This window comes from Telopea speciosissima, chromosome 8 (genome assembly GCF_018873765.1).
Source record: "Telopea speciosissima isolate NSW1024214 ecotype Mountain lineage chromosome 8, Tspe_v1, whole genome shotgun sequence".
NCBI classification, from domain to species: domain Eukaryota; kingdom Viridiplantae; phylum Streptophyta; class Magnoliopsida; order Proteales; family Proteaceae; genus Telopea; species Telopea speciosissima.
In genome coordinates, this window is record NC_057923.1 from 55,639,773 (window position 1) to 55,711,028 (window position 71,256).

Genomic DNA, 71,256 nt, shown 5'->3' on the forward strand with positions numbered 1-71,256 from the left:
GATAGATTTAGGGCCACTTGATAAATCACCTCTCAAATTCAATAGTATATTTCAGCAATATGGCCCACCATATATATATACGGATGTTAACAAATCAAATTTGAATCAAATATAACACTATTCGTATTCGCATCCAAATAATTGCCGAACGGAATCTACAAGGTAGAAGTATGGATGGATAGCGATGAGCTTTGTAAATGGTTAGTGCAAGGAACTCAATCTGACTGGTTGTGTGACTTATTTGATACTCTTCTAATGATTTCGATAGCAAGTACATTAGTTGATAGGGCTAAGTATAGTATGATAGATCAGATAGTTGAGGAGGATGTATTTGACTTTCTGTTTTGTTAATGGTTATTTCTTTATTTTCAAAAAAAATATTTGGGATCGGATTATTTTTGGAAATTGGGTTTTTGAATACGAACTCTCTTAAACAAATACAAACAAATATGGATTTTCGATTATCCATTTACATCTCTCATGGGTCTGGAGAGAGAGCTGCAATGTGGTCTCACTCTCTGCATTGAGCAGCGGAGAACTAGAAGACGAAATTTTGAAAAAACAAGAAGGTGATAGGATAAATCCACTACACCATTATGATTAACATTGAATTGTCATATATGAAATTACATAGATATCATCATGATTTTTTATTTTTTTTTTGTAATATATTGTGAACTGATAAGGGCATTTGTGTATTTAAAATATTTTTTATACAACTATTATTTAATCATATTTTTGTCATTGGACCTTAACGAGATCAGATATTATATGGTCTAAAATGGAAATATACGTATCTGCATCCAATTAGCTTTTGAACGGATTTGGATGTAAATATGAATCGAATTCGGATTTTAAATTATCCATTTACATCCCTACATATATGGATTTTTTTCTCTTACTTTTTAAACTTTCTTATTGAGGGGTTTTTTTTTTTTTTTTTTTTTTTTTTTTTTTTTTTTTTTTGTAAAAATCTATGCTATCTAACTGTCCAATGAGACTTTAACTATAACTGAAGACAGAAGAGAGAGGAGGCGGGGGAGTGAGGGGAGTGGGGAGACGTTGTCTTATGGCACAAGGTGAAGACATAAGAGTCGAACCCATGATCTACTAGGAGTTGCAGTCTACCCGCAAGGCATCAACCAACTAAACAAGCAGTTGTCTTCTTCCTATTGAGTTCACTTTGTACACTTCTCAAACAATTTGTTTTTTTAAAACCTCTATATTGATATATGGGATGCTCGATTGATCTAAAATTTTGACTATAGATAGATGATATTATGGACAACATGTTCCTCAAATTTGAGTCCCAACCAAACTCCCACAATGCAGTTGTTGAAGGCGTGATGGAATGGAATCTGGAAACCCAGCTCTCCTCATTGAAAATATAGATGGATGACCAAACCCTAAGTAAGCTAATGGGCTGGGCATTAAATTCTAACAGGGCCCAATGGGCTACAGACCTTTAAAGTAAGCATGGGATTGGTCCAAAGTGGAATGCACCGGTGATTCGATGCCCAATGGCAGCCCATAAGTCTAAGTTATTGGCCCATGTTCAAGCTATAACAGGTGGATCTACATTCAAGAGGCCTATAGGGCAATCCGAGCCCACTGATTGTCCCTCACCTGGGTTGGAGAGAGACTCTCCAGCTAAGTGCCCAAACAGAACTGTGAGGTGGTGCCCAGTAGTCATTCTGATAATAGGCCCATGGGCCCTGAAACAACATTGATTTTGTGAGTCAAGTCGGATCAAAGCGGTCTAACATAGACAAATAATTCAATCACAGATCGACTAGGCAAAATGACCTTTAATTAGGGTACAAGATTGATGGACTAGGAAAAATGACCTTTAATTAAGATTTTATTTTTGGAGCTTTACTCTCCTAAATGCTTAGCCCACCATCACCAATATTTATACATACACAACCCTAGTTGACTAGTGACAAATTTTTATTTTAGCATTTTATTTTTATGCACGAATTTTATAAATTTTTAATGAAAATTCTTTTAGATCGGGTTTTATATCATTAATTGCATACTTAGTTTTTTTGCTAATTAGAACTCTCTTACATCTCTATTTTCTTGTTTCATATTGATGATATGCTTCTTCAATTATTTAGATCAAATATTTATTATTAAAACAAACACCAAGAAATACGAAGAAACAAAACAAAGCAAAGATGACATAGAGATTTAACATTGTTTACACACCAATATGATGTGTTACATCCATGAGTGAAGCTAAAGATGATTCACTATGTCATGGAAAAAAAGTACAGTGGAGATCACTCAAGAACACTAAAAATTGCGACAAAATCTCTTCCTAAAAACTCTAACCCGAAAAACCCTCAAATCTTACTTGTTTTACTTGCTTACATAACATGATGATAGACAAAAATATTTTTCCATGTTGGGTCAATATATTGGGTCGGGCTTCTGCTACCATCAGACCTCAGAAAAAATCCCATTGAAGTCATCATAAAAAATGTCAGAGCTGGTCAATCTTCGAAACAGTACAAGAATGAGACACACATAACAATAGTCAAAAATTTCATGCACGGTTGTGCACCCTTGCATGGTCTTGTCCCCTCTCACAATAGGGGGTTGAATGACCAGCCCCACCCCTATTTGATGCATTGTGACTTCTTTTTCCTTATGCGGCCTTACATGAAACTGGTTGAACGGGATAAGCTATATGTTTAACTTATTTCTAGTCCGTAATCTAATCTGAACCAATCTCTTAGTTAGATCATGTGTCATTTGAGCCATGTGTTCTTTATGGCCCCTCGACCACTATTTATGTGGTGCTCTATGTATTCTCAAAGTTAAGACTTCTAATTAATACAAAAAGTAATTGTTTTTAAGATGGACTCATGTGATAGAAGGCCCTCACATTTTCCATTTGTAAACTTTAAAATGAGCATGTTGCATGAAGTCAAAGTTTGTTTAAATAATGTAATATTAAAATAGATACCACTAACCTCTATTATTAAATGCATATGATTACATATTAGAGGTTACATTATGCTTCTAAACTTCATTGGCAAGATGAATGTGAAGTCCTCCATCACATTACCCATCAACATCAATCAAAAAGGCAACGAAATAGTTAGAAATTGTGGCCTTTTGAAATTGACTGTAATTAATTAATCATTAAATTTATATTTTTCATATGGTTCATTGTTTTCAATGTAAAATAACCTAATAAGAAAATTTTACCATTTTTACTCCCCCCAAAAAAAGAAGAAAATTTTACCATGAAAACCAATTTTCCGATGATTGTTTTAAAATTTATATAGAAGAACACATATTTTCTAGAATAAGCATGGCAAATTTTACGTGCAATTTGATCGAAAAATATTTCTGTGTGAACTTTTAATTTTAATTCTTGAAAGTTGAGAGTACCCTTTGTTCCTTTGGATGGATCACACAAGTAGCCAATGGATCTATAAGACCCATCCAAATTCGATTCTCACAACCATATGATAGGAGCAGCTGCATATTATAAATGGCATTTTGTTTTAAATTTTTTTAAGGGTAAAATACACGTATCCGTTATAATACACCCAATATTCCTCGTATCCCTCTAAACGGATCAATATTCCACGTACCACCCTTCAATATTCCACATATCAACCCTGCTTTACACCTCAAATGCCAGATAGGTCCCCATCTGTTAAATACCACCTTTAGATGTCAGAATTTTGACCATTTTACCCTTTGCTCTATTTTCTTAAATCTGAAAAAACTTAATTACCCTCATTTATTTGTTGCCCTAAACTAATTAAAAATGACCATTTTACTTTTTGTTTTATTTTTATAAATGAAAAATCTAATTGCCCTCATTTATGTATTACCTTAACCTAATTTGAAAAGACTATTTTACCCTTAAATACTTGTTCCTAAAAACCCTAAAATACCCTCATCTTCCCCAAATCATCATCTTCTTTTACATACCCACCACCACCACTGCCACCCAACTCGACAATCGACATTCGATAATCGCCGCCACCTACGCCACCGCTGCCGCCGTGAACTGAAGGGAACCCTTTTTGAGTTTTTTTTTTTTCCATTCCAGTCTCCGCTGTCTTTGTCCTGTATATGTGTTTGTTTTGTTGTATGAGTTGGGTTGGGTTTTTTGATCTATAGAATGAAATGGGTTTCTGTCTTCCTTCCTGTTCCTTTTTCTTCTGGGTGACTACGATTACTCAGACGCTAAGGAACCTAGATTCGGTGGGATCGGATCGCTTAGAGAGTTAGAAGAAACGTCAAGCCTCTGTAACTTTGCATTTGAACCGAGCTTGTGTGGGAGTAAAGATTCGAGCCTTGGAAGCTCACCGATTCCGACAGGGATTTCGCCGGTTAAGTTGTTGTCCATTAAGCCCAACCAAATCAGCTCCTTCAATGTAGAAAGCCCTTCTGGAATCGAGCCTGATAGGAGATTATCTGATAAATCAAGAACTTTCAGAACTCCCAAATCGGAAAAACTCAGAGGAATTTCACCAATAAACTTGTTACCGAAGAGAAACAGAGACTCGAGCAATGTTAAGTTCCCAAGCTCGGATGGTAGATAACCAGAGAGATTCGAAGTAGAAATGTCGAGGTATCTGAGATTAGATAAAAGGCCGAACTCCACTGGAACCCCACCAGAGAACACATTGTAACCGATCTCCAAGTGTTCGAGCTGAGTCAAAAAACAAAACTCAGGTGGAATCGGTCCCTGCAAATTATTTCCTGATAAATGTAGAAACTTCAACCACGATAAACCGCCATAACGTGCCGGAATGCTACCTTGGAAGAAGCTCCCACCAAGGTTGAGCACTTGGAGAAACCGAAGCCTAATGATTTCCTGTGGCAACTGACCCGTGACACTGTTGCTGAAAGCGTTAGTAGAAAGGGCGTTGGTATTCCAGTCATGGAGAGAAGAAAGAGGGTCTTTAACAGAAGCTTTGAGGTAAAGTAGAGAGACTAGTTGAAGAGGGAGAGTTGCAGAGAGAACCACAGTAACTTCCAAGGAGAAGAAGAAGAGGAAGGTGAGAGAGAAAGGAGACTTGGGTTTCATGGCTTTTTGGGTTTGAGTTGAATTAAGTTTAGAAAGGTGTGGATTTAAGGGAGGGGAGATTTCGATGGAGAGAAACACTTTTTGGGAGTGTTGGGTGCAGAGGGTGTTTCCATGATGATTGCTTCAGTGGGTGGTGGTGGTGGGTGGCGGTGGTAGATGTCACAATCCAACGGAAGTGGCGGATCCCAGAATTTCTGCAATGGAGGTGGTGCTGGAGGTGGTTGGTGCTATTAATAGTGGTGGGTGGCGGTGGTGCTGGAGGTGGTTGGTGCTATTAATGGTGGTGGTGATTGTGGTGGTGGTGGTGGAGGTGGTGGTGGGTGTGTAAAAGAAGATAATGATTTGGGGAAGACGAGGGCATTTTGGTATTTTCAAATTTTAGCAAATAGGTCGGGGCAATTAAGTGTTTTCAAATTTTAGAAAAAATAGAAGAAATGGTAGTTTGGTCATTTTATAGCATTTAACACTTGGTGTGGACTTAAATGACATTAGGGGGTGGCAAAATGGTCATTTTCAATTAGTTTAGGACAACAAATAAGTGAGTAATTAAGTTTTTTCAAATTTAAGAAAATGGAACAAAGGATAAAATGATCAAAATTTTGGCATTTAATGGTGTATTTAACGGATTGGACCTATCTGGTATTTGGGGTGTAAATCAGGGGTGATACGTGGAATATTGAAGGATGGTATGTGGAATATTGAGCCACTTAAGGGGCACAAGGAATATTGGGTGCATTATAAAAAGGTATGTGTACTTTACCCTTTTTTTAAATGATTTTCTGGACTAGGCTTGGAAAATTTTACTTGCAGTTTGATCATAATTTTTAATTTCTTGAGAGTACCCTTTGTTGCTTCGGATGGATCACATATAGCCAATGTATCTATTAGACCCATCCACATGGTTCCCACAACCATATGATAGGATCTGCATATTATAAATAAGGATTTTTTTTAAAATTATTTTTAAATAATTTTATGATATAAATTAAAGGGTTTTTTACAATTACCATCCTAAAATCTTTACTATCTACTATTACCCCCCCTCCAAAAATCTTTCAAACAACTGATACCCCCCTTTGATGCATATTAACCACTAACTGACCCCCACCGTTACATTTTCGTTACGGTGGGGGTTAGTCAGGACGGTGTGCTGTTGTCACGAATTTTCTAAGACCAAAATGCCCTTTTGGGTTGGTAATTGTAATTAAAAAAAAAAAAAAAAAAAACCACCATTGCTGATTGACCATCCTTCTCCTTCTCCTTCTCCTTCTTCTTCCTCCTCTGCAACCCCAAACAGAGAGGTTAAAAGGGCATCTCTCTCCTCTACTCTTCTCTCTTCCCTCATCCTCCGCTGTTCCATTTCACTTCATTTCAAGTTTCAAACCTTCATAGTCTTTACTGATAAAACTAATCAAAATCGAGTCCCAAAACAAAATTGCTTAAAAAAGCATCTCTAATATATCAATTTCCAAGTTAGAATCAATGGCGACAGAGTGAGACGAACTATAGCAAGAAGGAGCCTTTGTCACTCTTGCTCTAACAACCTCCTCTCTTGAGCCCTCCTCTTCATTTTCTCCCTCCACTGCATCTCCATCCTCTGCTGCTGATTAAAGAACTCTTGCAACATCTCCTGAATGCTCCCACCAGTAATCCTCACTGATCTCTCCGAGGTCCTCGGTTGCTGCGGATGCTTCTCCTTATCAGCTTTCCTCTTCCGGCGGTTTCCACTCCTCGTGAGTCGCTTTTCTTCGCTTTCATCTTCATCCTCTTCATCGTCCTCTGAGAAATCATCAAAAGATCGATCTCCCCCACTTAGCTTCTTCACCTTCTTCTTCGCCTGCACATTCCCAACCTTTGATTCCAATAATAATCTCTGCATATTCTTCTCCCTTTCAACGAAAACCGCATGTAGCTCCTCAAAGAACGGACATTGCCGTCCATTGTCTGGATCAGATGTCTCTTTCCCCTGCATAAAAAATTAACCCAAAAAAATCAGGCCAAAAAAATAAAAGGCAATTTTTTTCAACCCAAAAAATCAATCCCAAAAAAAAGGTGGCAAATTTCGATCTGTGTTTTTCAAGAAATGATCAGATTAGGAATCACCTTGTATCGATTAACGAGATTCTTCCACTTGCACTTGCACTGATTAGGGCTTCTTCTGTAGCATCTCTTCTTCATCTTTACTGCAACGCTCTCCCACAGCGTCTTGTTTCGCTTCGTAACAGTGAAATCCCTCTCTAATTCGGCTCTGATCGCGATAAAATCTTTCGTCTCTTGATGGCTCCACTGAGGAACTCTATCGTCCTTCTTGAGTGGAACGCTCGTCAATTGCATCTCGCTGGTGGATGGTTGCACTTGCAGCGGCAAAGATGAGATCATGTTCAATCGACCTAAGCCTTCATTCTCTCCGCTTCCCATCATCTTCTTTCTCTCTCTCAGGTTTGGGGTTGCAGAGGAGGAAGAAGGAGGAGAAGGACGGTGATGGTTTTTTTTTTTTTTTTTTTTTACAATTACCACCCCAAAAGGACATTTTGATTTTAGAAAATTCGTGACAACGGCACACTGTCATGACTAATCCCCATCGTTACGAAAATGTAACGGCAGAGTCAGTTAGTGGTTAGTATACATCAGAGGAGGGTAACAGTTATTTGAAAGTTTTGGGGAGGATAATAGTAGATAATAAAGATTTTGGGATGGTAATTGTAAAAAACCCTAAATTAAAAGAAAACTAGATTTCACCACACACCCTCTCAAATCTCATCCGTAGACCCACAACCTCTGTCCTTAATAAATTCTCACTCCTATTGAATGATTTGCAACCCTTCCCCATTCAAAAAAATAGTAAATAAATATTAAGAAAGGGAAAGAGTTCCTTGAAAGGTAGCATGGTCCCCATGTTGGGAGCATGCACGAAAACATCGATGGAGATGTGATTTCTGCCTTTCATGGGGTGAAGCTATCATTTCACAGCCCTTTGTGTCTTGCATAGGGTTACTTGGCCTTTTAGTTTCTTTTCCCATTAAAAAAAAATCTTACAATGACATTTTATATACAAATTTTTTTCTCCAACAAAAAGATATTGAATAAAAATGTAATAAATTACTTCTTTATATTTTACATATGAAAAATGGAAGAGGGATAAAAGAAGGGGTGGGAGAAAGATGCCAAATACAAGAGGAGGATTGCTTAAAAGAGTTAAGAGCATCAGGGAATAGAAGTTTGGAATCTTTGTCAAAACAATTCGGAATCAACGTAGCATATTCGAAGACATATAGCACCAGCTTCTAAATGGGCCCCTTTATTTGCTTAATGGTTGGACCGTGAATCGGATTCCAATAATCCATCGAGAGTAATAATTCCAATCTAACGGATGAGATACAACACACGATGTCACGATGTCCTTTATGTACAAACTCCATTTGCCCTTCCCTTCCTTTCCACCTAAAACCCTAGTAAGGGTTTCTGACATTTTCTTTCCAACGCAGTAAACTCCGAAAACTCCTGCCAGAGACCCTTTTTCTTCCGATCAAATTTCATTCCATAAATTTCGGAGGTAAGTTTCTGAGGGAAATTTCATTCGCAATCCAAAACCCTAGTTTCGATGGCTAGTCACACCAGTGAATCTGATAGAAAAACTCGGTTATACCACCCTTACCAGGATCTCCATATCCCAGTTCAAAACCTCTATAACCTCCCTACTTCCCCTGAGTATCTTTTCGATGAAGAAGCTGCCGTTCAACGTCGCTCATGGGGTGAGAACCTGCAATATTATACGGGTTCTGGTTACCTAACTGGTGCCATCGTTGGGGCAGCCAAAGGGTCTATTGAGGGGATCAGAGCTGCTGAGCCTGGTGATTCCATGAAGCTAAGAATCAATAGGGTTTTGAATTCTGGTGGGCAGACTGGAAGAAGGTTTGGGAATTCTTTGGGTATTGTGGGTTTGATCTTTGCTGGGTTGGAGAGCGGACTTATTCATTTGAGAGACTCGGATGATGTGTTGAACAGTGTTTTAGCTGGGTTAGGAACTGGAGCTCTCTACAAGGCGGCTTCTGGACCACGGTCTGCTGCTGTTGCTGGGGCAATTGGAGGTTTAGCTGCAGGAATTGCGGTTGCAGGCAAGCAGGGGTTCAAAAGATATGTTCCTATTTAGTCAGTATCTCTTTGTGGCTTTGGGTCCTTGATGAATTTGATGGGATTGGTATAGTGTTACTGCAATTGTTATTTATAAAACAATTCGTCGACTTGTCTTTGTTCTTCTTTCAAATTTAAAGCAATTTTGAGTCGGAAATATATAAATTTCAGTTTAGGGCACTTAATTCAACCTCTATATATTCAAGTTGAAGAGAAATTTTATGTCATTGGGAGAATTGATTGATTTGCCTTTTATATTTTAGCATTCATATGAATTATTCAGTATGGTTATGGAGAAAGGTAGTATTTTTTTAGATATGTTATTGTGATGCTTATTCACTGAGTTGCTCGGTTGGTTATTTAGCTCCCCTGTAAAAAATAATATTACTCTTCAAAATATTAATAGTTATTGTGTCACTATTCTGGATGATTGATGTCCGGTTTGAACATTGCTATTTCTGTTTGTGTTGAGTTTATGGGTTCTGGTTCTTGATGTGTCTCTTCTTTCTGATTAGTTCACACTTTATATTGGAACCGTTTCTAATGATGAAATCTATTGATATGACAATTACCTTTGCATTATTTGGGAAAGAAAGGCTGTGTAGTGAGGTTGTTTTTGGTGAGAGAGGAAGAACTAGCAACTTAGGCTAGTGAGATAATGTCTGGGTAAGTGCTTTGACCTGTTTTGAGTTCCTGATGTAGATGTTAAATTTTGACCTAGATGGACTTGTGTGTGGTGTAAGGCAATCAAGGCTTGGGGTTATGTGACCATAAAATTTATTTTTATCTGAACAGTAAATCTTAGTTACCCTATACAGCAAGGGCATAGAAAAGTATTGGTGTTTGACATTAGTTTGAGGTGTTCGAAGCGGGTGTGAGGTAAGTAACACAATGCCCTATACAGCAAGGGCATAGAAAAGTGTTGGTGTTTGACATTAGTTTGAGGTGTTGGAAGCGGGTGTGAGGTAACACAATGCCCTATACAGCAAGGGCATAGAAAAGTGTTGGTGTAGTGTTACTGCAATTGTTATTTATAAAACAATTCGTCGACTTGTCTTTGTTCTTCTTTCTATTCTAAGGCAATTTTGAGTCAGAAATATATAAATTTCAGTTTAGGACACTTAATTCAATCTCTATATATTCAAGTTGAAGAGAAATTTCATGTCATTGGGAGAATTGTTTGATTTTCCTTTTATATTTTAGCATTCATATGAATTATTCAGTATGGTTGTGGAGAATGGTAGTATTTTTTTGTAGATTTGTTATTGTGATGCTTATTCACTGAGTTGCTCGGTTGGTTATTTAGCTCCCCTGTAATAATAATAATAATAATTGTATATTATTACTCTTCAAAATATTAATAGTTTTTGTGTAACTATTCTGGATGATTGATGTCCGGTTTGAGCATTGCTATTTCTGTTTGTGTTGAGTTTTTGGGTTTTGGTGTTTGATGTTCTCCTCTTTCTGATTAGGTCACATTGAGACTTAATATTGGAACCATTTCTAATGATGAAATCTATACATGACAATTACCTTTGTATTATTTGGGAGAGGGGCTGTAGTGAGGTTGTTTTTGGTGAGAGAGAGGAAGAAATAGCAACTGCTGCTACCTGTGGGTGGACTTTGTATCATTGCATGATCTGAAGATTTGATACCTAGGTTAGTGAGTTGCTAAGTTCAAGTCATATGGATACCTTTATCAATGAGTTGCTTAGGCTAGTGAGATAATGTCTGGGTAAGTGCTTTGACCTGTTTGAGTTCCTGATGTAGATGTTAATTATGACCTGGGTGTGGAAGACTTGTGTTTGGTGTAAGGCAATCAAGGCTTGGGGTTATGTGATCATATATTTTATTTTAGTCTGAACAGTAAATCATAGTTACCCTTTACAGCAAGGGCATAGAAAAGTGTTGGTGTCTGACATTAGTTTGGGTTGTTCGGGTGTGAGGTAAGTAACACAATGCCCTGAAGATTGACCATGGAAGGTGACCATGTTTATGCATGTGAATGCAAAAAATGCATTTGTGCATACCTTGGTCACATAGATATGTACATGTATCTGTATAGTAGTCACCATTCACTAATGCATAAGTATTCTCTCTCTCTCCTTCTTCTTACCTTTTCCAATACAAAAAATTCAGTAGTCCATTTCTGGACCATAGATGCAGACAGAAAATTTTAACCTCTCCCATCCCCTCTCTAGATATATTAAAAAAAAGGGGGGGGGGTGTTCTGGAACCAATAAAAAAAATTTAATGGATGATCTGTTGACAATCCTCAGCTATGTAATTTCTGTGTCAGAAATTTGGAGATTTATGGTTTGCTTATTGTGGTCATCCTGGTGAAGGTAACTGAGAAGCGCTGCTATCCTTCATTTCAGAGTTTTGAGATTTGCCCATTCTAGACATTGTTGGGCTGCTTTGGAGGGTGATGGTTGTGAGTTGTGGTAGGATGGATTTGGCTCCAAGACACTTAACATGTGCACTTCAGATTTTAAAAGATTCAAGGAACTAAGTGGCCCATCGGAGAAAATGTTAAACAGAAAAAGAGGCAACTCAGTGGCATTTTCACGCCATATTGCTTATGATGGATTACTTGAAACATGTTGGTGGATGCTAATGCTGCATAGGTTGATTTCATAGGAAAATCCTACTTCTCTTTCAGTTTTACTTTTTGCTATTTCTAGTTTAGATTCTAGGCCTTTTTATATCATAGTTCATATTTCAGTTTAGTGCTTATATACTTTTGGTGTAAATCCCTGAATCAGGAGAATGAATCCAGCTTCAAAGGTTTTCCCTTTGTGTTGCATTATGAAAGTAGAAATAGTGACTTTAAATGAGAAATATTGGATAATTTGACAAATCTTTGGCTTTGAACTCGCATCTCAGAATAGTGAGTAAATTTCAGTTTTCAGATTTGAATGAGAATCCTGGCATTCCATGGAGCAACTGTAATCTGGAGCAAGCTCTGATTGCACTGTAGCAAGTGTGTTACCTGTTGACTGTTTACAATCATATCCCGTCTGATGTCTTCTCTCTATATTTTCTAACATGAATAGCTACAAGAAACAACTTAGGAATGAGTATCCCCTTCCTCAAGTGATTCCATTACAAGCTCGTGTTGGTGGAAAAAATGGTGTTAGTATATATACAACTTTTAGATGCTTCCACTGCCTACCATGGCTGTACATTAAGCAACTTGGTGCATGATGGCTGTAGAGAACAACCATAGAGGATTGGAACCCCTTGGAAACGGATTTTGAATTCAGAATGCTCGTTCTATTGGGCACACTATGGGTTGATGGTCACTTTTGAAGGCTTCTGAAAGTCTCAATAGTTAATTTTCTGTGGCCCTGTTTCTATGAGTAGAAGAAGTTGGTTTATTTACCAAAAAAAATAAAATAAAATAAACAAGAAGTTGATTTTGTATTATATTGGACCTTACAGGCAATAGGTTATATTTGTGTTGGATTAGAATTTCCCTCAACCCAAACACAACCAGTTGATAAGACTCCATTCTCCCACCAGCACAATCACATGGGGAGCTGATGTTTTTGTATTTGACATAAAAAATCTTGGATCTCTTGATGATTTTTTTTTTCTATTCATAAAAAGAGTATCAATCAATCTATTATCGGGTTAATTTTCCTTGTTTTTTTAATTCCCAAATCCCAAAACCTCTGCAACAAAACATGGGGGTGTCGAATGATTCTACATGAGACTTTTATGAAAGGCTCCATTTGTTGTTTCTGAGCATAGTTCAAAGGTCTGAAATTTCGGTCAGGCCAAAACGAGATGTTATTGTCAAAATGAAAAATGCAATATTTTGGAAATTTCTGTTATATCATTTCGGTTTAAAAAATATACAGTTTCGTCAAAAAATTTCGGTTATTTTGATCATTTGTTTTGGTATTTCGATAATTTTGGTATTTTGCACCTAAAAATGATCAAGAAAAACTAATAGAAAAAATACAATATTTGAACGAAATTTTGATCAAATTGAAATGACCTTCCAAAACAAGATTTAATACTATGTTTCTGGATAAGACACCTTGAAGGAATTTTTTGTTTTATTACAACGTTTTACTTGGAAACAAACAAAGAACAAGAGAAAATCAGGTACAATGATCAGTCTCCACGAGTGCCACGCAATTGTAAGACTAGTATCACCCATCTGTTGAAACAGGTTATTTTGTGTTATGCTGAACTCGGCATTTCTGAGAACCACACTGACAAAAACAAAAAAAAAGAAAGGGTAAAAGGGTTTCTATCTCTCGGATCTGGTTCCCCTCCTACGACCTGCCCCACCTCCCTCCCTTCTACAGTCCCACCAGACACAAACAGGAGTAGACCCCACCTGGGCAGGGGATTGGGTGGTCATTTTGCCCTTGTTGTGTCTGATAGGAGGAAGTCAAGTGAGGCAGGTCGTAGGAGAGGAGCCAGACGTCTTCTCTCTCCCCTCCAATGTGAAAGGACCATCCTATCCCCTTCCATGAGCAAGGCCTAAGTGGGTGACATGCCCAAACCTTTACCAAGTGAAAATACTTACCTTTCAAACTAATTAAATCGAGAGCTATAACACCCAATAGTCCAAAAAATGGAATGAGCTCAGCAAATTGGAAATATCTAGAAAATGAGGTATTGTTCATGTCATCACTAATCAATGATGAAGCTAGCATATATATGGCATGCTCAGGTATCACTCATCTTTGAGATGCTGAAATCTGATTAATATCCAGCATATATACAAATATCACAGGCATGTAATTCTTTATATGCAAAAAATGTGTTATACATGTCTTGATAGACAATGAGCAACTTTCCTGCATCTCTGCATTTGAGATGAGTATCAAAATTTACCTCCACTCTTGTTTCTTTTGGTAAATACATTCTCATCACTTGAAGATTTTTACGTATTAGAACTCCAGTGGTTCCATGGATTAGTTACAGTTAGGACTGCATACGTCGGTGAAAAATACATTGAGTAAACGGGGTTCTGCCAGAATCCCCTGTTCTAAAACTACATTGGAATCATATGGGAAATTTGGTTCATGTGAATTTGTTACTTGTCACTGTCTGATTCAAACTCCTCTGGCAGTTCAAGTGCATCGATCTCTGCAAAGTATGCCTTCTGCTGGTCGATAAAATCTTGTGGAAGTGAGAAATGCTTCTTCTGTAGACAGTTCAAGCAGATTTTGTGGGGATAAATTACTAAGGAACAGTCCAGATTAAATATCAAAATTAAGATAAAAAAAAATGCTGAAGCATGTAACTGATAGCAGTAGAATGGTTATGCAAACTGTCCTGAAACATTTATCATTGGATAGTTCCCTCTTTATATTAAAAGGTAAATTAATAGATCCTTAATCTGAATATATGGTTCCCCAAAAGAAGGAAACAATACTAATATTCTAGAATATAACCCACGATAAAAAATTTGCAAAACCTAAAAAGTAGCAAGCAAACAATTAAATTTTTTTTAATCAATAGAGAGCAAGCATGTTAAAATTGCTCGACTTGACTGCTAACTTTCTATAGCTTCATGATGAGTGAGTGATACTTTCTTCCATCTAGGCATAATAACCCCCCAACCCCTCCCCTCGGCGACATGGGTCTACTTGCTCCTTTCTTCTGTATAGATTTCTGGAGTCAGGCCTAACGGCCCTAACCCCTATAATTAGGTATTATTTTTCCCACTTGAGAAACATATGTTTTTAAGGGTATACCCAGGGGTGCCACCCCTCCCTCCTGAGCATCATGGGTCAACTTAGTCCTGCTTCTGTATAGGGGTCTGAAGTCGGGCCTAACCCCCATAATTAGTGATTATTTTTCCCCCTTCAGCAACAATCCTTTCAAGGCTATGCCCACGTGACTGGAGTCTCATTCCCCAAGAGACCATGCTAAAATGCTTTACTATAAATCTGAAAAATACCTAATGGGTGGATGGTGAAAAAAAATAAATCCTGTTCACAGTATATTCAAACCAAATAACTTATAGAAAGAGGAAAATTAATGGACCAATATTGCCTGTACTAAAGTGTTATCTTTAAAAAGTTAAAACCCTAGCTTCCTACCAATAAAGAAGTAGACATTTTGCTAGAGGATGAGAAAAAACTAACCTTTTTGCTTTTTGGATGGGAAGCCACACTAGTTTTGGATTGACCAGCATCACCATGTTCTTCATTCAGCTTATTCCTATTTGGAAGAAAATACACACAAAAATGGCATCTTTATCTATGCAAGTCCAGGGGACAAACAGACATTGAAAACATGATTGCAAATTTAAAAACAAAAATAATCCTCAGCACAGATTTGCATGACTTGCACCAATCAATAAGAACTCAAGCATAGAAAATAACAATAAAACAAAATAGAGAATAAAATAAGAGAATGACAGAAGAATTTTGTAATGGAAAAAGTTGCGAATAAATCATAAAAGGCAGAGGTCACTCTACTCTGTAGATGAGAGAGACAACCAGAAGGACTCTCTGACTCGCACTCCATGGGTGTGTACCCTGACCTAGGGATTTGAGGGAGACATTTCTGTTCTCCCCTGTGTGTGTGTGATCTAACAGTTGAGAGGGTGAAAGTGCTCTCTCTCTCTCTCTCACACACACATATTGTGTGAAATGTATATAAATGTCTCTAGGGCTTTTTGGTTCCATTTACTTCGTTTGAATCTGAAAGTCATTCTTCTGATGGAGTTTGAACTGACTATATATATGCATGTTCTTTTCTAGGTTTTATGTTATAACTTCTTAGTGTTATCACAAATTATTGATCTTTTTCACATCTGAATTGCTGGTTTAGCACAGTAGCACAGCACCATCATGCAGTTGTTTGTTGTTGATTATGTAGTCCAGATGAGTACAAGCCTTGAAACACGTTTCATTATTCTATTATTCAATACAAGTGAAAAAGGTAGTCAATTAAGCATAGTTGTCAAGGTGTTGCCTAGGCGTCCAGGCGCCCTTTGCTGGAAGGGTGTCTTGGTCGCCTAGGTGCCTTGTTGGCATCGCCTTGATTTTTCCATCCTCCAACGCCTAGGATCATCTAGACACTGTGACAGCTATGCAACTAACAGTCATGATCATGATAAACCAATTAATGAACAATCAACTTTATGGATTTGCAGATGTACACAGTAGTTGTACTGCTAAACATTCATATAACAAAACCCAAGTAATAAGTTAAACTCTGAGAAGATAACCAAGACTTTCTTAGGTAGATAACTAAGCAAAAACATAAATCACCGGCCACAGGCCCATTAGCTAAGGGTGATGCAGACTTGCCAACGTAAGTAGAAGTCAAATATCCAAGTCAACAAACTCGGCGAGTTAATTCAGTTCCAGCAACCATAGTTCAAAATTTCAGTTTCGAGCCTGGTTTTGACCAGGCTTGAAACTGAAATATTTCACGAAACACTGAAATTTCGGTCAAAATGTTTTCAGGTTTCGACTGCAAGTTTCGGTGGAGTGTTCAAGGCCCAAATGGCCAAATTAAGTTCTGAAACTTCTAGGCAGCCCTATTTTAGGCTCTCTAAACGTAGTGGAACCCTTAGATTCTAAAAAAAAAACCCTAAACAGTAGTTTGACTTTGGACTCTAGTTTGGTAGTATATGTTGTTGCGTACATTATAACCCTCCCCAGATCCTGTAGTGGTGGGAGCCTCTTGCACTGGGTATGCCCCTTTTTTTTTTGTATACATTCCCTAATATAGCCTATTCCCCAGAAAATTTAGTACTAGAATGCACTTAATTCAATAAATACAACTTAAATATGCATTAGGAATGAATAGACAAAATTATAAACCATTTCATAATTATCAAATGTTACACATCATACATGGTTCATCACAAAGAGTCGAAAATATGAGAGTCAAGAATACAAGCAAGTTCCGGGCAGGATCAAAACCACTTGAATGTTGTTGCTGCCAACCACCAAGTATTTACCTTAATTTTGTAAAAATTAATTTTTGGAAAAAGTGATATTCCTTCAACTTTAAATCTTGCACAAGTCTTCCAACAACGCAGCAAATCGTTGCTTCCAATGCATTTCTCTACTGCCCAACAATTTGTTCCACGCTTGTATGGGAGTAATAGTTAGAAATTAGGTATGGGCTGCTTCTAACAAGGAAGATGTGAGGGTTTGGAAAGGAAGAAGAAGAAGAAGAAGAAGAAGAAGAAGAAGAAGAAGAGAAGAAGGAAGAAGGGATGAGAGGGAAATCATGGGTGTTTTGAGAATAGTCTCCCAACACTTATTTACTTCATTAACAACTCTTTAGGAAATTACAAAGGGCTCCCTGGGGAGGTAAAAGATAAAAAGACATAAAAGTGTAAAATTACAACTCTATGACTAATAATAAAAGACAATGACTAACGTACCCCTAACACATAAACTCTAACACTCCCCCTCAAGCTGGAGAATAAATGTCATACATTCCCAACTTGCATAGAAGAGTACTGAAATGGTTCGGAATGAGATCCTTGGTGAAAACGTCTGCCAGTTGATCACCGGTCTTCACAAATGGAGTACAAATGCAACCTGAATCCAACTTCTCTTTGATGAAGTGCCTATCAACTTTAATGTGCTTTGTTCGGTCATGTTGCACAGGGTTATGACCAATGATTATAGCCGCCTTGTTATCACAGTAGAACCGCATAGGTCCCTCATGGTCAAACCACAATTCTTGAACCAATCGCCTCAATCATATGAGTTCACACACCCCATGAGTCATGGCTCTAAATTCAGCCTCCGCGTTGGATCTAGCAACAACTGGTTGTTTCTTACTTCTCCACGTAACAAGGTTACCATCCACAAGGGTACAGTCACCGGATGTAGATCGTCTGTCAAAAATAGAACCAGCCCAATCTGCATCAGTGTAGCCCTCTATCCTCAACTGACTATGTCTGGCACATAAAAGGTCTTTTCCTGTAGAGGATTTTAAGTACCTGATGATGCGATAGACAGCATCCAGGTGTCCACTTTGGGAGCATGCATGAACTGACTTACCACACCAACTGCATGACTGATGTCTGGCTGAGTCAAGAAGAGATAGATCAATTTCCCAACCAACCTCTGGTATTTCCCTGCATCTAAAAGAGGAGAACCACAATCTTCACTAAGTTTATGATTTTGATCAATTGGGGAGTTGGCTGGTTTACATCCCAACATTCCTGTCTCTTTCAATAGGTCCAGAACAAACTTCCGTTGGCAAATATTGATACCTTTCTTTGACCTTGATACTTCAATCCCCAAGAAATACTTCAAAAGTCCAAGATCCTTAATTTCAAACTGTTCAGCCAGATAAGATTTTAATCTCTTTATCTCATCTTTGTCATTCCCAGTTACAACAATATCATCAACAGAAACAATAAGAACAATGACTGTACCATTTCCTCTCCGGATAAACAAGGTGTGGTCAGCCTGACTCTGGAAATATCCATTTTTTAGAATGGCCTGTCGAAACTGCTCAAACCAAGCTTTGGGAGACTGTTTGAGACCATAAAGTGCCTTCCTGAGGAGGCACACTTTCCCTTCGGCTGAAGGAGACTTGAAACCAGGTGGAGGTTGCATATACACCTCCTCTTCTAGACCACCATGAAGAAAAGCATTCTTCACATCTAATTGATACAATAGCCACTCTTTGTTGGCTACGACTGATAGGAGGACTCTGATTGAGTTGTGCTTGGCCACAGGAGCAAAAGTCTCTTGATAATCAATGCCATAAACTTGACTATACCCTTTGGCTACCAACCGAGCCTTATATCTGTCTACTGTACCATCTGATCGGTACTTGAGTGTATAGACCCACCTGCATCCAACTGCAACTCTCCCCCTGGGGAGATCAACAAGAGTCCATGTGCCATTCTTCTCAAGAGCCATTATTTCCTCAGACATGGCCTTCTTCCATTTTGGGTCAGATATAGCCTTAGTAAGATTCCAGGGAATAGTGGCAGATGAGAGAGCAGGGGTAAAGGCAAGACCTGTAAGGGAGATAGCATCATAGGAAACAAACTGGGCAATAGGATTAGTGTAAGCTCTTTTTCCCTTTCTAGTAGCAATTGGGAGATCTAAATAAGAAGGAAGATCACCTGACTGAGGAGGATGGAGCTCAGGATGTGGATCCAAAGAAGGCTTTTGGCAGGTCTCCTTTCCTTTACTCTTCAAGCATTCACCTTTTTTGTACTTAATGTGGTAATCGTTCTCATTGCCAGAACCACTTTCAATAATATCCCCTTGATCACAAATATCAATAACAACCTCTTCTTTAGGTTTCCCAATATCAAATAGAAATGGGGAAGTAGGCAAAGGTGGGAGGAAAGGGATATCATCATCCTCTTCATTCCAACTATTCTCCCCCTGAAGAGGATGCTGATGAGAAGGAGTGAAGAAGGGTATAGACTCAAAGAAGGTGACATCTTTGGAGAGAAAGCGCCTTCAGGAAGAGGTATGGTAGCACTTATACCCCTTGGTAGAGGAGGAATAACTGAGGAAGAGGCATTTGAGTGCCTTGGGGTCAAGCTTAGTCCTAGCAGATTTATTGACATGGACATAGCAGACATTCAAACACACCTAAATACCTTGGGAGAAAGAGGGAAGGCAGATGTTTGAGGAAGAAGAGTTCCCAGGGGGGACTTGGAGCCAAGAAGTAGAGTTGGCATCCGATTAATAAAAAAGGCAGCAGTAAGAAGAGCATCAGACCAAAAGGTCTTGGGAATATGCATGCCAAAAGGAAGACTCCTAGTGACCTCCAACAAATAGCGGTTTTTTCTCTCAGCCACTCCATTCTATTAAGGTGTATCAACACATGGAATTTGGTGGATAATGCCATGATCAATGAAAAACTGTTGGAGCCCCCATACATGTACTCCCCCCCTTTATCAGAGCGAACCATTTGGATACGGGTACCAAATTGAGTAAAAACTAACTGATAGAAATTCTTGAAAGCGTCATAAACATCACTCTTTTGTTTCATTAAAAAGGTCCAAGTAGTCTGGGAATAGTCATTAACAAATGAAACAAAATAACGATATCCACACAAAAAGGTAGTGGGAACTGGTCCCCAAACATCAGAATGCACATTATCAAAAGGAACAGTGGATCTATTACCATGATAGGGATAAGATGTGCGACACTGTTTAGCAAAAATACATAGTTCACACTGAAAAACATGAGAAGAAGAAAAAGAAGTAAACAAATGAGGCAACTGTTTCCTCATAACAACAAAAGATGGGTGGCCTAAATGTTGATGCCAAAGCATCACAGAATCCACAGTACTCCTGTCAGTCTGGCCACAAACATAGGACTGAGTAGCAGGCAAAACGGGCAAAATAGGTGTCTGGGGCTCAAGCAGGTAGAGTCCTTTCTCCTCACGTCCACTGCCAATAACCCTCTTCATCACCAAATCTTGAAAGAGACAATGAGAAGGAAAGAAAGTGACACAACAATTCAAGGATTTGGCTAAATGACTTACAGATAGCAGGTTAATGGCAAAATTAGGAATATGTAGGACAGAATTAAGAGAAATGAAAGAAGTGACTCGAACATTACCCTTACCAGAGATAGAGGAAAGAGAACCATCTGCAATTCTAACCTTATCTCTACCGAAGCACATAGAATAAGAGTCATAACACTGAGACATACCAGTCATATGATCTGTGGCACCAGAGTCAATGACCCAAGTGGGAGTAGATGTAGAGGCCTGCAAGGCTGAGACTGAATCTGACTCTATATGAGTAGTAGAAGAATGGCCAAGTCGGGACATCATCTGACGTAGTGTTGCAATATCCTCTCTGAAGAGAGAATCAGGATTAGGCTGTAGTCCAAGTGACTCAGTATCAGTTGTCACAGAGTAGGCTTTAACTCCCCCTGTGCTACCACCTCGGGTACTAGATGATCCACCATGTACACTAGGAGGCTGCCCATGAAGGGCCCAACACCTGTCCTTAGTGTGCCCCAACTTTCCACATTTATCACATTTAAATCTGTCTCGGTGATCTCCACGGTTTGGCCCTTGGCCTCTCTCTCCACCTCTCTAGTCTTGGTTAGAACTAGAAACGAGAGCAAATCTCTCCAATGAGGGTACAATGTCCATAGATCTTCTAGTTTCCTCACTTTGCAAGTAGCTACACACTTCATCCAGAGATAGAAGAAGGGACCTCCCTAAGATCTGCAAGCGAAGAGGCTCATACTCTGGGTTAAGGCCACTAAGCAAAATGAGGATCCTTTCCTCTTCTTGTTTCCTGTAGACCTTGGCCACATCTTCAGAATTGGACAGCTGGAGATTGCTGTAGTGATCATATTCCTCCCACAAGCTAATAACAGTGTTATAGTAGTCAGATATGCTCCGATCACCCTGTTTCATATGGATGATTTTTTGGAGGATTTGATACACCTTTGCCGAATCACCAACTCTATTAAAAACTCAGGAGACATTGTCCCAAATATGCTTCGCAGTTTCCTTACTCATAAATCTCCTATCTATCTCAGGTTTCATGGAGAATATCAGCCATGTCATAACAATGGAGTTCTTAGTCTCCCACTTTAGATAGTCTGAATTAGTAGGAGCAGGTGCCTTGATGGAGCCAGTAATATACCCCAACTTTCCCCTACTATGCAGGGACAACTTCACCGAACGAGACCAACCCAAGTAGTTGGTATTGCCAAGCTTCACAATGGAAAGTGGGGTATTGGGGTTATCAAAAAATGTCATGGCGGGAAGAGTACCACTTAAGCCACCACTAGAAGCTCCCAAAGATCCACTGACACTAGAGTCATTCCTAGACATGGTAGACATAATGCCAAACACTTCAAAGAAACTCAATATAGAGTTTGGCACAAATGGGGAGTAACCTCAACCCAACCACAAGGAGAAAAAAGACAGGCAGCAAACCAGCAAGCAAATGAGCAGTAGTTTCTTAAAGAAAGCTAAGTCAAAGGCACCTTCTACACCTTAGGTTCATGCCATAACAACTAATAATACTTCAAGCCATATAACTCTTCAAACAACAGCAGCTATTCAACACATTACAAGGCTGCAAAGGGAGGAACAAGGGAGCAAACCAGAAGCTGGCAGTACCTGTGAGGCTGCACAGAAATGAGCTGCATTCTTCAACCCTTCAATATCACCAACCGAGTCTTTGGGGGTTTGAAAGAAGACCCCTGGGCGATTCTAACAGTGCTGGTCCCACTCCAAATGGTGATAGGATGAGGGAGAAACAAACCGAACAAGGCAGGGTTGGCGGTAACAGTAGCAGAACAGGAGCTTCAATCTTCTTCAAAAAATCCCAAAAAACTTCTCCATTAGGGCTTAGTTTGGAAGATAAACCTCCATTGAATCTTCTATGTAAAATATATTACATTGTATAGCCTCTAATGGAACCCTCTACCTTTCTAGGGTTCCAGAGAGAGGTGTAGAAGGAAGATGAGCTTGGTCAACTCTCAAACCTGCTCTGATACCAAGTTAGAAATTAGGTATGGACTGATTCTAACAAGGAAGATGTGAGGGTTTGGAAAGGAAGAAGAAGAAGAAGAGATGAGAGGGAAATCGTGGGTGTTTTGAGAATAGTCTCCTAACACCTATTTACTTCATTAACAATTCTTTAGGAAATTACAAAGGCTTCCCTAGGGAGGAAAAAGATGAAAAGACATAAAAAAGTAAAATTACAACTCTATGACTAATAATAAAAGACAGTGACTAATGTACCCCTAACACATAAACTCTAACAGTAATTTGGCCAAAAATCACAAATATCAGAGTTTTCCAAAGATTTCCTATTGAAACTAGGAAAACCAACGAAATTGGTCGAAATTCTACCCATTTCGTTTGAAATATGATATTTATTATAAAGCTAAAGTATCATTTTGGTCGAAATTTGCCAAAACAATACACATCGTCTTGTATTCCTTCATTATCGCACAATATTTCGTTTGGACAAATGTCGAAACCGAAATATTTCACAATTTTGAGAAATCTTGAACCATGCCAGCAACATGACTCAGTCCTAAACTGAGTTTCAGAAGCTGGTTGATTGTTATTTTATCTTTTAAAGGTACTTGTAGTGGTAGAGTTTCTAACTAATAGAACTCTATCCTATTTTATCTCCTTTTACAGTTGCTTGTAGTAGTAGAGTTTCTATCTAATAGAACGCTATCTTGTCACTTTAAGTTAGAAAAGACTACCTAAAAGGGGGAGGTTGACCTAGGGGTTTCTACTTTGATTTTCTTTGTTTATTTTATTAGTTATGAAGTTCTATTGTAACTCTTTAATTGCCTATATAAGTTGAGTGAAGGGCAGCACTGCAGCCCACAATTTTTGCATACAACATTATTGTGCCGTATCTTACTGATGCAGCAAGGGAGGGAGGACTATTTCCAGAGAAGGCAGTAAGCCTAAAGCTACCAGCATTTCTTTAAATATTTTTTTTCACTCAAAATCTCCCCAAGAAACTGAAAAACTCGAAGTTGAGAAGGAGCCCCGCCCCCTCTCCTAAACATAAGAACAAAGCAGCTGACGCACCTAATAAGGCCCAGGAACTTCCCGATGTTTCAAATAAAAGAAATTAAACTAGGAGAAAGCATTCCTATCTTTCTTTGGCTTATCGAACTTTCAAGTGGCTATCTGAAATGAAAGTGTTAGAACCGTAGGGGTATTTAGGACACTTTTCTTGTTTATTTTATGTTTCTATTATGTGGGTTTTAGTCCCACATTGCTTATTTGTAATTCTGTCCTCTATTCTCAATGATATAAATAAAGAGCTTGGGGTGATCATTAATCATCCAAGCCTTACTCATTCTAAATCTGTTAACATGGCATCAAAGCAGGTTTCGAATTAGGGTCCCCTACCTTCTAATTTCAGCTTCTTCTTTCTCTTCTCTCTCTCTCTCTCTCTCTCGATCTCCTCTTCTCTTCTCTCTTTTCTTCTTTTGTTTTCTGCACTGATGAGGTGATCCATAGATCCAGCTGCTGCCCTTTCTCACCTCATTCCATGGTAAAATAAATCTTTTCGATATCTACAATACCTTGGCTGCGATATTTGAAGCTTCACATATTTGGATTGATTCCACCTCAAGTATAAGGAACCAATCTCCCTTATTGAAGATCAAGAACTGCAGCAGGCTCCTTTGTTGAATATTTTTCCTACCTCAGATCTGCCTTGAAGACCTCTTAGATCAATTTCTCCAAAAACAGGGTTTTTTTCAAAACTTTGACAAATATCGATATAGGAGCTGTTGTCCTCTGCTGGGGCTGATATTTGGAGGAGTGCTCAGGCCCTTCTAGACCCACACTCGAGCCAAGTTTCAGCTCAATCCAGTGTTTTTTTGCGGGCTTCTCTCCCTACATCGATCTCACCACAATCAGGGGTTTTTTCAAAACCCTGAAAAAATCAATCTCAGGGATTTGAGCCTCTGTTGCTGCTGCTTTTTGGAGACACTTATTATTATCATACCAAAAGTCTCTCCACCAATATCTGGCCATTCTCTTGAAGTATTTGTTGGGGTTTCCTTCACAACAGCCCCTCTCTGCTATTTGATTTTTCTGCTGCACTTATGGGTGACTCTGAAGTCTCTACTGGTACTTCTACTGATAATGGGTACAGTAGGAAAGACACCCGTGATCTTCTTCCTAATCCTATCAAACTGGATGGGAGCAATTACTTGATATGGTCTCGCTCTGCCTACTTTGCCATTGCTGGCCGTTGGCTTACTGGCCATATTGATGGCACTAGTGTCATGCCAACTGAAGCTGGCCCTTCTCTGACCAGGTGGATCTCCAATAATGGTATTCTCATGTCTTATCTGATTGGCTCCATGCAATCAGACCTTGTGGGTGGATTTCTTCTTCTTGATAATGCTGCCCAGGTATGGTCTGCCTGTAAGGAAACATATGGACAGCTTGGCAATGATGCCCAAGTATATGAACTCCGGAAGAAAGTCCTTCATACCACTCAGGGGGAATTGACTGTCTCCAAGTACTATGCTACTCTTCGCAGCCTTTGGCAACAGTTGGACCATTTTTCTGATTATCATCCTTCTACTCTTGGTGATATTGCCTCTTACAAGAAGCATGTTGATAAGATCAAGGTACTAAAACTCGGGTCTCAGTACCAACTCGACACATGGAAAAACCGAGTCGAGTCAAGATCTTGCCGAGTTGGTGCATTTTTTTTTTCCGACTCGAAGCCTCAACTCGGTGGGTTTTAGACCTAGTTTGGGTCTGAAACTTGGTATTAAGCCTATTTTACGCCATTTAAACACAATGGCACTATCAAATTTTGCAAAAACAAAGTCCAAATATGAGTTTCAATTCGAACCATAGATTGGTAGGCGATGACGTACTAAAATACCCTACTCTACACATAATTTAGTAATAGAAAGCAAGCAAAACATTCAATTAATAGCTAAACAACTTAAATAAGAATTAGAAATGTTAAAGTGATACATCAAACTGTTTAACAGTGTTACAACTATCATCACATAAAATGACTTTGAATCAAGTATTCCGTCCCCGCTAGTGTCACATAGTCTTCCCATGACATAGTGTTGTTGTAATGTTGCATATAGTGCTCCACAGCAAGCATATAAGAGTTCTATCGAGTTAGGTAAGTAAATACATAGTAGATGGGTCATTTCCATGGGTCAACCCGAGATCTCGCCGAGAATGTTGAGTTTTGTCAAGTTAGGTAAGTAAATACATAGTAGAAGGGTCATTTCCATGGGTCAACCCAAGATCTCGACCCAAGATCCGAGATCTCGGCAAGATATTGCACTTTTATGTACCGTATACCATCTTGTCTCAGTTTCTCAGAAAACAGAGAAACTCGCTAAGATCTCGCCGAGTCGAGACGAGTTTTAGAACTATGGATAAGATACGGGTGTATGACTTCTTGGCTGGTTAAAATGTGGATTATGATCAGATTAGAGTTCAAGTGTTGGGCACTCTCCTTTTCCCAAACTTGAACAATCCTATGCTTTGGTCTCCTCTGAAGAGAACCGTAGGGCTGCCATGCTCCATCCTCCACCTACTGAGAGATTGCTCTCCAGACTGCTTCCACGGCTATTCCCCTGATTGCTGGATCCCCCCTTCTGGTGATGGTTCTACCAAGGGCATTGTCACTTGTGAGCATTGTAATAAGCCCTACCACACCAAGTACAAATGTTGGAATCTTCATGAGAAACTAGCTGACTTTGAAGCCAAACGGGCTGCCAAGAAGAAACCAAACAAGAAGGCCAATCACTCTGAGTCTGTGGCTACAACTCTTACTACTAACACTGGCCTATCTCAGGAGGATCTATTGGCATTCCTACGTGTGCTCAAGTCTTCTGCTGCTGCTGCCTCTACTACATCAGCTACTGCTAATTCACCTTCTCCTTCAGGTTCAAACTTTGCTCAGTCAGGTATTTTATTTGGTGGTCACTGTGCTTTTGTAGCTTTCCATCATTGGATCATTGATTCTGGAGCTACAGATCACATGACTGGATCCTCTAGTTTATTCCATCGTTATTCTCCCACTTCTGGGAAAGACAAAGTCAAAGTAGTTGATGGTTCCCTTTCTTCCATCTCTGAAAAAGGAATCATCAACTGCACTTCCTCTCTTTCTTTGTCTTCTGTTTTGCATATTCCAAATTTTACTACTAACCTTCTTTCTATTAGTAGTATTACTCGTGACCTTAACTACAAAGTAACCTTTTTTCCTTCACATTGTGTTTTTTAGGATCTGGTCTCCGGGAAGACGATTGGATTGGGTAAAGTGCATGGTGGCTTGTATCTACTTGATGATGGTCGTCTCACTCCACCCCCATTACCATCTCCACATCAGAACTCCTTAGTCTCTTCTGAAATTTACCAGTGGCACTCTAGATTAGGTCATCCTCCATTAGGGATTTTAGCATCTTTATTTCCTACTTTGGTCAAAAAATGTGTTAAGACCGATTTTTTTTGTGAGGCTTGTGTTCTGGCCAAACAGACACGTTTAACTTATTCCATTTCAAATAAAAGGAGTTCTTTACTTTTTCAATTGGTACATTCTGATGTTTGGGGTCCTAGTAGTAAGACTTCTCTTTCTGGTCATCGTTGGTTTGTTTCTTTTATCGATTGTCATTCCAGACACACATGGGTTTATCTTATGCACACAAAAAGTCAAGTTTATTCCTATTTTCATCATTTTTATAAAATGGTTCAAACTCAGTTCCAGGCTCCTCTTAAGGTTTTGAGAAGTGATAATGGCACCGAGTATCGGGAAACTCAATTTCAAAAGTATTTTGCTGATCAAGGAATTATTCATCAGACTAGTTGTGTTGATACCCCAGCCCAAAATGGTGTGGCTGAAAGGAAGAACCGCCACTTGTTGGAAATGGCCAGGGCGTTGATGTTTTCGCTCCATGTTCCCTCCCAATATTGGGGGGATGTTGTTCTCACTGCAACCTATCTCATTAATCGGTTGCCTTCCCGTGTTCTTGACTCCCGCAGTCCGGCTGATATTTTACATGGGAGTTCCATCTTTGTGGTTCCTCCTAAGGTGTTTGGTTGTGTGTGCTATGCCAAGGACACGAAATCTCACTGTTTGGTCGGACCACTTTCCATCTGTGTTTCCTCCCCTTGAAGTTTCGCCTATAGCTGCTGCCCCATCTCCTATGGCTACTGCCCCATCTCCTATGACTGCTGCACCATCTCCTTTGCCTGCTGCCCCCTCATCTGAAGGGGTTCCTTTACAGGAGGAGCTTGTCGAAAATAATGGTGGTGATATTCCTAGTCAGGGGGAGTTGACTCTAGTCCAGAGAACCATCAGTGACTTTCAGAAGAGGATTGACAAATCTAATACCATCACCTACACAAAGAGATGTTCCAAAAAAGGGCAACAACAATCCACTGTGGCACCAATCCCTATCCAATTGCCGGCTTAGGATCCAGCTCCTTCTCCTCCTGGTGAGACCACTCCTTACGACCTACCTATTGCTCATCGCAAAGGTACTAGGACTTGCACCCTGTATCCAATTTCTCGTTTTGTTTCTTATAGTTCTCTTTCTCCGTCTTTTCGTGCATTTGTGTCCTCTCTTTCTTCTGTTTCTATTCCTAGAAATTGGCAGGAAGCTTATACAGATGGAAAGTGGAAGGCAACTATGTTGGAAGAAATGAGTGCTTTAAAAAGGAATAATACTTGGGATCTTGTAGTCCTTTCTCCAGGGAAAAAACTAGTGGGATGTAAGTGGGTGTCTGTGGTCAAACAGAAGGTTGATGGGACTGTGGATCGATATAAGGCATGTTTGGTTGCAAAGGGCTTCGCTCAGACATATGGGATTGACTACCAGGAGACCTTTGCCCCTGTTGCAAAGTTGAATACAGCTCGGGTTTTACTATCTTGTGCAGTCAATCTTGGATGGGATCTACAACAGCTGGATGTGAAAAATACCTTCTTAAATGGAGAGCTTGGTGAGGAGGTGTACACGGATATTCCACCAGGGTTTTCTTGTGACAGTAATCAATGTAAAGTGTGTAAGTTGAAGCGAGCACTTTATGGGCTAAAGCAGTCATCTTAAGCATGGTTTGGTCGGTTTCACAAAGCCATGATTTCTGTGGGCTATAAGCAGAGTAATGTTGATCACACTCTCTTTATAAAGAGGGCTGGTGAAAAACTCACTGTTCTTATAGTCTATGTGGATGACATTGTGGTTACTGGCAATGATGGTGATGAGATCAACCGGTTGAAGAAGTTTCTTGGGCAGGAGTTCGAGATTAAAGATCTAGGGAAGTTACAGTATTTTCTTGGGATTGAGGTTGCCAGATCTTCCAAAGGCATCTTTCTCTCCCAAAGGAAGTATGTCCTAGACTTGTTGGCTGAAACTGGTTTGTTAGGGTGTCATCCTTCAGATACTCCTATAGAGGCTATTGTCTGTCTCAAAGAAAAGGAGGGTGAACCTGTTGATAAAGGCCGGTACCAAAGACTAGTGGGGAAGCTGATTTATCTCTCTCACACACGTCCAGATATTGTTGTTGTTATGAGTACTGTGAGTCAATTCATGCATGACCCCTATTCTTCTCATATGGAGGTTGTTCTTCGGATTCTTCGCTACTTGAAGTCAGCTCCTGGAAAAGGCATTCTTTTGTCTCCTCATGGTCACCTACGGATAGAGGCATATATTGATGCTGACTGGGCTGGTTCTACAGATCGAAAGTCTATCTCTAGGTATTGTTCTTTTGTAGGAGGCAATATTGTAACCTGGCGTAGCAAGAAGCAGAATGTGGTGTCTCGTTCTAGTGTTGAAGCAGAGTTTCGTGCTATGGCACAAGGCATTTGTGAGTTACTTTGGCTGAAAGGCTTGCTACAAGACCTTGGAGTTCCTGTTCATCTTCCTATGATGTTGTACTGCGATAACAAAGCTGCAATCAGCATTGCACACAACCCGGTACTGCATGATCGCAACAAGCATGTTGAAATAGACAGGCATTTCATTAAGGAGAAGTTGGAAGAAGGGTTGATTTGTATTCCCTTTGTGAAGTCTACTGATTAGGTTGCTGATATTTTCACCAAGGGATTATCTGGGAAGTTGTTCCATCCTAATCTAGTCAAGTTGGGCATGATTGACATATTTGGTCCAACTTGAGGGAGAGTGTTAGAACCGTAGGGGAATTCTAGACACTTTTCTTGTTTCTTTTATGTTTCTATTATGTGGGTTTTAGTCCCACATTGCTTATTTGTAATTTTGTCCTCTATTCTCAATGATATAAATAAAGAGCTTGGGGTGATCATTAATCATCCAAGCCTTACTCTAATTCTAAATCTGTTAACAGAAAGTTTACCGATCGAAGCCGTCTGCTGTGATAATACAGTGCCCTCCTTATCATGAATCAAGGTAACCGATTGGTGGTGAATCCAATCAAACCTTCCAGCGGGAAAGCCCAGGTCTCTTCTCTCTAGCTTTTTCATTGTTAAGTTTTTTCAAGAATATAGCAACTGTGGCGCATTAAACTGTGGTAGAACCTGCATATCTCCAGCAGTTTAACTCTCCTCTCAATCTGGGATTTCTAGAAACAAGGAACTACAGGTCTGATTTTGTATCTCACTTCATATACTCTACTGTTTTCCGGTTGTTAAGACTGCAACTTGCTGATTGCATCTTAATTTCCTAATCTGGTAGGAGATTTATTAGCTCCTCCTATTTTGGTGCAATATCAAGTTCTGTTCTTTAAGTTTCTGTAAACCCTGATTTCAGTAGTGGAGGTATATTTTGGCTTGCTGATATTGAATCTGATATCTGACCATTCAAAAGATCTGTTGTTTGGCTGATTTTGAGGTTTCCTAGTTATACAAGGAACTGTCCATATAAGCAGATCCAACCCTTGGACCTTGCTGATATTTTCAGGATTTATTCTAAGCCTAAGGAGGACCACAGGTCTTGTTTGCTGTTTGTTGTTATAGTAGTTCTCTTGAATATAGACCTCTACACTCTGGGTCGGTCCTGTTGATTTGGTGACTGATCTTAGATGTCAGAACCACATTAAGTGGTATCAGAACTCATGGCATAGAACAATACAAGGACTCCAGATCAGCCTCCTTATCCCTATAATCGAATATATTACAGCAGTTGACTACAGAACAAATGAGTATTGCTGACCAATAAACTGCAGTAGAGCATAGTATCCAAGGCAGTTTTGCCCTCCTGAAGGTGAGGCAGGACATCCAGCTCAGTCTACCGCCAATAATATTCAACTGTTCATGAATAGAGGACCACCGAGGGTTCATACACCACAATCCTTCTTTGAGGATCATATGCGTGTGTACTTCAATGATACACCTCAGCGACGCCTTGATGACACCATAGTAAATTTGGGAACGACAAAAAAAGGGGTCCAAACTCCCAATACGTACAGGTATTTAACGGGCTAGATGGCAATAATACTTTTCAAAAATCCAACGCAAGAAAATGTGTATGGCAATGATACAGTACATGTTTACTGCAGTTCCTCCAAAAGCAAAAATACAAGCATATATTTACCATGCAGCACACATGTAGTTGGGATTTTAAACCAAAAAGAACTTAAAAGAGTCTCTTTATGATTGGTTGAAATCAATATTCACGGCTGTGCTTTTTTGGATAGAATTAGATAGAAATGAAAAGAAAAGAAAAAATTGTTTTTCTGATGTTTGGTTAGGCTGTATAACTTACCTTTCATTGTCTCCTTCCCATGAAAAATTCTCTATTTTGCTCTTTTTGGCATTCCATTAGACATATCACTAGCATCACATTCGGCTGCCATTAACAAGGTACTAAAACTTGGAACTCAACCCCAACTTGACCCTGGGAAAAACCGAGATCTCGGTCGAGTTGGTGCATTTTTTTTTTTTTTCAACTCGAAACCTCAACTCGATGGGTTTTAGACCTAGTTTGGGTTTGAAATTTGGTATTCAACCTATTTTAGGCCATTTAAACACAATGGCATTATCAGATTTTGCAAAAACTGTTAGAATGTATGTACTAGGGGTACTTTAGTACATGACTATGTCATATGTCTTAGAGTTGTATTTTGTAACTTTTATTATGTTTCTCTTTTACCTCCCTAGGGAGGTCCTTGTAATTTCCTAATTATGGCTTAATGAAGTAAATGGATGTTAGGAGAAGAATCTTCTAACTTTTCACGATTCTCTCCAAGTGTCTTCTTCTTCCTCTCTTCTTCCTTCTTCCTCTTCTCCTTCATGCTGTAAACTCTTTATTCATTACTAGAATCAATCAACCATAAATATTAACTTGGTATCAAAGCATCAAGGTCCTCTGGTTTGAGAGTCGGCTAGGGTCTGCCTTGTTTCTTCTACCTCTCTTTGGAACCCTTCTTCTCTTCAGGGTCCATTAGGGGCTGTACCATGTGAAGCAATACATCCCTTTGGAGTTCCACTCTTTGATTCAATATAGAATGGAGGGACTGCAGATGTTGATGAAGCAGAGTTGAAGCTCCAGCAGCTGCACCATTTTACCGCCAGCCTCTGCAACTTTTTTTCGCTTCTCCCTCATCTCTCAACCTTTTGGGATGAGGTGTGGTGCATTTGGATCGCCCAGGGGTGTCCTTTCAACCCCTCCAACAGTCGGTTGAAGAGAGAAGCAGCTCGAGGAGTGCTGCTCCAAATTTTGCTGCCCAGTTTTTTTCCGCCAGTGGGTTTCTTTTCTCTGTTCGAGAGTCACGAGACATGGTATATTTATAACGTGACTTTGATTCTGCCTCTTGGCAGCTTGATTTGCTTTGGGGCTGGGACTTTTTGAGTCGCCATGAGGTCCTCTTTAAGGCTCATAAGGTGTTGATTGCTATATGAAGCAGGTTTGAGATCTCTACTCTGTCATCCACGATACTGCCAGCAGGGTATTTTCTCTTTTTTTTTCTGTTGAAGACCTTGTTGGGGATGTGCTGTCTTGTGTGGTTCTTAATTGTTGTGAGTGGCAGATTTGAGTAGTGTTATGGCCTTGGATGATATGTGCTGCTGTTGTTTGGTTTGTGGAAACATATAGTTTGTGTTTCTTTTTTTTTTATGCTCTTGGCTTGCCTGTTGCTTGCTGTTCTCCTTGCTGTGGTTGGGTTGAGGTGTCTCCCCATTTATACAAGGCTCTATTTTGCATTCCCCTGAGTTGTTTGGCAGTATGTCTACGGTGTCTGGGGCTGATTCTGAGGTCAGTGGACCAATTCCGGCCAGTGGTGCCCCAATTATGGCCTCTTTTGACAATCCCAACACCCAAATATCCGTTGTGAAATTGGACCATACCAACTACTTGGATTGGTCCCGTTCTGTGAAGTTGTCCCTCCGCAGTAGGGGGAAATTGGGATACGTTACTGGATCTATCAAGGCTCCTGCTACCACTAATACAGGCTATGTCCAGTGGGAGACTAAGAACTCCACTGTTATGACTTGGCTGATATTCTCCATGAAACCTGAGATAGGTAGGAGGTTTATGAGCAAGGAGACTGCGAAGGATATCTGGGACAATGCCTCCAAGATTTATGATAGAGTTGGTGATGCAACTAAAGTGTATCAAATCCTTCAAAAAATCATTCATATGAAACAGGGCGATAGGAGCATATCTGACTACTACAACACTATTATCAGTTTGTGGGAGGAGTATGATCACTATAACAATATCCACCTGTCCAATTCTGAGGATGAGGCAATGGTCTACAGGAACTGTGAAAAGGAAAGAGTCCTTATTTTGCTGGGTGGTCTTAACCCAGAATATGAGCCTCTTCACTTGCAAATCCTAAGGAGATCTCCCTTTCCATCTCTGGATGACGTGTGCAGCTACTTGCAGAGTGAGGAAACCAGGAGAACAACTATGGATGTTACACCATCAACAGAGAGAACTGGTCTTGTTTCTAGTTCCCACAGAGACTGGAGAAGTGGAGGAAGAGGCCAAGGGCCAACTCGTGGAGATCACCGTGAGAGGTACAAATGTGATCATTGTGGCAAGCTTGGACACACCAAGGACAGGTGTTGGGATCTTCATGGGCAGCCCCTTAGTATGCGTAGTGGTTCCTCTAGTGCCCGTGGAGGCAAGTGTGGGGGGGGCTCGGGCTCACTCTGTGACATCCGAGTCTGAGACATCTAGACTCCAGTCTGCTCCTGATTCTCTGTCACAGGATGACATTGCCGCCCTCCGCCGGCTCATGTCTCACCTTGGAGGGTCAGCTACTTCTGCTTCAGCTCTGCAGGTCTCGTCTACTCCTTCTACTGCACCCGCTTGGATTATTGACTCTGGAGTTTCTGACCACATGACTGGTATGTCCCAGTACTATGATTCCTACTCCATTTGCTCTGGCCGGGACAAGGTAAGGGTTGCTGATGGTTCCCTTTCTTCTGTCTTTGGTAAAGGTAATGTGCGAGTTACTCCTTTTATTTCCCTTGAGTCTGTCCTTCATGTTTCTGATTTTGCTATTAACCTATTATCAGTGAGTCACCTAACCAAATCCTTACATTGTTGTGTTACTTTCTTTCCTTCCTATTGTGTCTTTCAGGATTTGGAGACAAAGAGGGTTATTGGCAGTGGGATTGAGAAAGGAGGACTCTATCTTCTTGAACCATGGTTACCTGCCCAATCTACTGCTGCAGCTTATGTTTGTGGTCGGAGTGACCGTAGTACTTTGGAGTCTGTAATGCTTTGGCATCAGCATTTGGGTCATCCCTCTTTTGTTGTTATGAGGAGACAGTTACCCCATTTGTTTACTTCTTTTCCTTCATCTTATGTTTTTCAGTATGAATCTTGTATTTTTGCTAAACACTGTCGCACATCTTATCCTTATCGTGGTAATAAATCTACTACACCTTTTTCTCTTGTTCATACTGATGTTTGGGGGCCTTCCCCTATTACTTCTTTATCTGAATTTCGTTACTTTGTTTCATTTGTGGATGACTATTCTCGGTCTACTTGGACTGTTTTGTTGAAATAAAAGAGTGATGTTTGTGATGCTTTGAAGGATTTTTATCACCTTATTAGTACTCAGTTTGGTACCCGCATTCAAATTGTTCGGTCTGATAAGGGGGGTGAGTACATGTATGGGGGGCTCCAACAGTTCTTTACTGATAATGGCATCCTCCATCAACTGGCTTGTGTTGACACCCCACAACAAAATGGGGTGGCTGAGCGCAAAAATCGCCATTTGCTGGAGATCACCAGGGGTCTTCTCTTTGGTATGCATGTGCCTAAGACCTTTTGGTCGGATGCACTTCTTACCGCTGCATTTCTTATTAACCAGATGCCAACTCCACTTCTTGGCTCCAACTCTCCACTGGCTCTTCTTTCTCCTCAAACCTCAGTTTTTTCCTTGCCTCCGAGAGTCTTTAGTTGTGTTTGTTATGTTCATGTCAACAAATCAGCCCATACCAAGCTCGATCCTAAAGCTCTCAAGTGCATCTTCTTGGGCTACTCTGATTCCACCAAAGGGTATAAGTGCTATCATCCTCCTTCCCGAAGGCGACTTCTCTCCAAAGATGTCACCTTCTTTGAGTCTATCCCTTATTTTTCTTCCCCTCAACATTCTGTTCAGGGGGAGAGTACTAGCAGTGAACAGAATGCTGATGTCATTCCCTTTCTGTCTCCCTTGCCTATCTCCACTTCCCCATTCCTATTTGATATTGGAAAGTACAAAGAAGTAGATGTTGTTGATATTGATGCTAGTAGCGGTGGTGATGCTAGCAGAAAAAAAGAATACAAGGGAATAAAATTCAAAGAAGATGGTGTATTCACAAGAGGTGAATGTTTGTTGAAGGAAAAAGGGAAGCAATCATAGTATAAGCAATCCTGCCGAAACCCCTCTTTGGATCCACATACTCAGTCTCATCCTCCTCAGTCAGGTAATTTCTCTCCTTCTGAATTAGATCTTCCCATTGCTATGAGAAAGGGGAAGGGAGCCTATACTAAACCCATAGCCCAGTTTATTTCCTATGACTCCATTTCTCCTACAGGTATTGTTTTTTCCACTACCCTTGAGTCTTCTTCTATTCCCAAAAATGTCACAGAGGCCTTATCTGATCCAAAATGGATGCAAGCAATGATTAAGGAAATGGTGGCTCTAGAGAAGAACAATACTTAGATACTAGTTGATCTTCCCAGGGGGAGAACTCCAGTTGGATGCAGATGGGTTTATACAGTTAAGTATAGATCCGATGGTACAGTGGAGAGGTACAAAGCTAGATTGGTTGCAAAAGGGTATAGTCAGGTGTATGGCATTGACTACCAGGAGACTTTTGCCCCCGTAGCCAAGCATAACTCAATCAGGGTTCTTCTTTCGGTGGCAGCCAATAAAGATTGGCCAATGTACCAATTAGATGTGAATAATGCATTTTTTTCATGGAGATTTAGCAGAGGAAGTGTACATGCAACCTCCACCTGGTTTTAAGTATCCCTCAGCTGAAGGGAAAGTGTGTCTCTTGAAGAAGGCTCTCTATGGCCTCAAGCAGTCTCCTAAGGCCTGGTTTGAGAGATTTAGACAAACCATCTTGAAGAATGGGTATTATCAGAGCCAAGCTGACCACACCTTGTTTATCAAGAGAGGTAATGGTACAGTTACAGCTCTCATTGTCTATGTTGATGACATTGTGGTAACTGGGAATGATGTGGCGGAGATAAACAGCTTGAAGTCTTATTTGGCTAGACAGTTTGAGATCAAAGACCTTGGACTCTTAAAATACTTCTTGGGTATTGAAGTATCTAGATCAAGGAAAGGAATCAACATCTGCCAGAGGAAATTTGTCTTGGATCTTTTGAAAGAGACAGGCATGATAGGGTGTAAACCGGCAACTTCTCCCATTGACCCGAATCATAAGCTTGGTGATGAATGTGGTTCTTCTCTTTTAGATGCAAGCAAGTACCAAAGATTAGTTAGGAAACTCATCTATCTCTCCCTGACTCGACCAGACATCTCTTATGCAGTTGGAGTGGTGAGTCAGTTCATGCATGCCCCCAGGAGTGGACATTTGGATGCGGTGTATCGCATCATTAGATACTTGAAATCCTGTCCGGGAAAAGGCCTTTTATTTGCCAGACATGACCATTTGCAGATTGAAGGCTACACAGATGCTGACTGGGCTGGCTCAATCTCTGACAAGAGATCTACTTCTAGGTACTGTACCTTTGTGGGTGGTAATCTAGTTACCTGGAGGAGCAAGAAACAACCAGTTGTAGCTAGATCCAGTGCAGAAGCTGAGTTTAGGGCCATGGCTCATGGAGTATGTGAGCTTATATGGTTAAAAAGACTTCTTCAAGACTTGAGCTTTGAAACTGAAGGGTCAATGAGACTTTATTGTGACAACAAAGCTGCTATAAGCATTGCCCATAATTCGGTTCAGCATGATCGAACCAAACATATTGAGGTTGATCGACACTTCATCAAAGAGAAGCTGGATTCTAGGTGCATTTGTACTCCCTTTGTGAAGACAGGTGATCAAATAGCAGATATCTTCACCAAGGGTCTCATTCCTAGTCTCTTCAGTACCTTATTGTCCAAGCTGGGAATGTATGACATTTATTCTCCAGCTTGAGGGGGAGTGTTAGAGTGTCTGTACTAGGGGTACTTTAGTACATGACTATGTCATATGTCTTAGAATTGTATTTTGTAACTTTTATTATGTTTCTCTTTTACCTCCCTAGGGAGGTCCTTGTAATTTCCTAATTATGGCTTAATGAAGTAAATGGATGTTAGGAGAAGAATCTTCTAACTTTCCACGATTCTCTCCAACTGTCTTCTTCTTCCTCTCTTCTTCCTTCTTCCTCTTCTCCTTCATGCTGTAAACTCTTAATTCATTACTAGAATCAATCAACCATAAATATTAACTAAAACAAAGTCCAAATAGGAGTTTTATTATGGACCTTAAGTTGGTGTGCGACAACGTACTAAAATACCCTACTCTACACATAATTTAGTAATAGAAAGCAAGCAAAACATTCAATTAATAGCTAAACAACTTAAATAAGCATTAGAAATGTTAAAGTGATACATCAAACTGTTTAATAATGTTACAAGTTACAAGTTACAACTATCATCACATGAACTGAGTTTGAATCAGTATTCAGTCCCCAGTAGTGCCACATAGTCTTCCCATGACATAGTGTTGCTGCACTATTGCATATACTCTCCCTCAATCCCCAGTAGTGCCACATAGTCTTGAAGATGTGTAGCTGAATCCTTCAAATGTGCAGCTGAATCTACTCTCCCGCAGGTTAAAACTTCAAATCCAGAGCTAAAATGAGTCAGCCTACAAATGGGGAAGAAAACAGCTTTTGGACAAAACTCGATCGAGTTCTGTCGAGTTCGGTGACTTTTAAAGAAGTAGATGGGTCGAGATCTGGGTCGACCAGAGATCTCAGGTCGAGATCTCGAGTTACCCAAGATCTCAACCGAGAAAGTGTAATTTTTTTAACTCGTATACCAACTCAACTCGATTTCTCAAAAAAAGAGATCTCGGTCGAGATCTCGTGAGTTCTTGAACTATGGCCATTAAAAGCACAAGACAAAGGCCAACTGTTGGCTTTGCTAACCTATGAGACTGTGGAAGCCACAATCAAGAAGATATGGGCAGTAGATAAGAGACAATGGGGAGACGCTTGGAGATGATTCATTTTACAAAATCAAGCCAAGTTTAGTTGCAAATCCCTATGGAGACTGGATCATGCTTTTGACTAAGGAAGTTCAGGTCGAATACTTACTGAGGAGGTTGGACTGTAAACAACTTGCAGGTATTCTTCTGCAAATACGACTGAGATTATAACTCAAGTTCCATGTTCACAATTGAGAGGTACTGGAGAGTGGGATTATCTCCAGATTTTTTTTTTCCTGATTGTATTGTTAAATGACTAGATTTGCTTTATTTCTTGTCAGATTTGGAAATTTTCTAGCAGATGTAATAAGTGCGAGTAACTCTATTTCCAGAAAGAAGAGGTCAAAGTGTTGAAGATGCTGCTTAATGCTACCTGGTTGATACTCTTTACGCTGGGAAGAATGATGCTGGTCAACTACTTACTTCCAAGTATTCGGAATTGTTGGAGCCGGAAACACTCCTACCCAAAACCAAGTGAGCGAAAATGAAATCCTTCCAAGTAGAAAGTTCAAATGCAAGATAATCAAATGGAACTGCCACTCACTGTAAACAGGTCCCACCTATGAGATCTCAAGGTACCAGTTGAGATACCGGTGCTGATGGGTGCGAGTGTTAAAGAGCAAGAGTATGAGAGGGAGGGAGAGAGAGAGAGAGCAAACGGGGTTGTGACCATAATTGTCACGGCGTCACGGCGATCCAAGTCGGTGGAAGGGTGTCACGTCGATATATCGACATGTCGCCCAAGCATGTCGACCATGTTTAATTTTTTATTTTTTCTATTTTTAATGTCATTTAGTATGCTATAATATATGTCCTATAACATAAAAAATCAACATGAAAGTGTACTACACTACTACTAATATACTATGCCACTATGGTTTAATTCATGAAAGTGTAACTAATATCCATTAGTGTATATGAAAGTATGAAAAATTGAAAATATAGATTAACCTATCAAATAATTGAAAGCAATAGTAAAAATCAAATGATAGGCTAACCGAGAGGCTCTCCTCTGTCTTTCGAGTCTCGACTATCTCCCTGAGTCCCTGTTCACAAAGACTGAACAAAGAGGTTGCGAAGAAGGAAAAAAAAAGAGAGAAAAAAAAAAACCGAGAGGCCCCCCTCTGTCTCTCGACTATCTCCCACTGTACAAGCAGTTGCGAAGAAGCAAAGAGAAAAAATAAAATAAAAAAACCGAGAGGACTACTAAGTACTAACTGAAATAAATCCCCCCCCCTTCTGTCTCTCAACTCTCTCCCTGTCTCTGTGTGTAACTGTGTATGTGTGGCTGTGCAAGACAAGAAGGAAAAAAAAAAAAAAACGATACTACTACTACTGGCTGTAATCACTAATCATTACCGGAAGCTGGGAGGAGAAGAACTGAAGAAGAAGAAGTTAAGATTAGAAGAAGAAGAGGACTGCTGGGAGGAGAAGAACTGAACTCAAAAATCGAGTTGCAGAGGACTGGGAGGAGGAAGAAGAACCAAATTAAACAAAAATACAAATTACAAAATAATAAAAACTTACCGGAATGGAGTCCTGGAGGTTGCCGGAGATGTTCGCAACTTCGAAGGAGTGAAGAACTGCTGCCAAGAGTTGCAGGAAGCTTGCCGGAATCTCGTCTCACGAACTCTTCCTCACTTCCTCCGTCTCGACTCTCTCCTCTCAACCTCGAAGTCTTGAACGGTTTAGCCTTTTGCGATTTCTATTTCCCCCCAATTATTAGGGTAATATGTTTATTGTTTTTAAACTTTATGATAAATTGATAATGTGTATTGCAGGTGTATACTTTTAAGTTACACCTCCAATAGACATTAATACAAAAGCATCTAAGCTATTAAATGGTTTTAAAAAAAAAATTTTAAATCTAACTTTTATATGTACAAATATCGACCGATATGCCAACATATCGTGGTATGGCGTCCATGGCGACGCCATGGAAGCCATATCGAACGATATATTTACATCCACCATGGCGTAGCTCGATATGCCACCTCTCCCAGCGCCAGGACGCCATGGCGACGCCATGACAACTATGGTTGACTTCTGAGGATAAACGTAATAGCACCATTCATGGAACTAAATATCGGTCAAAACTGACCAAAATCCCCAAGTTGTCTTGGTTTTGGGCATGGCCGAAATGAAACCCTTGGTCGAAACCTCGAAACAAGATCTGACACGTCCCGGTTTTGGGCTTCACCGACACTGGCCTCGAAACCGAGATTTAGAACCTTGGTACCATTTTGTCCACCAAATGTATAGTAATTTTACCATTATGTCCCAAATGAATGTGATTCTTAAAAAATGTTAGTGTTGCACGAATTTTTATTACACATGTGGAAAGATGGGGTTTTACTCTTAGTGAAGGAAAAAATATGATGTAATAAGAGGGTAAAAAAGTAAAGTTCTAAATTATTTGACACCTTGAGGGGTGTCAATAAGAAAAACCCTTATATAAAATTATCATTGCTATATTACATATACTATATTCCGCGGGGTGCCCCTCTAATGCCTTGGTTTGCCTTGACAACTATGAATAGCTCTTTCTTTGGTCAAGAGGAGGGGGGGGGGGGGGGGGAGAACGATTTATTGCAGATTGTCTGATTCTAACTAATGAAACTTTTGTTCCCTGCTCTCAGTATGCCTAGATCTGGTCTTCAACCTACCCAGCAATGACAGACTATTTTTCTGCTAATTGTCTGCTTAAGTTATTGTTTGAGGAAAGATTGATTACTATAGTTAGAATGCCCAATGACTATTTTTACCAATTTTTTGATAACGTTTTAAACAAAGATTATTTAAAATTCCTCTTATCTGAAGTAAAAGTACTGATGAAAATCTGTCAACCCAACTGGACACCAAATGGATAATGCCACCTGAAAGAAAAGTGGGGTTGGGGCGAGAGAGGCTTTCATTTCTCTTCTTATTTCTAACTGCAATGGAACCGTGAAATGTCTCCACATTTGTGGCTAGACTGCAATGCAGGAACCCTTATTGGAACGAGACATAGGTCATCTAACTCAACAAGGCATGGTGATTTACATCAGTTTATTTGAGGTATTAAACATCCATTTGTATCATAAGAACAAGTTTGTACAAATATCTACAAGGTCAATACAGATCGTCAAAGCATCAAACACAGAATGTAAGGAAATAGCAGAATTTTATACATTAATCATGCATAATTGAAATATAAAATAGAATCAGCAGATTTAAAGAAATTCACCAGTAAAAAAAAAAAAAAAACATCAGCATATAAAACTGGTGTTAATGGACGTACCCAAGATTCCTGACTCTCACCACAGGAGGACAACTGACTGGCATTTTGGGAGCAACTGCTTTCCCCTTATCCTTCCGTGCCTCTAAATTCCGCTTTCGACTGTAAGTTGAAATGATACCGGAATTCTCTCGACCAACGGTGCCTAAAAGAGCCAAAACCATCAAAAACTAAATAAATATTCTGGTATTTGGGCTACAGGTTTATTGAGTTCACTATCTCAGAAAACCAAATACAATAATTCTAAATGAAATCTTTGAGCTACAGGTTTTCTGAATTCAATATCTCAGATAATTCCCGGAATCTTTCCTAGAAGAACGAAACAACTAATTCGACGCTTACTACAGGAAACAATCACATTCACAGCATGAAATCCAACAAAAAAACTAGGGTACAAATTTTGAATTACAGATCTGAGCGAATTCAACATTTATATGACTGCAAACGATTGAAAAGCATCCATATGAAAACGGAATTTCAAATTTACCAGAAGCAGCTAGGGATCTTCGATTCGGAGGAGTCGAAGGTTGAGGTTCAACACTAGGGTTTTCAACATTGTAGGATCCGACGCTGGAATCATGCTTGAGGGAACTCTCATCTGCTTCTTTTATACTGAGAGAAGGCTTTCTGGGTTTACTCTGAGAAGAGGAGATACGATTGTGGACTACGTTACTGCAGTCAGAGAGTGGTTTCCTCCTCAACGTTCTGCTCTGAGTTTTCTCAGCTTTCATGGCTTTCCTTCCATACTTAGGAGAACACAATAGCTATTCTGGAAGGAACGTCTGTATTTTATATGGAGAGAGAGAGAGACAGAGAGAGAGATGGCGGGAATTTCGTTGAGATTGAGTTTAGATTAAGGCGGCCGAGTCACGGGTCGCGACTCACGAGTTCTTGCTCAACCTACCGAATTGATCGCTCTATCGCACCAAGGTCACTGGACTATGACACGTCGAAAGAAAGCATACGAGGGTATTTTTGGTATTATAGATTAATTTATCCTTTCGGCTCTTCTCCCTGTTACCCTTGTCGCTATTTCTAGCTGTAACACTACAACTTTTCTGTGGCGTCGCCTTCAAGTCTGCAACTCTTTTGCGTGGACTTCCATGTTACAACGTTAACATGGCAATCTCTCATTTGCGGTTTCCACTCTCGCCATGGATTACGAACCCTAGCTTGTGTTTTACTTCCTCGAGCTTGAAGTTTCTGAAAGTTTTCTGTTGGAATCTGTCGACTTCTGCACTAAACCTTGACGTTCCATCGACTTCGAATCAGGAGATCCAGGTTTCTGGCAAGAGATGGGATTCATTTCGGAAGAAGAAAGTTGTAATGCGGGTTGGATACGTTGGAACTGATTACAGAGGTAAGGTTTCAAGTTATTCGATTTTATCTCGTTTTGTTTTTTTAAAGACTTTTGTCTAATTTCTATGTGATTCTCTACAGGTTTGCAAAAACAACTAGACGAAGATTCGTTATCGAGTAAGATTCTTCGGATACTTCATATCATATGGAATAATTTGGTAGATAAGTGTCCATTTTTATTGAAGCTCTCTGTTTTGGTATTTTTTGTTTGTCTGTTGACAATAAGCTTCATATTAGGTTAATGTTCTGGTATTTCACTTTTTCAAGCGAGTGGAGTTCGTGCAAATAATTCCCTCTCGATATGGTTTAATGCTGTCCACTTGTGCTTTCCATACTTGTCTTTCTGTGTTACAAAGAAGAGACTGGGTGAAGGATGATTTTAAGTACAATGAATTGAAAGAGCACCCTTAATAAAACTGGAGTCTTCAATCTTTTACTTTCTCACCCATTCAAGTGCTGGTTTATCGGGAGATTAATTACTAGCGTTCATATTGAATATCTGTTAGAAGTGATGATCAAATTGGAGAGGAGTTTGATCATTTTGATGTGAAAGATTTGGGTTTTCTGATTTACATTTATTGCTCTGGTAATTTATTACCATGGTGGAGAGAGATTTTATTTAAAAATTTTTAATCATAGACAGTTTCTGTTCAGTATTAGACTTCCAAATAATTAGTTACATATGTAATATGTTAGCCTGCCCAATGAGGCCAATTTGGCATACTGAAACGCATAAATGTTAGCTGTTATTCTCATCCAAAAAAAAATAATAAAAAAGTAAAAGAAAGCCCAACTTGGCTACAAAATACAGATGGCCGTGTCAGGGGCTCAAGGCATGACCGCATGACAAACTTTGTCTCGCCTTATAGAGCATATGATGTTTGATCTCATTAAGCTTCTTTATGAGCAATCATACTCTGTAGATTTCTTCACAGAGATATATGAAACGTGTCATGATTTGAAATGATATCTCCTTCCTTTATGCATCTCACCGTTCACTTTGATACTAAGCTCACCTTCATAGCATCACTTCTATTATAATCTTCGTTGGTTTGTCAGATGTATTTTTTTCACATGTATTGGGACATGCTTCTTTGTGGTTCGTTGCTTCTTTAATTAATAAAATCATAGATCACATTACACATTTAATCAGCCTAGCTAAAGCGGAGAGTAATATGCTAAAGTTTAATCTTCTGATGTAGCCATTGAAGCAGAGCTGGAAACTGCCATCTATAAGGCAGGTGGAATTCGGGATAGTAATTTTGGGTATCTGCATAAAATTGGATGGGACAGAAGTAGCCGAACTGATAAAGGAGTAAGTCAATCATAAACCTCTCTCTTGGTCGGATTTTGCTTCCTCACTCAATAAATTAATCTTAGTATTTGCACAAGTAATGTTCATTAACTGGTAGTTTCACTTGGTAAATTTCCTAGGTTCATTCCTTGGCAACCATGATATCATTAAAGATGGAGATCCCTGAATATGCATGGAAAGAAGATCCCAATGGAATTGCTCTTGCAAATTATGTTAACTCTAATCTTCCCAAAAATATTACAGTTTTCAGCATTTTACCTTCCCAAAGGTGAGAATGTGATTTTTGTCTTTAATATTATAAACTGCCACACACACACACACACACACACACACATATATATATATATAAAGAGAGAGAGAGAGAGAGAGATGTCAAGGGACATGGTGATGTAAATTATTCTATTTTAGGGATGGATACGATCCCTATCTTTTCTTGTCATGTGATGCTGATATAGACATTGCACTAGGAGTCCTATGACTAATCCCTGATCTGATGATCAAAGATATCAAATTTAACTTGTTAAATGGTGCCTTACACTCCATAGAAATAACTTGTATACAGTACAAGTTGGTTAGAAAGAAACACTTGGTGGGATGGAAAAGACTAGACAAGAAATCCTCTACCCTTATCATTACCCCTGTATTGGCACCTTGTAGTTGATAAATTTTGTTGCATTCAACTTCCCATTTTCCCTTCTGGCTAATTTGTGGAATGAAAGACAGACAAACGCTTGTCATGCAAACAAAGAGTGTCAGACATTGTAAGGAAAATTGTCAGCCATGGGATAATGCCATTTTCAGCCTCCCATGGATTACCTGCTGACTGGTTTGTCTTGGGAACCAGTTGGGATGTTTCACCAGTTTTTCAACACTGAGTTCGGGCAAAAAATTTATAACCATGGGAAGCTGCCCAGGTTATTGTTTGCCAAATGTTTAGTACTTAGAATGTTCTTGGTCTTCATGTTTCATATGTAAGTCAAATCGGTGAAATAAATAGAAATCCATCCTTCTCATCATTTATTTTGCTTATGCCTTTTCAGGAGCTTTGATGCAAGAAGGGAATGTAACATTCGGAAGTACTCCTATCTTCTTCCAGCTGAAATTATTGGGATAAAAAATGACTTTAGTTTAACAGAAATTGATCATCATTTATCAGAGTTCAATAATGTGCTCAAGGTTTTCGAGGTATGAGCATCATTTTACTATTGTAATTTTCTCAGTGGTTTGCGTGTGTCCTGGCAGGACTTTAACATCTTACCAGAAATTAAATTCGGAGTAACCTGTGGCTCACTTTACATAAGTTCCAGTTAGGAGATCATACACACTAGTGAACTCCCAGTTAAGACTGCCAAGGTCCCATGACATCTTCTGGGCTGAAAAAGATGCACAGTCTGATCCGATGATTCGACTAGTTGACCCAACAGAGGTGAGAAACAATAAGAAAAGAACGAAGACAAAGGTTTTAGAATTCAGATCTTCTGGTCAGGAAGTTGCTGATCTAGGGGTATCTCCTTGGTATTTAGATTTATTTTGAAATCTGTGATGTCCTTGTCTACTCTGTTTTTACTATGATATTCATAGAATTGCCATTGTAGATCAACTCATCACTCCATACATTCCCTTGGCAGGGTGAGCATCCTTTCCACAACTATACAGCACGAGCCAAGTATAGGAAACAGTCTCTAAAGAAAGGCCACAAAAATACAAGAATACAATCATCTTCCTCTGAGTCTGAGGAGAGCAACGGATTTGAAAAATATGGGGTTGATTTGGCTGCTGTGTTAGATGTCAGTGAAGAAAATCTGAACTCATCACACTCTGCTGACTCAGATGAGCATCCAATTTGCACTTCCAAAAAACAAGGCAGTAGTTTGACAAGTAAAGGTTTCCATTTACCACCACGTGCGAGATGGCTACACGAGCCAGATGAGAATGATAGGCTTAGTGGATCGCACTTCAGAAAGATTTTCTCTTGTTCTTGTGGAAAGCTGAAGAATTCATCGGGAACAGCTTACGTTGAGATTTCTATCTGCGGAGAGTCCTTCATGTTGCATCAAGTAAGTAGAGACCTTCAGAAACATCTGTTTCTGTTTAATTTGTTCCATTCATAGTTCAAAAGACCAACCTATAAGGCTATATTTGTGTTGGAGTCAAATACAGAAACAAGTAGGGTTCATTCAACAGTATGTTATTTAATATTGGTTGGTTTTTAGATTTTAAATACCCCATGTTTTGATTAAAATCACCTAATTGGGTCTTTGTTACCTCCATCATTGTCCAATTATGATCATTACAGAGGGAAGGAGTGCTTGCAGATTTATTCATCTGGTAGGATATTTGGCCATTGGGGATCTCTTCCTAGCTCGGCATTAGTGTCCAAACAGTCCAATTGGTGTTTGAATCTTACATTTGATAAAGGACCTTAACTCGCAGTTTGTGAAAGCAAAGGCGTATGCAGTGCAGGAGGCTCCCGCCACTGCGGGATCTGGGGAGGGTCATAATGTACGCAGCCTTACCCTTGCTTTCGCAGAGAGGCTATTTCCAGACACTCAAACCCGTGACCACTTGGTCACAATGGAGCAACCTTACCATTACACCAAGGCCCACTAATGGGGGACCGGGAAGGAGAGGGGAAATCTGAGAACAAATCAGAATTGCAGGGGGGGGGGGGAGACATCCAAAGTCAGAATTGCACGACTCCAGTTGCGTTTCGAAGAGGACTCGAAGAACTACAATTCTCATGTTCAGTACAAAACCCAGATCAGCTCATAGGCACTCCAAAAATGCCGACGAATCTGCTGCAAGTGCGGAACCCTTATGAAATCAAAATTTTCGATGCATCTAGCCTTCACCCGAGGGTATCCAAGGCTGAGAAGAAGCCGTGAGGAGGGGGGTGAGAAGAGTGCACACGCAGAAGTCATAACCTCAATTCATTCTTCACTATCTCAATGATGGGGGATTACATCATATATAAAAAAAAAATAAGACTCCTAAAAAAATTAAAAATCACCCTCTAACTAAAACATATCTAAAGAGGGAGACTAAAACAATTCAAAAATCAAATATCCTACATAACTAACTTCTAAAATAAAAAGAGAATAAAATAAACTAAAACACATTATTTCCCCAAATAAGATAAATTCCTAAAATCCTACTAGATCCAAAGACTCAATTTGGACCCAGTTCAACTTGGTTTGGGTCGGTCCAAGGTAGTGCACCAATTGGATCGGCCCGGTCCAAGATTCTCCTACATCACCCGCCCCCTTTCATGTATCTCTGTTGGTTGGCATTCCACATCACAGCCATGAGGTCAGGGGCATAGTTGTCATGGCGTCGCCATGGCGTCCTAGCGCTGGAGAAAATTACATATCGAGCTCCGACATAGTTAATGTACAAATATCGACCGATATGGCCTCCATGGTGTCGCCATGGCGCCACCATGGACGCCATACCACAATATATGGGCATATCGGTCGATATTTGTACATTTGAATGTATAAAAGTTAGGCTTAAATTTTTTTTTTTTTTTTTTAAACCATTTAATAGCTTAGATGCTTTTTCGTTAATGTGTATTGGAGGTGTAACTTTTCAAGTTACACCTCCAATACATATTAACATAAAAATAAAAAACATTAAACATATACCCTAATTTGGGGGAAATAGAAATCGCAAAAGCCAGAAGAAAGTTCGAGAGTCGAGAGGAGAGAGTTCGTGAGACAAAGGATCGTGACTCTGGCAAGCGGCAACTTTGGCTTTAGTTCCTGGCTTCCTGCAACTCTCGGCAGAGAGAGTTCTTCACTCCTTTGAAGTTCGAACCCCTCCGGCAACCTCCAGGACTCCAGGCAAGTAATTTTTTATTTTTTTTTAATTTGGTTCTTCTTCCTCCTCCCAGCCCTCCGGCAACTCAATCTTTCAGTTCAGTTCTTCAGTTCTTCTCCTCCCATACAGTCCTCTTCTTCTTCTTAACTTCTTCTTCTTCAGTTCTTCTCCTCCCAGCCTCCAATAATGATTACTGCCAGTACTAGTAGTATTGTTTTTTTTTTTTTTTTTTTCTTCTTGCCTTGCACACAGCCACACATACACAGTTACACACACAGAGACAGGGAGAGAGTCGAGAGACAGAGGGGGGGGATTTATTCTAGTTAGTAGTCCTCTCGGTTTTTTTTTCTTTTTCATTTTCTTTTTTCTTCTTCACAACTGCTTGTACAGTCACAGAGACAGGGAGATAGTCGAGAGACAGAGGGGGAGGGATTTATTCCAGTTACAGCCATAGTCCTCTCGGTTTTATTTTTTCTTCTTCTTGCCTTGCACACAGCCACACATGCACAATTACACACACACAGACAGGGAGAGAGTTGAGAGAAAATAAAAAATAAAAATAGAGAAAATGACATTATAAATAGAGAATAGTAGAATAGTAGTACACTTTCATGTTGATTTTTGATGTTATAGGGTATATATTATAGCATACTAAATGACATTATAAATAGAGAAAATAAAAAATAAAACATGGTCGACATGATTGCCATGGCAACGCCATGGCGGGCGACATGTCGATATATCGATTTGACACCCCTCCACCGACTTGGATCGCCGTGACGCCGTGACAACTATGGTCAAGGGTCCATTACTGACTTGCCAGAAAGTAGAACTGTAATATGAGCTTAAAGCCCATCAAAGAAGTAAGATATGCATGTCAAAATTTCCTAATTTTGGTTTTCACTGATATTCCTTGTTTTTCTTTTTCCATCTTCCCTTTTGACTCTTTGAGTGTTTTCATATGTATAATATATTAAGTTTACCCTTGAAGTCTTGCATTCTTCTCAGTACTGAAGAAAAAAAAAAAAGGCTTGCATTCTTCTTCATAGAGGTTTAGATATTGTATTTTGAATGGAAAATTAAAGGGCAAATGCATATGATGCTACCAAAACACCCATTAGATGTGTTTGTCCCCAGGTGATGTCCCCCTAAAATCACTTATCCAGCCAGCTGGTGTTTCTCCAGAGATGTATCTAATTACTGAAATCATCTGACCACTTATAGTTGGATGAGCATTAAAATACTTAAGTAGCCACAGAAATCAATTTTATGCAGAAGATTTTTTTTTTTTTTTGGGGGGGGTGGGGGTGGGTTTTGCTGGGAATGAATTCTTTTGGTATGATGCATTCTCGGAATTTCTCATTATTGTGTTTTAATCTTGATTAGATCCGCAAAATGGTGGCGACTGCAGTGGCAGTAAAGCGGAAGTTACTACCACCAGATATATTGGAATTGTCATTGAACAAGTTCTCCCGGATTGTTTTACCACTCGCCCCGTCGGAAGTTTTGATTCTGAGGGGGAACCATTTCTCACTGCGGTACCATCCTGGTAATGTAACTCGTCCTGAAATGCTGACATTGGTGGAATCGGAAGAAATTCAGAAGGCAGTTGATGAGTTCTACACATCTGTGCTGTTGCCTCAGTTATCCAAATTCTTGGACCCTTCTAATTCTCCATGGAAGGAATGGGTTGAGATATTGGATGCAAACACAAGTATTCCAGATGCAGAGTTGGAGGAAGTGAGGAAGGCTTGGAGATCCTGGAAGGAAAATTTTCGGACTAAGCCTAAAATTGCATTCCAACCAATGAATTGAGGACAGACGCAATGAAGATTTCAGAGTTTTTGTTTTCTTCTTAATTTCTTGAAGAGTTTTATATGTCAGTCTCCTTGTAGAGAAATCTGTATGATCAGAAATATTTAATGGAGCAGCTTATCCTGCAGTCCAAAGGCATCCAGTCCACATATTTTACTACTTGTTAGTCCAAGAAGCCGAAATGAATTACTTAACCTTCTGTTAAATGTGGTAAGTTTCCATCCAAATAGACTTCATCTTATGGAATATGGAAGCCTTTTCTTTTCTTTTTTTTTTAAAAGGTTAAAATTTTTTGACGGCTGATTTTACAAGTGAAAGCTTTCTGTACATGGTGAGTCCTACGGCTGAGGTGGAGTATAATAATCGATGTATGGCTAATTCACCCTACACATATCCCCCTGAAAGAAAAAAAAAAAGCAGGGAACTCTGTATCATGATTTTTCATATATGATTTGGAGTAAAATATTTACATCTAACAATTGACATAGTGAATCATGTTCCCATATTTGATAAGACAGGTTTTGAAAATGAATCCAGTGTTTACTGTGTCAGTGTCCTTATTCTTTGTTTGTTTTCTTCACTGATCTATAGCAAATTTCGTGGATCAATTTTGTATAATTGATTTCTTCTCAAGTTTTGAAAATGAATCCAGTGTTTACTGTGTCAGTGTCCTTATTCTTTCTTGTTTTCTTCTCTGATCTATATTAAATTTGGTGGATCAACTTTGTATGATTGATTTCTTCCGCAGTTTAATGAAATGTTGCAGAAAGCTTTGCGTTGGATGGGTGTTTACTGCCACAAAGCTGGTGATATTAGAGGCTCACAGTTTGTCACAAATTGTAGCCCAAGGACTCTTCGCATCAACCCAGTGGATGGGTAATATGCAAGAAATGAATTAGAAAGAAACTGATCTTCTATGAGATTAAAGTTATGTTAAAGGAAGAATGTAAGTATAGTAGATGTATCATGTGTTCTATTTGAAGTCATTTATGGTGGAATGGTTTCGAGGTTACCAGTTTGTCTTCATTACTATCTCTTTTTATGGGAATTATTAATCATACAGCTAATTTGTTTTTAGTTGTGTGTTGTGATTGACTTGCTACCTGATCTTCCAATGGATTAAGCTACAGAGTGATTCATTTTCATAAATTGAACCTGGGTATAGTACACTTGGACTGATTGGATGGTGTTATATTTAGTGATGATACTACATATAGTTATAACTGGAGGATGTTTTGTAAGATCTGAGAAACAACGACAGAAATCAAATGAGATTATATAATGTTAACAAAAATGGCATAAAGAAAGAAATTTGTATGTTTGATGTAGTGGCAAAAAGAATTAAATTTGTTCGTTGAATCATTAATGTAAATAATCTTCTTTACAATCTTACAGTATTCATCATTAGAATAACAGTGAGAATTACTCTCTTAATTATGTCAATGTGTTATTTCGTCACAATTTTTTTTAATATCTTCTAATGTGTCATGTTTTATCTTGTTTGAAGAAAAACAGTATACAAGTTCTGAAACAGCCAAAAAAAGTGTAGCTTTATGAAAAGCTTTATCAATGTAGCAAAGGATCTGTGTGGTTGTTTGGAGAAGTATGGAAAGTGATGTATGGTATAAGCCTCACTATTGGGATAGTAAGAACACAGATACTAATGTGAAGTAAATTGGAACCCATCCCCAGTGTGTGGTTGTTTGATTGGCCTTGGAATCTTGTGGGTAATGGAGAAGTGGTTACTGTGAAATCAGTTGTTCAGTTAATGAAGTAATATGAATCTTTCTCATTATGACAGGTTGAGTATATATAGTAGAAAGACCAACAACATGAACAAGAACTCTCTGACAGTGATGAGAGCAACCAACTCAGAAGCAATTGATCCTGCTTGATTCATGCTGCATAGTCTGGATCTGATTCATCAGGGCAGGAAAACGAGCCATCCACATATCCTAGTAGATCGTGACCTCTGAGCAAAGGTAGAAATTGAGATTTCCAGAGCATGTAATTATGCCAATCAAGCTTGATAGGCAAAAAATGGATGAAATTTGGGAAAGGAGGAAGAAGAAGAGAACCAAGGAGAAGGTGAGGTATGCCTTGTCATGGGCTCTGATACCATGTGAAATCAGTTAATGAAGTAATGGAATCTTTCTTATCATTCTTATTATGATAGGTTGAGTATATATATACAGGAGAGCTGAAGAGAGGGAGATCAGTTACAAGCTAATGATAGCTAACCTATTGACAACTTGTACAGTTAGACTGTTACAAGAGCTAACAGATACAACTAACATCTTATATAGTGAAGGGTGTGATGAGACATTGTCCACTTCTTGGAAAAATCTCTAATGATGTTTTTGGATTGACAGAATCGGTTTGGCATCAATGGGTTCAGAATCCTTGAATTGAAACCCGAGTAGAATCAGTGGAATTTCGTGCAAAAAAAATTCAATTCTATGATATTGATTGCTCATTCCATTCGTATGGATGATTTCAAAAGACCTGTGGAATTTGTAACTAGGGGTTTTAAAGCCAAGTGAGCACAAATTTACCAACTTAAGACTATTATAAAGGCAATACAAACATTCACAAAACAATATTAAATCATTTGGTGAACCATGGGAATGCCGAGGCACCTGATTTGGCTTCCCATAATAATTGTCAGCATAGATATGGTACTGTTTTGACCCAAATCAAGTGACAGAGAGATGATTGGATTTAGGTTTGTTCCCTGACCGCTTTAAATACTGGATTTAGGTTTGTTCCCTGACCGCTCAAAGTATTTAAAGGTGTTTTTATAGTTGTCTTTAGAATTTCACATCTTCTTTTAATTGCATCTTGACTTATTTTCTCAAGTTCTTTAAACGGAGAATGTTCTCTGTGCCGGGGGCGCAAGCTGCGCCCAGGCACATGGGGGTGGGCGTAATGACCACCGTGCCCCCCTTAGTGGCAGGCCCCTGTGTTTGGGCACAGCCTGCGTTGCGGCACAGAGAACATGAACCCTTCTTTAAATTAGGGATCTGGAACTTCTCCAATGAGGTGCGCCCAATGAGCATCCATCCAATGGTTGGACACACTAGGTGTGTGCCGGGATGTGTGTCTATGTGTATCCCGATGTGTGCACAGTGCCCCCAACCGTCAAATAGCTCATTGGGCTCTCAAATGCGTTGGAGAGGATCCCGATCCTTAAGTTAGGGTATAAAAGGTGTCATGCTCATATTTTGAATAGACATGTAAAATAACATTATTGGAAAAAATTATTTAAAATACTAAAAAGGCAAAAAAGTAAGGTTACAAATTATTTGACACATTGAGGGGTATCAATAAGAAAATCCCTTATTTAAACGGGGAAAAGAATGCGGACTGGTTGCGTGGCCCCTGTGCTCAGAAACAAGAATGTGTAAAATTGCCACATTGCCCTCCGTGAAATAAAAAATCTCATCAATGTTGATGCTCTTACGTGTACTTGTATTGGCCCCGCACTAATGCAAGGGCTACATTACCAAGCAACAATCTCTTGCCCTATTTAAATATTTAATTTTGGATAGCTAATTTATTTAATTTTGTTTTTAAATTTATTTTTAATATTTTTCATTATTTAAATTTTATATTAATTTTAATTTTTAATATTTTATTGGGAAAATTCTCAAATTTTGGATAGTTATCATGGAAGGTGAAGTGTCAGGAAATCACAAAACAAAATTAGGCCATTTATTTTCATATTTTATTTAATCTAAATCATCTATTCCCACTCAGGGTTGGAAGAGTACATAATAACGTCTAGAGTACTAATACACATGTATGGACATACATGAGATGCATGTCCATATAAGGAGGGGTATTTGATTGACTTAAGACTTTGAAATTTGATGTGTGGCTAATCTAGACCTTGTCCTCTCTAACGGTCGGAATAGACGCATCATCTATTCATATGGCAGAATAAATGCCTTGCCATAGCAACAATTTGTCTTATTTTATATTCAAGTCTTCCATTTTTGAATGTCACGTCAGCAACTCAATTTTGATAAGTGTCGGGGCCTACTTCAGCAAAAATACATATGGCTAATCAATAGAGTATTTTCAACATGTAATCAAACTATTTTTAGAGGGGGTGTTATTGGTGAATCCTGATCTCAGTCCAGAAAGTGTTGTGGTGAAACTTTGGCAGGTCGTTTCGCTTTCGAAACGCGCTAGAATGGCCTAAAAGTGCATATGTCAGTGCCGTATGCACTGACCCCTGTAAAGCTTGTCGAGACCTTCGAAACGATATGTATTTTGACATATGTTGGGTTTTGATCCGAACCAGACCGAGTGGGTTTTGTTTTTTGGGTCTATAAGGGCAATTATGTACTTTTCCGAGTTAGGGTTCTCTTTATAAAGTGTTCTTAGTGTGTGAGAGATCTGAGGGTTTGTAACTTTGCTTCAAAATAGTAAAACCATTTTCTATCGTTGGTCGTGGATGTAGCTTACCTACTTGGGGGTGAACCACGTAAAATCCTTGGTGTTGTGTGTTTGTTCTTCTCTTTATCTTCGTTTTTCTGTAATATCCCCATTTCTAAGCATTGTTTTTCTAACAGGGTATTTTTCTTAATTTGCAACTAAACCGAACTCTTGAAGACCCCCATAAGACTCTCTGGTGGTTGAGGTAATTGTTGGTATAAAGAATGTAGTGTTCTCCTTCATGAACAAAAAATCTCCTGGTCCTGACGGATTGAACGCTTGCTTTTCAAGAATGCATGATACATCATTGGTCTGGACCTAATTGCAATGTTCCTGTGGTTTTTCAATTACTCCTTTATGTCTCAATCAATGAACTTTACATTCATTTGCCTTATTTCAAAGTCTAATAATCCTGTGGGTTTTAGGGGCTATAGGTCTGTTGCTTTGTGCAATTTACTTTACAAATTCATATCAAAGATTTTGGCCAAACTTCAGAAAGTGGTTCATCTTCTTGTCTCTCCTAACTAATCTGCAATTATCAAGGGGAGATCTATTGCTGACAACATCTTGGTATGCCACGAAGTGGCCAGCTGGGGAGATTACTCAAATTAATTCCCCTTATGCGGGCATTCTCAAGATTGATCTCCACAAAGTGTATGATTAACTGAGGTAGAGCAATTTTTTTTTTTCAAATGATGGAGTTGATGGGATTTCCTTTTAGGTTTTTCTTGTGATGACTCCTATGTTTCTAGTTCTATGAAGCCTTGGCTACTACACACTCCTTTCATCAATAAACTTCTATTTACCAAAAAAAAGAATGGGAACCCCGTGGGGTCTTTTGTTGATAGTAAGGGAATTAGACAAGGGGACCCGCTTTCCCCTTACATTTTTAATTACTCTAGCCATGGAAGTCCTCTCTATGTTGCTAAAGCAAGATTTGTTGGAAATGAGGTTGCAACCTATCCCTAGGTATAAACCTATGATACTCTCCCATCTACTGTTCGCATATGACTTGATGGTGTTTGTTAAGGCAGATGGTGCTTTTATGTCGACAATGATGGAGACTCTTAGTTCCTTCTCTAATGTTTCGGGTCTTAATGGGAACCAGTCTAAGTCCTCTATCATCATCGGTGGATTGAATATCCAGAGTCGAGAGAATCTTGTAGAGTTAACCAGTTTTACTGATACCTACTCTTAATAAAGTATCAATCGGTGTTCCATTGATCTCGGGGAAATAGAAAGCTATTTATTTTCCCTCTCTTTTTTGACTTAGTCAGAAAGATGTTAGAAAATTGGAAGTCTAGATCCTTTCATTTTTTTAGTTGCCTTTAGCTGATTCTCTCGGTCCTCTAAGTAAGATACATTTATTGGTCAGAGTTATTTGGCTTACCTGGGCATGTTGTCAAGAAGTTGGAATCGATGTTTCCTAATTTCTTGTGGTTCGGGCTGTCTATGGAGAGGAAGTACTTAAGTCGCCAAGTTTCTGAATGTGAATAGTTGCATGCGCTTTATAGTCGTAAAGAGCTTCTCAGAAAATTAAGGAGGCATTTGAAAAGCTGACCAGTACATAATAGGTATTTCTAGAGAAGGCCGATGTGTGGTAGGAATTTTGAAATAAGTTTGGTGGGTGGCTTCTAAAAAACATTCTCTTTAGGTTATGTGGATTTAGCACAGATAACTGAAGATGGATTCCATTTGGATTGTTCAACCGATTCAAAATTGTTCTTGGGTTTGGCAGAAGATGCTAAAGTATTGAGATTGGGTTGAGCCTTTTATTCAACACTTCATTGGTAATGGGTTTTCTACTTTGCTTTGGGTTGACCCTTGGCACCTTGCGGGGCTGCTTTCCAACAGATTTGGTGACTGCATCCGATATGATGCAGCCTTTGATAGATTGGCGTGGGTGCAATCCATTCTGGTTGATGGTAGATAGAACCATGGGTCTCCTACTTCGTCGGATCTTAGTTTGGTTTGGGGGTATCCTGACAGTATTCACATGCATAATGACCTGGAGAAAGATACCATTATTTGGATGTCATCCCCTTCTGGTTTATTCTCTACCAAATCAACCTGGAACATTGTGAGGTGTCCTCCGTAATTGGATTGGGAGTCTTCGATATGATTCAGGAATTGTATTCCCAAGCACTTGGCAACAATTTGGAGATGTTAGGTGGATGGTCTCCCTATAGAGTATTAGTTCTAAAAATTGTAAAGTGTTGGTTGCTCCCTATAGTAGCTTATGTGTGCTGGTTTAAAGAGTAGGGATCACTTTTTTTTTTTTTTATTGTTCCTTTACCAAAAAAAAATTGAAGATATATTTTGAATCTTTGCTCTCCATCAAGAAGGCCTAGGGATAGCATCCTTTTGGAAGCCATGTGGATTGGGAGGACTTTCAACGGTAATTCTATTTGTTGTATTACCAAGTTGGCGTTTTGTGCTATAGTTGCCCACATTTGGATGGAAAGAAACTTCAGATTATTTTGCAACAAGATGAATTCTTTTCCTTACATCATTAGAGATACCATTGCAAATGTAGAGGATATGTATAGAGCTGATATTCCTAAGGGTAAGCAATCCCTTGGTTGTGAAGTTTCTACACTTTGTTGCATGTTTTATTTGATTTACTATATTTCCATTATATTTATTAGCTAGGTTACACTGCCATAGATCTATGTTATGTGGATTTCATTGTAGGGCATCTGTATAAACCCAAACTTGATTCTGTACTAGGTTGTCAATGGGTGCTGGACACAAGGACAATTGTTCCTTGGTAGTCTTTACTACCTAAACTCTACCATCAGTGCGGTCTCCTAGTTTTCTGTCGGGGAATTTTTCGTGGGTGCGACATCTCAGTTCTATATTGGAAAAATAATGATGAGTAGGTGCTGAGGTCAGGGTGACTATTATTCCATGCACGTAGGAAACTTGCCGAAGCACATATATCTTGTGTGATATAAATGTGTGCTTATATTGTATATTGAAGTGTCATGTATGCATAGTGGGTATGCACAGTCTGGTAGGCCTGACCACTAGGTGATTGCAGTGCGGATGTGCATATATATGATTCTATGTGTGATTGATTGAGAGCTAGCATACAATTGTGAGTGCCTGTGTGAGGAAGTGCCAGCAGTACAATGATTGTGTATGCGATAGCTCTGAGTAGCGGTGAGAGATTTCTAGCATTGCAATGTTGATTGTGTGTGTGTGTCTTTGCTATGAGAGGATAGTTTCAATAGTTGTATTGAGTGCCAGGGATATCAACAGGTGAACTGGGAGATAAACTTGATGAGGAAAAGTTTTTAGAATCCACTGGTTCACCCCCATCTCAATGCCATCACTGTTCAATAGTAATCTGTATTTCTGAAAAGCCTATCAATATGGATAAAGAGTAGAAATACCACTGTAATAAGAAACATCAGTGTGATAAAGTGTATGGAAGTAAAGATAGCTATATGGCAAATCAGGAAGAGAGGTAGAGAGTTACAAAAGCTGCTTGATGTTTATCTATAGTGACAAAAGGCACTTCTTTACAGATCCAGAAGTCTTATCCTTCTAACTCAGTTGTTTTCTCATCTATATATAATTAATGTCTGAACTTTGATTTCAAAGTTGTGAGCAACTGAGCATTTGAACCATAGGTAACTAAAAATTGTAAAGAAGACTGATAACTTTCCTTCATTAGACAATTTTTTGACCTACTAAAAAAGGGAGTAACAACAAAGAAAGATAGGGAAAAGTAAATAATAAATAATTTTCTATTGTTCTTGCTCACTACTTTCACTCCAGTTCTTGATAGCCTGCAACACTGCTTGTTTCACCACTTGAGCATCTATATTTACTTGTCCTTCATTCTACAAAATTGCAAGATTTTATTTCTATCAGATAACTCGAAAAGTATACATGAAATGTAAATATACAAAATGTATGCATGTGATCACAATTTCCATTTTGTTTAATACATGTGATCATGATTAACATTTAACAACTCATTCAAAACAACAATAATAATCAAAGTTTATGATAACCCATTTACTAACTATTCGACAACAATTAAATACTTATGCAGGCTTATGCATGAGCTTGCCATAATGTGAAGGAAACACCAGACAAGATGTTTGTTTTTTCACTTTCTATTGGTTTTACATGTCCAGTCAAATTCAGAGTAAAGTACACGTAGACGCTCGCACAACCATGTGCATGGAAAATTTTTTGCTGCTGCCAGAGTTGCAAGAACTTTCCTACTTTCCAGGCTCGCAGCCAAAGAAAAGAAAAAATTCACTTTCCCTTTGGATTCACAAATACCTCCTAGGTTTTACCAGGGCTTGCAGCCAAAGAAATGGAATCTCGAAGGGAATAAGGGTATTTTGGAAAATAAACTCTGAATCCTAGAGGGGTTTTTGTGAATCCAAAGGGGAAGTGAATTATTCCATTTCTTTGGTTGCGAGCCCAGGCAACAGGAAAGTTTCTATAACCTGGGTAAGAGAGAGAGAGAGTGAGAGAGAGAGAGAGAGAGAGAGAAAATTATATAGGTAGCCATGTACTTATGTAAATAAAACATGTAAAGAGTTTACTGACTTCTCCTCCAACTGCTTCTAGACGGAAATTGTCTGAACAAGAAACCCTAGCTTCAAGCACATTCAAACCCAACTCTTCAAAGGCTTCCAATATAGAGACAAGCAAACCAGAGCAACTTTTTTCTGAGAACACATTAATTAGAAATCCTTTTTCCACTGTTTCAACTGTAACCTGCAGAACAAAAGGTAGGGGGATATAAACATATTACTTAGAAGGAAATATGCATTTAGAGAACAGAAATAAAAAGAGAATCTGATTGTACCATTGGCAGTGGATTTGGGTCACTTGAGTTTTGTGAAGTTGCAATATCTTGATTCAATCTTTCTACTTTTTGCTTCAACTCTTCTATATACTTTGATGCATCAACTATAATTGAGGTTTTGTTTATCTGCCAAACACATATATACAGAGAGAAAGTATTGTATTAGGTAGATAGTAGTTGCACCATCATCAGCTTTGTGGTTTTGTTTGTTTTACTTTTCTTCCTCCTTTTCGCGTTTATTGTTTCCTTTTATGATTCCATAATCAATCCTATTTCCGATACGAGCAGTTGATAATTGAATCCAATTTTTCCCATTATTTTCTTATCCGTAAAAGTGCAAAAAAGAAGGCCCAACTCCAATTTGAACATAGAATGCCCTTAAAATTAATTTATGGATTTTCTTTCCCCACCCCTTTCCCAAAAAAAAAAAAAAGGATGATCAAGATATCAATTTTGATCTCTATTTGTTTGATCATTTCTTCAACATCTTCTTCAAGTATCATACAAAGAAGAGGGGAAAATGAGAAAAAAAAAACAAAACATTTAGATTAAGTTAGGGGGATTGAGAAAGAAATCATATATCATTTTCTTAACTAGATATAGACTTTTAGATATGAGAATAAAGAAATAAAATAAGGGTAGAACAATATAAAGAGTTAGAGAAAGGAATTAGTGGAGAAAAGAATTAGAAAGCAAGAGTTCAAGCACAAACAGAAAAAAGAAGAGAAGAAACCAATGAGAAGAGAATGAAGCATTCAACTTTTGTCTAGATTCTCTGTATAAAAATCAAGTGCTTCAGAAATTTAGGGGAATTACTGCATCAGAGTTTGTAACTGAACGAAGTTGTTGCAGCTTCTCACACAGAACTGCTTTCTTGTTCTCCCTAGAAACCATAGCTCTCTCTCTCTCTCTCTCTCACAGGGATTCACAACCTGAAATTCTTTGAGGCTGTTTAAAGAGGGGATGACCCCTCAAGTTTATGTGACGGCCTGTTTCAGTTTCTCATCAACAAAATATATAATACTGAATCTTGTGGAATTACCAAATTGCCCTTAGTGTTGTAAGGATGGAATTTTGGTAATCTTTTAATGGAGAATTTAGCCCTAGAAAAATTGCCTGACTTATTCAGATATAATAAGGACATTGTCTCCTAGAGAAACAATGTAACTTATCTATCATGAGGTGTGGATCTGATAAATGATTTTGTCTATATTTTGCACTTGTTAAATTCTAGTATATATAAAAGCCTTCGATCTATTTGTTCTAAGTATCATCATTAAATAGGTTAGTGATTAACAATTTTTCGAGGTTATTGCTATTGATTCAAGCAACTCAACTCATGGTATATATCACAATTATTTGGTGTTGCCCATTTAAATTCATTATATTTCGAGTCTAGAAACAATCTTTCTACGAAAGCAGGGGTAAGACTACGTACATTATGACCCTCCCTAAACTCCGCAGTGGCAAAAGTCTCATGCATTGTGTACGCCCTTTTATATATATATTTTGTAGATTACTCATGATCAAACCAAGAGGCCGGTTTTATTCTTGGGTTTCTTTAGCTTGCCTACAGTGAAATATTATAGGATCAATAAAAAACCCTAAACCAATATTAAGGTGGGTTTAAGATGTTATTATGTGAATGTGAAGCAGTACTTAGCCATGTTATATTTATAAAACTAATTGAAACAATAATATATGATAGGAAGAAGAAGAAATGACTGTGGAGGGAGAAGAGGATATATGTGGGATTGATGAAAGAAGAAGAGAAAAGAAAGAGGGTGGAGGGCATTTCTGGTATATTAAGGGAATGGGAAGGCATTTTCTAAAGTGTTGTTGAGGGAGGAGAAGGGAGAGGGAGAGGGAGAGGACCTCAGAAAGGGTTTGATGGAGGAGGGTGGGGTTAACACAGAAGGAATCTGCTCGTGATAGGGGCTCCATCGAAACCAGCGAAGGAAGCGTCAAAGGATGTTTAGTTGTGAATGCCTCCAAACACTCCTCACGGGGGGAATGAGTCTCTCTCTCTCTCTCGTCACCGTCTTGTCTTCTCTATCACTCTCTCTTTCTCTATCACATCTTACTCACACGTGCCACTGTACTCCAGTTTCTCATTTCTCAATTCTCCATCAAATTAACCTTTCTTTTAATTTCTTAAAGTTATTTAAAAAAAACAAAAAAAAAAAAAAAAACTCTAGAGTAGAAAATTTTCTGAAGTCATTGGGTATCCATTTCTTAGAGACGATATTGTAGCAACAAATACTATAAAACATGAACAAACAAAGATGACTTCGAGATTTAACGTAGTTCATACAACAAAATGATGCGCTACGTCTATGGGCAAAGCTGAAGTTGATTCACTTTGTAAATGGAAGAAGATTACAGTGGAGAAATGTCAGTAAGAACTCTCACCCAAAAACCCTAACTTGAAAATCCCAAAATCTCATTTGTTTCACTTGCTTACACAACAAGATACGAAAACATATAAATACTCCTTCAAACGGGTCGCCACCAAAAATATCAGAGCAGATCAATCTTCGAAATAAGTACAAGAATTCGAGACACACATAACAAATACGGGTAACTAAAATTTTCAAATTTATTTTTAATTGTTTATATTTATAGTTTCTTATTCAAAAGAAAATAATTCAAATATCAATAAAGTAAATTTAATTAGAATAAGTTTCTTATTAGAATCGCATACCAATCATAGGTGATTGATCACCCTTTGATTAAGAAATAGATTTGATGTGGGTTGATATAATCTTGAGTTATCTTACCTTATAAGTCTATTTATAGAATTAAGTTCTCCGAAAGTTAAGTAGGGATTAACCCTAGTGTATCTTGAGAGAATCCATTGGGTATCATTTTTTCATTCATTTCTTTAGTTTTCCACCTTTCTTGTTCAGTCTGACCCCAACACTTCTCAGTTTACACTCTCCCACGATTCCCGGAAGAACTCCACTTTTCTTTTTTTCTTTCTAGATAGTTAGGATATATCCCTAACTATCTAGAGATACCCTCTTAAGAACCTACCCTTCTAGACTCTACAATACCTTTTGTTTCTTGGGATTATCAAGTTTACAAATTGCCTTTGAGATGATTTAATCACGTACGTAATAGAGCAATCTATAGTTAACAGTCCACAGATATTTTTTGCTTAGAGAGTTTCCTTGTGTAGAGACCACGCTTGGTCGCATGGTCAGTACATGTTTGGGTATCTATCCAGGTGGTAGAGGCGGCATTTTACGATGCCATGCGAGAGAGTGTAGAAAACACATCAAGTGGAGATCTTTTTCCCAAAAAGGAATAAATGAATGAATAGATGAGAAAATTTATCTTCTTTAAATTTATCTTCTTTAAGTTTATCTAATAAAATCATAGGGGCCGGCCCAGGTCCCAGAGAAGTTCGGGTTAAAAAAACCAAAGAAAAAAAAGAAAACGAACAGAAAGAGAAAGCAAATAATCACACAATGCAATGATATATGTAGTCCGAGAATAATGTGCCTATGTCCACGGAGAGATGAGAGCAGTTTCACTAGCAATGGAGAAAAGGTTACAAGCTCTCTTCCCCATGTCTCTCTGTGTTCACAAAGAATTCTCCGTTACCCTAATTTCCCAAATTACCCTCATAATAAAACCTTCACAAGTTCTATAGACTCTTAATTGCCCTTCAGAGACAGCCCACAACCCAATCCACAAGACTCCAACCCCAACCCACCCCTCCTCCCTAAAAAAAATAAATAAGGGAAATTGGAAGTTAATTTTATTGAGAGGAGAGAATTAAAGGACAAGAAATATATATACAAGGGAGAGGGAGGGATGAAGACTAAAGAGCTCTCACGAGATAGAGATAGCTTTGGAACAACTCCATATGGAAGATTTGAAATTCCATTGTCACTTGTTCCAACATTGTCTCCATTCCACATGGACAAACCATGTACCCACCTATTCACATGTGTGCCCATTAATCATTACAACAGAACAATCTACCCATACACATACCCCTGCTCACCCCTTGTCTCTTGCCCTTCTAATTGTAGAAGGCAGAGAGGTCTAGCGCTCAGCTTCACCCTCCAAGAATCTGACCTTACACCACCCCTACCTCAAAAAACAAACAAAAAATTTTATATACAAATAAATCCATCATTATCTTCCTTAATCTCATCAATTTGGCATATTAATTTTTTTTAGTAATTATGATGGTTCTAAGTTCATGGTTCTAAACACCAAAATTTCTTAGTCATCTCAATCTCATCATTTCAATCAAATCAAATATATCATAATCTCAACATCTCATTCCATGAAATGCCATAATACACAAACTTCTTGCATCAATCATACTTGCTTTTCCTTTTTATGTAACCAAATTTTACTAGGTAGACCCCTTAGCTAGGGTTTCTTATAATAATGCAAAGCAATATTACAATATGTCTATTTGAGAACAACTGTAATTATGATTGTGTTGTGTTTTATCTTTATTTATTTGAAGGAATTCTATTCACTCAATCAAACACTTGTGGATTTAAAATCTTTATCATAGACTAAAATTCACAAATTGAGTGTCTTAAACTTTAGTTTAATTTGTTGCCTTGCAAGGATAAATCACTTTCAAACAATTGTGAGCTAGGTTATCCAATGAACTCGCAGCTGTTTGAAGGTGACTTGATACTTATCAAGATGATGATATTATGAAATCATTGATAGATAAAAACAAATAGAGATTAAATGAAGTAGGCTTCCTTGTTGCATATAAATCCATTAATTCTAGTAGTATCTTATCCACCCATAAATCAACAAGTGATGAAAATCCTAATTTGATTCGCATCCATATTCGTTTAGGGGTATCCGTATCCATTTTAAGATATCCAGAAAAAAAAAAATCGAATAATTCGAAAAAAATTTATCTGATCCGAATAAATATCCAACCAATAATAGAAAATTAAATAGCTAATAATCTTTAGGGTTTTTGAAGATTCAGTAAATTCTAAGGAATGAGGAAATGAGAATCATGAAACTAAGAGACATGGATTGACAGTGAATCGCCCTTAATGATACCATTGATCAGGTATAATTAATGGAGAAATTTTCTTCTATAGTTATATTTAAAAAGATTTATGCTTTCATCAGGTCACTCATTTTTTTATAAATTTTTGTCATTCATAAAATGTTAAACATCACTTGACAAGGGAATAAAACTGCAAATGGCTTTGCTAATTTAAGTAATCAGATTATGCATTCTCTCAGTTTGATACCTAATATGAATGGGCCCATTACCTTTTGTTACCCTATATACAAACCACAATAATTAAGGATAAACAAAACAATATAACAACTGTTCACTTTCAGTGTTTATTAGTTGCAAACAAGTGGGAGTTTGGGAAGATTCTTCTTGAGATGTGATTGTTCCCTTCACATGTTTCATAAAGACAAGTTTATAATAGCTAGAAAGGCGTATAGGAAATGCTTTTAACACATCTCAATATGGTACATTGTTACATATATTTATAGTATTAAAGTATTGTAATAGATGATGCAATTAGCAAAAATGAAATTATTTGTTTAGTTTAAACCATGTGAAGAAATAAAGACCACATAGAGGGGAAAAAAAAGAAGCTCAGAGAATACATTTTTAGGTCTCATCATGCAATGGAGGTATTACTAACTTTGGAAACATTGCTCGTGACTTCTTGTAATATTCTGCAGCTACCATAATTTCTCACAGATGAGATTCAATCAAACAATATAAGATGACAGCAAAGATGCATCCCCCTTGGGTAGATTCTGAATAAATCATATATGTAGAGACCTTCAAAATACAAAATTACCATGTACATGGCAATTCTGTTTGTTTTTTTGTTTTTTTTTTTTTTGTTAGTGGGTCCTTACTTCTAGGCAGTATTATACTTAGTGAAGTATAATGCTTCACTATTTATCAATTGGCAGTACATGAGTTAGTCCAAGTGACAAAGTGTAAAACCTAACACGATGCAGAAAAGAATGGAAAAAACGCAAAACAACAATCACATTGTATGCACAAGGATTTACGTGGTTCGGCAAGGTTGTCTACGTCCACGATGAGATGAGATCTGTTTCACCATCAATGGAGAATAGGGTTACAGTCGCTCATCCTCACACCTCTCTCAAATTTTCGTTACAGAGAAAGAACTCTCGCTACAGGTTTATGGCGAAACCCTATACAGCAGTCCAGTCATCAGAAGTCAACACACCAATCCTCAACTTAAAGGACTCCACATACATCTCAATGACCAAATTTCAGTCCAAACTATGGAAGAAAAATTGCTCAAACTCGAAGTCAAAGTTTTAGTAAAATTACCAAAATATCGTCAAATGAAGATGAATATAAAACACAAAATGAAATCTTTTGTAATGTTACCTTTTTTGGCTGAATAATATATTCATTCAATGAAGCGCAAATGAATACAAAAGCACCCAAAAGGGAGGTATGGATGAGGCAGGCGAGAAGAGAGAAAAGGGGGGACTGCTCATTTTAAGCTGAAATTGTACCAATGAGATGCTTGTTTGATCCTCTATCACATTGACTAATCCATGCACTGGAACAAAACCCTTTTTTTAATATAGGATAAAGAACGCTAACCGGGCCTCTAGGGCCTACACATGCCCGGTGGCCAATGAGAGGGTGCACGGAGGCATCATGGGGGCCAAGATTTCCACCTTTTCATGAGGGCAGGGCAGTCATTTAGCGCCCAATGAATCAAGTTGTCGAGGCGTAGGGGCTACTGGCCAGCCAAGCGTTCTTTTTCCCTTTTAAAATCCACATTTACATGGGGGCAAAGCGGTCATTTCCAGGCTCCCCAAGGTGGTTTCGTGTCTAGGCGTGGTTGCCACGCAGAGGACCGGGTAGCGTTCTTTCTCCCTCACCCCCCCCCCCCCCCACATGAATTTTTATCACCTGCAATTCCCTGCCCGGTACGGTTCCCTAGTGCCTCTAATAAAAGGGGGGTGGACCCCACCCGGGTAGTGTGTTCGGTCAGGGGTGGAATGGTCATTTCAGCCCCCTATGAGAGGAACCGCACAATTGTACCAATCAGCGAACCTCAGGGGATAAAGGTCCCCCCCCACACACCAATTCAAATCATCTACGGTGCGCTGGCCGTAGCGGCCTGAGCGGCACAAATTGAGCCATGCGTGCAATGACCGCCTTACCCTCGCTCGGGTAAGGCGGTCATTGTGCGTGCGGCCCAGTCTACACCGCACAGGCCACTATGAGCAGCGTGCCATAGAGGATCTAGATCCCCCCATACACACACACACACACACATATATACATATATATATATATATATATATCAACTTATCTATAACATCGTAAGTATATATATCTTGTTAGTTATTTTCATGCATGGGTCATTAATCTTTGTTCCTTGTTTTGTCTATTTCCCAAAGATCTCCCTTTTCATCACCTTAGTAAAAATTATCCTTTTATTGTAGATTAATATAGACTATAGAGTGTCTTGTGACTTGCTAGCTATATGGGCACGTGAGTGAGTTGCACTTTGGGAAAGTACATTCACATGCAAGTGCGTCAATAAGAACAAAATCAATTCAAGTATAAAGTTGGAAGATAAATGTTTTTTTCCCCCTCATCATCCTATTCTTTTACATGGAGAGAGAGAGAGAGAGAGAGATCTTGTGGCATTAAATGCATCTAAAGGGATAAAATAAGAGCCAAAGACAAGAAGTTTGGCTGAGTACATGCCTGCATGGCTCGGCAAGTACCAGCGGATATGTTTGCTGTAATGGGAGCAACAAGGACAAGAAAAATGGCAATGGAACTTTAAAAAATATAATTAATCCCAAGTTTATAAAAGCTAGGTTTATCAACCTCCTAATATTACCATAATATTGGTTTAATTAACTTGTTAGATAGATTAATGCAAATAATCATATTTACTTGAGGAGAACTGAGGGAGAAGTCACTTTCAAGAATGAACACAAAATAAGCTGGAAAGGAAAAGAAAAGGAAAGGCTTTGCCTGCACCTTTCAATTTCAATGGTTGTGAGTCTTAGAATTCTCTTACAAAGCATACAAAACAGATTTCCTACTATTTATATATAAGCCTATCCATCCATGAGCTCAGAGAAGAAGCCCCACAACAACATTGACAGCTATATTTCTTCGTCGTCTTCTTCTTCTTCTTCTTCATTCCATTGCAAATTTACAACACTTACCCTCTTCTTAGCAAACAATTGTAAGAGCATTTTCTTTTTATGTAATAAATTGTTTCTTGTGCATAAAGAAATTAATTTCATCAACTTGTTCTTGTATTAATCCATTTGTATGGGAATAGGGTTGGGATACAAATGGACAGAATCTGAAATGAATGCAGTGTGAGAATGATTTGAATGTAGAGTATCTGCAGTCTAATTAAGGATATGATAATAAGATGAGATCAACTGACCTAGTTAGGTCTTGTGCAACAAAAATAAATGACATAACAAATCATAAGAGTGTCTAAAAGAACAAGGGGATTGAAGGTTAAAAAAATTACTAGGAACTTCAACTTGTCCCGTAAGAACTGAAAACTTGTAGAAGATGAGAGACCTTTTGTCATGATGTCAGCGAGTTGATCAGTAGAGGAGATGAGTTGAATAAATTACTCACGTTTGATGACTTTGTCACAGATAAAACGGAAGTCAATTTCAACATGCTTAGTACGAGTATGGAAAACGTGATTGGTCAATAAATAAGTAGCACCACCACAAAATTGGAGGCCGTTGTTGAGAAAAACCAATTTCATTAAACATGGAGCAAAGCCATGTGTAAGTACTGCGGTCCTCTTGAGGGGGGTTTCCTCGGCCTTATGGCAATAGGATTTGCCTTTCATGGATTATTGTGTATCATTTCGATACGTCACTATGGGGGATTGGGATCATGCATCATAGAAATGGAGTCGCCACCTAGAATTAGGGACTAGGACCCAATGGGTGTAACCCCATCCGGGGTTAGCAGAAAGGGCTACGTGATTCCATATAATTTGGTAAAAGATTATGGGTACGTGGTCAGATTATGAGCGTGAAAAGGTATTAGCACCCCATCTCGCCCGGTTAAACCGGTCTTTCTACTAAATGCATGATTTCGAAAATTGTCCCTTAATAATATGTCATATACCAACATGCAAGGCTGGATTTTGATGCATCAAACACAACAAAATCATTTACTGTGAACTACTTTAACGGTCTACATTGTGCCAAAAATAATAAGAAGAAAAGAGACAAATACCTGTCAAGAAATAAAAGAAATGAAATAAATTACCAAATGCAAAATATGTGATGTCCCTCGGCTCAGGTGGAGACTGATGATCGGCTTGCCTCTCTCTTGTCGGACAAAGCAAGGACTATATGAGATGGGTATCGTTACTCAGACTTCGGGCAGAGTAATGGATGTATAAGGGATTCTCGTTATCTGTATGCAGACAAAATAACGGTTGGGATAGGTGGTTTTCGTTATCCATATACGGACGGAATAACGGCTTGACTAGAATGGGAGCACTGGTCACTCAAGTGGGGTAATCAACGGATTTATCCATAGCTTAAGAAAACTACCCAAAATCACTCAAAGTGGCCTAAAAGAAGGCAAAAAAGGTTGAGAAAGAGAGCTGGGAAGGTCCCCTCACCCTATCTATAGGGAGCGACCCACTGATCACGGCGCCGTGATGGTCTTCCACAGTGCCATGGATGACGTCACTTTGGTGACGTCTGTCTTGGGTGCTACGGTGGGTTACCACGACGCCGTGGAATGCCTTCTCAAGGCGTCGTGGTGGGTTACCACGGCGTCGTGCTCTGGGCAAGACATCACCAGTTATTTTTTGGCTTTTCTAGGTCAATTTGGGCCTATTAGGCTTTTTTTTGGGAAGGTGAGCAGTACCTCCTTCATCATTTGGTAAAAGGGTCTTATAAGTCATTTTTAAGGATGTCATGATGATTTAGCTTAGATGTAGGAGCAAGAGTCCTTCTTTAGAGAGGTATCGATGTCTGTCCGTGTTTTATTGTCATCATCGCCGGGGGGGTGACAAAATTCAGTATCTACACCATGTGAGTTCAGCGGATGCATCAGTAAGAGCCGTATAATCAGCTTTAGGGGAGGATCTTGCAACTGTATTATACTTGCAGGAGGACCAAGAAACTAGATTTTTTTTTTTTTTTTTTTTTGGCTAAAAGATCATTTATATTAAAGGAAAAAGAATAAAAAAAATACAGGCTAGACTGAAACCGATACACCAACAAAAAACAAGACAGACCCCTACCACCTATGACAAAGCCATCAGTGGGAGGGGAAAGCTTACAACATTAAGGGAGATTATCCCCAAGAAAAATGGCATAATCCCCCAGTTGATTTATGATTATCAGCATTGCCTGCTCAGTTAGCATTAGAGAAGGCCTAAAGGGTGAGATGTGGTGATCGGTCGATAAGTAGTCCATGTAATTTTGTGTGCTTCAAGTAACGAAGAATACGTTTGACAAGAGACCAATGATCCTCAATTAGGGCATGCATGAACTGACATGCCTAGTTTATAACAAATGAAACATATGGGTGTGTCAGCGTGATGTACTGAAGTGCCCCAACAATTGAGAGATACTAAGTGGGGTCAATAAGTAAAACATCCCTTGAAGCAGAAAGTGTAGCATTGGTGGCTATTGGAGTAAGAAATGGATTACAGTTTGTCATACCCGCCCCGTTCAATGGGTCTTGAATGTATTGAGACCGAAATAATATAATTCCTTCGGAATGGGAAAAGATCTCATTATCCAAAAAGAAACTAAGGGGTCTTAGATCTTTGAAGAAAATTCAGTGGCCAATTGAACCAAAAGAGTGGCCACATGAGTAGAATGACTGCTAGTAACCATAATATCATCCACATAAACCAAGACATATGCTGTAACCATAACTTGCTTGTAGATGAACAAGGAAAGATCCGTTTGTGTTGCACAAAATCTAACTTGAATGAGAAACTGAGACAATCGATGGAATGGCATGGAGAGCTTGTTTCTGTCCAAAAATTGGTATGTGCAGCCCTGTGGTTGTACTATGTAAACTTCCTCAATTAAAAAACCATGGAGAAAAGTATTGTGAACATCCAATTGTCGTCGGATCATTCTTCCATTAGAAATTGCATGAGAGATAACTATTCTAATGGTAGTTGGTTTAACAATGGGACTAAAAGTATCAATATAATCAATGTCATGTTGTTGATGAAACCCTTTTGCAACTAGACAAGCTTTGAACCGCTCTAAAGACCCATCAACCTTCCACTAGATTCGGTAACCCCACTTGCAGCTAACCACGTTTATGTGCAGTTGGTGGGGGATAAGAGTTGAAGTGTCATTTCTAATGAGGGTATTAAATTCCTCAGACATAGCTAACAGACCTCCATTTAGAAATTTTGTCGGCCTGCAAAAAACTAGTATACTTGGATAAGGAGAGAGGTGGGAGGGATAGGTTGCGGTTGAGATAGATGGGTTTGGGAAGGGGAGGTGGGGGCAGTGTTGGGTCTGGTCATATGACAGGGGGTCATAGGGTGAACTTGGGTTGGGGAGATGGGGAGAGGGAGAGTTGGAGGGTAGTGTTCCCTGGTTGGATGAGGTGGGGAGATGGGTGCAAGTGTAAGGTGATGGGATGGAGGCAGATGGAGGTAGAGGGAGAGAGATGGGATTAGTAAACAAATTGATGCAAGCCTAGTTCAGCAAGGCCTCATTAGCGCCTAAACTTGGTTTAGAGATGTGAACAAAACCAACCGCCTCTTCAATGCATACCACCTCATCAATAAATCTTCGAGTGTGAACACAACTGGTCGTCTCTTCAATGCATGCCACATCATCAATAAATCTTCTAGTGTTCACTGTTAGGAGGTTTTTATAGTCACTTTCCTATTTTTAAGGAAGCTATTAAGGAAGAGCACGCAAAGGAAGATTTTGTTGTTTTTTTGGAAGCTAATTTCAAGCACTACCGATTTGGAGACTTGGAGATTGAAGATGATTCTCTCAATCCTATATATTAGGAAGATGTTTACTTTGGAGGAAACATTTGAGGAGTGTCTGGCTGCCACCTTTCCTTCCCTGTTTTAAGGAATTAATGAAGCTAACATTGCAA

General features: G+C 38.9%; 4 protein-coding genes and 1 pseudogene across 8 annotated transcripts; 2 read left to right on the top strand and 3 right to left on the bottom strand.

Annotated features, from left to right (window-relative positions):
* Positions 1–3,016: 3,016 nt before the first annotated feature.
* On the bottom strand, positions 3,017–42,384 carry LOC122638257. 3 transcript variants are annotated; one of them, XR_006329391.1, is made up of 5 exons: positions 42,023–42,377; positions 41,539–41,680; positions 15,310–15,385; positions 14,139–14,363; positions 3,017–3,027 (listed from the first exon to the last, which is right to left on the bottom strand). XR_006329391.1 is itself a non-coding variant. In XM_043831129.1 (4 exons), the coding sequence occupies exons 1-4, from the start codon at positions 42,264–42,266 to the stop codon at positions 14,253–14,255; spliced, it is 567 nt and encodes a 188-aa protein (XP_043687064.1). In that variant the 5' UTR covers positions 42,267–42,384; the 3' UTR covers positions 14,106–14,252. The 3 variants fall into 3 exon arrangements, 2 of the variants coding, with proteins under 2 accessions (XP_043687064.1, XP_043687063.1); XM_043831129.1 differs by lacking the exon at positions 3,017–3,027 and having other exon boundaries at positions 14,106–14,357; positions 42,023–42,384; XM_043831128.1 differs by lacking the exon at positions 3,017–3,027 and having other exon boundaries at positions 14,106–14,363; positions 42,023–42,376.
* On the bottom strand, positions 4,205–7,505 carry LOC122672461 (annotated as a pseudogene).
* LOC122638258 (mitochondrial import inner membrane translocase subunit TIM23-1-like) lies at positions 8,575–10,367 on the top strand. 2 transcript variants are annotated; one of them, XM_043831130.1, is made up of 2 exons: positions 8,575–9,258; positions 10,233–10,367. In XM_043831130.1, the coding sequence occupies exon 1, from the start codon at positions 8,664–8,666 to the stop codon at positions 9,210–9,212; it is 549 nt and encodes a 182-aa protein (XP_043687065.1). In that variant the 5' UTR covers positions 8,575–8,663; the 3' UTR covers positions 9,213–9,258; positions 10,233–10,367. The 2 variants fall into 2 exon arrangements, with proteins under 2 accessions (XP_043687065.1, XP_043687067.1); XM_043831132.1 differs by lacking the exon at positions 10,233–10,367 and adding an exon at positions 9,293–9,427.
* A 192-nt stretch (positions 42,385–42,576) lies between the features above and the next one.
* Positions 42,577–49,988, top strand: LOC122638318 (putative tRNA pseudouridine synthase). Its single transcript, XM_043831225.1, has 7 exons — positions 42,577–42,895; positions 42,976–43,011; positions 44,097–44,209; positions 44,329–44,477; positions 45,250–45,394; positions 45,838–46,266; positions 49,415–49,988. The coding sequence occupies exons 1-7, from the start codon at positions 42,655–42,657 to the stop codon at positions 49,841–49,843; spliced, it is 1,542 nt and encodes a 513-aa protein (XP_043687160.1). The 5' UTR covers positions 42,577–42,654; the 3' UTR covers positions 49,844–49,988.
* A 7,947-nt stretch (positions 49,989–57,935) lies between these two features.
* Positions 57,936–61,160, bottom strand: LOC122670646. 2 transcript variants are annotated; one of them, XM_043867601.1, is made up of 5 exons: positions 61,142–61,160; positions 59,940–60,040; positions 59,124–59,249; positions 58,862–59,032; positions 57,936–58,137 (listed from the first exon to the last, which is right to left on the bottom strand). In XM_043867601.1, the coding sequence occupies exons 2-5, from the start codon at positions 60,015–60,017 to the stop codon at positions 58,042–58,044; spliced, it is 471 nt and encodes a 156-aa protein (XP_043723536.1). In that variant the 5' UTR covers positions 60,018–60,040; positions 61,142–61,160; the 3' UTR covers positions 57,936–58,041. The 2 variants fall into 2 exon arrangements, with proteins under 2 accessions (XP_043723536.1, XP_043723535.1); XM_043867600.1 differs by lacking the exon at positions 61,142–61,160 and having other exon boundaries at positions 59,940–60,112.
* Between the last annotated feature and the right edge of the window lie 10,096 nt (positions 61,161–71,256).

What these genes read in the sequence shown, in the direction of transcription:
- LOC122638318 (XM_043831225.1), top strand. Translation starts at nt 42,655, where the DNA reads ATGGCAATCTCTCATTTGCGGTTTCCACTCTCGCCATGGATTACGAAC. An exon ending in AGCATTTTACCTTCCCAAAG is followed by an intron (nt 44,478 to 45,249) that starts GTGAGAATGTGA and finishes ATGCCTTTTCAG; the next exon opens with GAGCTTTGATGCAAGAAGGG. An exon ending in AGTCCTTCATGTTGCATCAA is followed by an intron (nt 46,267 to 49,414) that starts GTAAGTAGAGAC and finishes AATCTTGATTAG; the next exon opens with ATCCGCAAAATGGTGGCGAC.
- LOC122638257 (XM_043831128.1), bottom strand. Translation starts at nt 42,266, where the DNA reads ATGAAAGCTGAGAAAACTCAGAGCAGAACGTTGAGGAGGAAACCACTC. An exon ending in GTGAGAGTCAGGAATCTTGG is followed by an intron (nt 15,386 to 41,538) that starts GTACGTCCATTA and finishes TCTTCCAAATAG; the next exon opens with GAATAAGCTGAATGAAGAAC. An exon ending in CCCATCCAAAAAGCAAAAAG is followed by an intron (nt 14,364 to 15,309) that starts GTTAGTTTTTTC and finishes AACTGTCTACAG; the next exon opens with AAGAAGCATTTCTCACTTCC.
- LOC122638258 (XM_043831130.1), top strand. Translation starts at nt 8,664, where the DNA reads ATGGCTAGTCACACCAGTGAATCTGATAGAAAAACTCGGTTATACCAC.
- LOC122670646 (XM_043867601.1), bottom strand. Translation starts at nt 60,017, where the DNA reads ATGGTTTCTAGGGAGAACAAGAAAGCAGTTCTGTGTGAGAAGCTGCAA. An exon ending in CAGTTACAAACTCTGATGCA is followed by an intron (nt 59,250 to 59,939) that starts GTAATTCCCCTA and finishes TGTGTTTGGCAG; the next exon opens with ATAAACAAAACCTCAATTAT. An exon ending in ACCCAAATCCACTGCCAATG is followed by an intron (nt 59,033 to 59,123) that starts GTACAATCAGAT and finishes TTTGTTCTGCAG; the next exon opens with GTTACAGTTGAAACAGTGGA.